This window comes from Gordionus sp. m RMFG-2023, chromosome 4 (assembly GCF_954871325.1).
Source record: "Gordionus sp. m RMFG-2023 chromosome 4, tfGorSpeb1-WG-v2, whole genome shotgun sequence".
Taxonomy (NCBI): domain Eukaryota; kingdom Metazoa; phylum Nematomorpha; class Gordioida; order Chordodea; family Parachordodidae; genus Gordionus; species Gordionus sp. m RMFG-2023.
Genome location: NC_088778.1, coordinates 33,161,513 through 33,233,601, shown reverse-complemented (window position 1 = coordinate 33,233,601; position 72,089 = coordinate 33,161,513). Strand labels below are relative to the sequence as shown.

Below are 72,089 nucleotides of genomic sequence, written 5' to 3'. Positions count from 1 at the left end.
GTTAGAAATACCTAGTCCTAATGCTTGTTACTAACCACGAGTAACTTAGAAGAGCTATTAGGTCTTCGTTTATGTGTAAATTTGTGACGCCGACATCATGTGTCTTATGTGAAACTCATATCGATAGCAGGGTTTGGTTACGCCTCAGTATGTAAAAAAATATAATCGTTACGTTTTGGTTACGGTGATTTAGAAAAAATTTGTTCGGTTCGGTTCAGCTAATTATAAAGGCTTATAATGGTTCATTACGGTTAGAAATTTTTTTTTATTATTGAAGCAACACCATAGTCTAATTTATTTTTATTATAAGCATTTATGAATATTATATATAAAAAAAATATATATAAGATTCAAAATTACTCATTTTTAAATATATTATTTAAACGCATTGAGTAATTTATTTTATAATATAAATGGATTCATATTTGTTTGTTGTGACGATAATACAAATTTTAGCCTCGAAAAGACCCTTTCTACAGAAACTTGTGTTGCGGGAACCGCCTGCACTATAAGTGCAAGTTTATACAATTCTGGATATTCAAATTTTTTTTCGATTCCTAAAATATAAAAATTAAACCAGTTTGAACTGGTTTACCCTGTTAAACCTTTTTTTATAAAGGTACTTTTCACTCCTTCAAAAAATAATTATATTCATTCGGTTACGGTTAAGGTTTTGATATTTGTAAGGGTTTATAAAGGTCTATTCACTTCGGGTCCCTGATCGATAGCATGGACACCACCCTCTACACTGCTGTTTTTCAAAAAGGCAGATTACCTAGGCACTATGCCATCAATTCGATCATCAAGAGAATTTTGACATCCACAAATACTCCATCTACGCTGAAACTCTTTGGACTCAGCCCTGATAATTAAACTTCGGGTGGAATGACGCTAGTACTTTGGAACCATGGTATAACCCTCGCTTGGGATTATACATTTGTAGATCATTTTGTAAGATCTTTTTCTGTCAACTCCATCACGAAAGCTGAATACAAAAGCAAATATATTTAGCAACCTTCATAATCTTTGGTTTGTTACGGTAGTCTGAGGCACCTGTGGATCATTTGGACCCCAAGCCCTAAAGTTATTCAAAACAATAGGACAAAGATTACATTTAATCATTTTCTACCTACGACAGTTGATCCAAATATATATCTATATATGGGTCATAAACCCCGCCGACCAAACCTAAATACGTTATTTTGTTTTTTTAATTTCTCATCTTTTTATTATATATATATATGGAATGATTGCTAATTATAACTTTAATATTCTTTTAATAAATAGTTATTTTTTAAAATAAAACACTAAAAATAAAATAAATCATTTGAATATATTATTTAGTATACAAACATATTTTTTAAAGTAACTAGTTACTTTTGAAGTTACATTTAAAAAAATATATAACTAGTTACAGTTACTTTTTAGCAAATTACTTTAACAACACAAATTGTATAGTAATTTTAAATTTTAAAACGGCAATTATTTAAAATTATTTATTTATTAATTTTTTCTATACTTTCACTTTTCAAAAAAAACTTTCAGAATTTAATTAGAATTTTTAATTTTAAAAATATCTAAAAATATCAGGCAGTCAGATATTTTCTACGAAGGTGAGAGGGGAGGGGACAGATAATTTTTTTTGTAGTATTAAAAATATATTAGAACCTATCGTATTTGAAGATATGATAACTGCTACTGTGCCAAATTTTTAATAATTTGTTTTGTGTTGGGGATTAGATCTCAACGAGAATAGCTAGTCTATTCAAATAATTTTTAAGATGTCGTACTTTTTATGATATATATTAAGAGAGAAAAAAAATTACATATATTTAGTAAGTAGTCGGTTTTTGAGCTTGGCAATTGCGGTTGAATCACGATTTCTTTTAAATATTTTTTTGGGATGTTGTTTTGCAGGTATTTATTGAGATATAAAACACAAACAAAATTTTCAATTGATATTACTAGCAAATTTGGTCAATCGGATATGTAATAAATTATCGGTTTTGAGCTCGACAATCCGTCAAATCAAAATATTTTTTAGGATAATGCTTAGCACCTAAATATACGCGTATGAAAGTAAAAATATGATGAAGAGATTTTGAATCAATTACGCCAGCAATATATGCCGCATAAATTTTCTATCATCTAATCCTAACTCGTATATTAAATGTCAAAGGAACCATTTTTTTTTTAATTTTTAGATTTTCCACATGTATTTACGCCCAAATATTTAATAAATCCATAATCATTTGGGTTTCCTAAAATGATATTTTTATATTTATGCAATTAACGCCCTCATATGGATATATATTTGTTAAATTTTAAGATCGAAAAATAAAATTTGATTTGTAATATGCTAATTACTCTACTTTTTTCTCCATATTTAAATAAAAATTTAGAATTATTTGATATTTATTCTTAATTATTTTTTTATTTAAACAAAAATTTGATTTTAAGTATATTTAAAATGATGTTTCAGAAATTAGCAGTTTGGCAATAAAATAAAGCCATCTCGTAAGTTTCATATTTATCGAATAAAAAGAATAAACAAATATTCATAAATTGAATAAAAAAATCTACATCGTTTTATAATTAATGAGGATTCAAATATAATTATTGAAATTTTATTTAATTTAACATTTAATTTAACGTATATATTTTATTGGAATAAGAGTATCGCCTCTGATGGCCATACTCTGAGATAAAATTTTGTTAACTTTCTCTTTATATTTTTTTTTATTATTATTAAATTAAATCAAAAGTTTATAAAAAATGAAAAAGTGATTTTTACAATTTCGTTGATGTAATAAATATCATCAGTCATTTATATAAAAATTAATATATCTGTTAAAATAAATCACTTTATCAAATAAAATATACATTAAAAAAGTGTACATTACAACTAGTGTTGTTAAACGGCTCGTTTTGAGCCGATTTTTAAAACGGCTAACTCATTATTTCATCCAGTAAAATATTATGCAAGCCTGAAGATTTTGGGTATAGAAGGAACAAAGGTCTTGACAAATATCATCGAAATCTCAAGGCTTAGGTAATATTATTCTGGTTACAATATTGAGTTAGCCGTTTTAAAAAATCGGCTCAAAATGAGCCGTTTAACAACACTAATTACAACACGCCACCCATTACTAAACCCAAGTGTTAGGGGTAATTGATAATATATGACCAATAATATACGAAATATAAATACACATCTGACATCTTTCATTTAGTCCAAACTATATATTTAAACATTCCGCTTATTTTGGTGTCTCTAAAATTTTCGCCGAAAATAAATTATCTTGATCGACTTTATAATAAGAATTAAAAAATGCGGCTTTATGTCCATAAGAGGACGCCGTTGATTCGTCTCACGAATAAGAATAAAAAATATTATATAATTTCTCCGGCTACAATTTCTCTGTAATACCGTAAATTTATATTTCCCCAATTTGAATAAAGAATAGAATATATTTTTTAAATATTTCATCATAATTTGAATAAAGAATAGAATATATTTTTTAAATATTTCATCATAATTCGAATACAGAATATAATGTAAACAATTTATACTCAAAATTTTCATGCACATCTCCCCATTATTATCGGTAAATAATTTAATATAATTTCGAATATGATTTCGCAAACATTATTTGAATATCCTGGAATAATTTCCTTATATTCTTGAATAATTTTATATAAGGATTTAAATTTTTTTTTAGCGAAGTAAACATATATACAATATCTTTACTAAAAAATGGTTTTTATAGGAATTTCATTTCTTTGAAAGAATACAATAATGTCAAAGATAATATAGTAGGTTAGGTAAAGATTTCGAATAATTTGATGCATATATTTTATTCCGCCATTACTTTAATAATAATATTCACTTGAAAACCTCCTCCCAACAAAACAAATATCGAATAAAATCCTTTATGAAAGTCCCTTTTTTTAATATTTATTATTTAATTTTATCTTAATAATATTAATTCCCAATTTTGGAATATTTATCCTTTTTTTTATTTTACCTTTATACTATATTAATTTCCAATTTTAGAATATTCATATTTTTTATTTTACCTTTATAATATATTAATTCCCAATTTTGAATATTTGTGTTTTTATTTTACCTTTATAATATATTAATTTCCAATTTTGAAATAATTTGCCTATAGTGGGCCTTCTCTCAAAGTCAAATACAAATGAGAATATACTGCTCCTGAAAGAGTGATCATTTCGCCGCATTGATAATATAGTGATAATAAAATTGCGAATTGTGACTGCAATAACTCTTATGGAACATTTGCTTTACATGGCACCACTTTCATATTTATAGAATAAAAAGAATAAACAAATATTCATAAATTGAAAAAAAAAAATCTACATCGTTTTATAATTAATGAGGATTCAAATATAATTATTGAAATTTTATTTAATTTAAAATTTAATTAAACGATATATTTTATTGGAATAAGAGTATCGCCTCTGATGGCGATACTCTTCTGTATTCGAATTGGAGAAAATTATGATGAAATATTTAAAAAAATATATTCTATTCTTTATTCAAATTGGGTAAATATAAATTTACGGTATTACAGAGAAATTGTAGCCAGAGAAATTATATAATATTTTTATTCTTATTCGTCATCTACAAAATTAAGCATTAATAATCTTTTTTTATTTATATTTTAAATAATGATGTGTTGGTTTGACTAAACTGTTGTTAAATTATTTAACTTTGACCCAGGAATCCACGAACCTGATCCAAACCGAACCTGAACCGCACCGTTAAACCGCTAAAACCCGGTATTTTTTATCGAATCTAAACTGATCCTAAACCGCTAAAAAATTCCAGCCGAACCTGAACCGAACCGCTAAAATGCCTCTAAACCGGTTCGAGCCTCATGATTTTATGCTTATGAAATAATATGTAAGTTATTATTAAATTTGAATAATATTCGAATAATTTTAGAGATTATCATCAGTCACATATTGATAAGTTTCGGTCATGATTTTTATAAACTTTAGTATATTGTTTACAACATTATCTAAATATTTTAAGTTTATAAATTGTAATGCTTAAAGAAAAATTAAATCCAAAATATTATTATAAATGACACATCAAATCTGATATCATATTGGCAGTGCCGGCTACCCAAGAAAGATGTTTCAACAATTAAATTTTTACTATCTCCTTATAGATGTAATTTGAGTGAGACGAATTTTGAAAATATATTAATTGTGCGGCTTAATAAATAAAAAATTAAGTATAGAAAAGTAAAATATTGTTCATATTAAAATTAATCATTGATATATATATTTATCTTTATATTTATAAATTAAATTTTATTTTATAATGTGCAATTAATAAAAATGAAGGTTTTATACATGTGTTTTTTAAATTAATGATAATATTTTCCCTATACATAATTCGAATGTAGGTTTGAATACAAAAGAGTTCAAACCGGTTTTTAGAGGTTCAAATTGAACCGATATTTTAATTTTTTAAGAACCGAACTTGAACCGTTATTTTTATCCGAACCTGAACCCGAACCGATATTCGTTTCGACCTGCTTTGACCATCTCAACAGTGGTTTATAGTCAAGCATTTAGCCTAAAAAATTGAATTAAGCCTCTAAGTTGAGTCTCAATTTGAGTATTGATTGGAATATTTTTGGGTAAAAACATGGCTACCCTATTTTATAGTTGACTAAAGTGAGGTAGTTTAACAACACTAGACTAAACTGGAAATTTGAACGGTATCTCGAACATCGACAAACTATAAGTAGATTGGTTCCTATGATATCGATAAATGGATCTGTATATTAAATCTGTGAATCTCAAGTGGAGATTGAGTAAACTTCTGTAAGGAAACAATGGCAGATTTCTAAAATTTTATATTTAAAAAAAAAATTAAGCGGTCGGTTGATAAAATTCTAACTTCAAGTGTAGAATTTCTTCTGAAGATCACTAAATTGTAAATCCCTTCAAATAACACATATTTGAGAGCATCCTGTTTGTCAATCTACATTGCTTATATAGGTTATATAATATCAGTTTGGTAATAAGTATATAAAAAAGTTACTTTTCCGAAAATCGTTGTAAAGTTAGCCACATGGACTGTGCCTGACAAGATTGTAAAACAGATTTTATATTTTAAAAAAAATTAATTTAAAATTATTTTACTAGTTTCATTTTTCTCGCAATTCTGTAGTATGACATTAAAGTTAGGTGTGGAATGGGAACTTATATAATTATTGTTGATATCAAATATTATGCCAATCAATTTTATGGGTGGGTACATCAAAGTATCTTAGTAAATTATGTACGATTCGTAGATTTCGTAAATATCAAGTGATCCCTGATATGGTTGCACGAATCGTAACTGTAAAAAAACATTAGATAATATATAAAAAAGTTTATGTTTAGAAAGAGTAGAGTTCGATACTAATAGCTGTGACAACATAGTTTGTATTATATCTATTACCGTTAATATTGTATATTCTATTTGAATTAGATGGCATTCCATATGTCGAATTTGATCGAATATCATTATCGCCAAGGATGGACCATTTTAACGTAGGATCGGTGTCTATATAGTTTTATTTTTTAAATATAAGGCTAAATAAAAATTTTAACTCAGGCAATATTATCACAAGTCTGTAGATTCGCTCAAGAGAAGACTAAAATTTTCTCCCATCTATATTCAAAATTTCTAGGGTTCGATAAATTTTGTGGTAAAGATCTCTATTTAGCAAAATTAGATTTACGACAACACAATTGCTCTGCAGTAAAACCCTTGCCTAACTTATACAGTTCCACAATTTATCAATATTTTTATACTTTTGAGTATTATATTTATATGTGGAAATTTTATTAGGACTCAAAATTTTGGTCACATTAGAGAGTACCCCAATTATCAAATATTATTACAAATGATAATTTCTGACCTATGTTCCAGCATAATAGCTCATATCACCAAAATTTTATTTAAAAAAAAAAAATTAAATATGGATCATTACGATATTTATTTTCACAAATCATAGCCTAGCAAACTCCAAATTTTTTTGACCATTAAAAAAATATACCAAATTATTACAAATTTTATTTTTAAAACTAAATTTTAGTATTATCTAAAGAAAAACATATTAAATAAACTAAGAATATTACTCAGAAGTGTTGAAATGTTGATTGAGGGGGTAAAAAGATGGGTAAAGTCTTTGACAAAAGTTTACTAAAATATTATATATAATTTAATAAGAATTTAAATTTATTTAAACCTACCTTTGTCTCAGTAATTACCCATAATAGTAGAATCGCAAAATTTAGATCTTTAAAGAAAAGCATTTTTTTTTAAAAAATTCTTTCTAATGATTCTAAAAATATAATTTGATATATTTTCTTTAAAAATAGATATTCAAGCTGATCATTTTTTATGTTTAGGGCCCCTTCACTATATAATATTTTAAAATAATTATTGATGAAGTAAAAATAGATTTAGTAATATAATATAATATAATATAATATAATATAATATAATATAATATAATATAATATAATATAATATAATATAATATAATATAATATAATATTATATAATATAATATAATATAATATAATATAATATAATATAATATAATATAATATAATATAATATAATATAATATAATATAATATAATATAATATAATATAATATAATATAATATAATATAATATAATATAATATAATATAATATAATATAATATAATATAATATAATATAATATAATATAATATAATATAATATAATATAATATAATATAATATAATATAATATAATATAATATAATATAATATAATATAATATAATATAATATAATATAATATAATATAATATAATATAATATAATATAATATAATATAATATAATATAATATAATATAATATAATATAATATAATATAATATAATATAATATAATATAATATAATATAATATAATATAATATAATATAATATAATATAATATAATATAATATAATATAATATAATATAATATAATATAATATAATATAATATAATATAATATAATATAATATAATATAATATAATATAATATAATATAATATAATATAATATAATATAATATAATATAATATAATATAATATAATATAATATAATATAATATAATATAATATAATATAATATAAATATAATATAATATAATATAATATAATATAATATAGCATTAGAATTTTTAAAAAAATATAACTTCTTTGATTATTATTCAATTATAAATTATATTTCTAAAATTACTCATGAACTCCCATATTATTGTAAACAAACTATATTGGTGAACTCTTGAACTAATCTACTTTTTCTGGATAGTACACTAAATAGTCTTATCTCAAAAAAAATAAATATTATCTTGGTTTAAAATAAAAAGGTTCTACACATTGAACAATTGTTGATTTTGTCTTTAGATTTTTACAGGGTTAAACTTTCTCCAGTTTTAAAATTCGTTTCAAAGATAAAAAAAATGAGTCTTTATGTGCCATCTTGTTGATCTCCATAAAATAATATAAGGGATAAAGTTAAAGTTAGCTTTACTCGCTATAACTTCTTTAGTCAGATTAATGATTCTTTTTCGATAGTATAAATAAACGAAAATAGGACACCAACGTTTTTTTAAAAAAGGGTTATAACTAAGTGACTAAAAATTGTAAGAGATATAATATCTAAAATATCGTTTTCAGTTATGAACCTATTTAACGACGGTGAAATTATCTTATTTAGGAAATATACGCGAAGAACAAGCAAACATAATTTTGTAATGATAAATTATTATATTATAAATAAATTGCATGTATAATCTCAAACGTCTCTTTTTTTAAGTCAGACTTTAACCCCCATTTGTAGTTATTTCTTCCCCCCTCCCCGTACCATAGTAATAATTTTTGTTAATTTTAAGCATGCACATTAGAGCTTTCAAAAATGAAAATTAGGTCACAAATTTTTATTTTAGATTTAGGTCAAGTCCATACCCTTTGCCGTCATCGACTCATTGCAAAATATCAAACAGCATAGATAGAAAAATCTCAAAGTCATCAAATTTATTTAATTAATCTCTTAATGTTTTACATTATATATTTAAATATTCTAAGTTATTACAAAATATAATTTTCTAATTTTCCTTTATTGATTTAGTTTCATTCATATTATACCTTGAATCTTATTTTATGGTTATATTATAAAAAGAGCGAATCTTACATATCATAAATTTTATATTTAATTTTTCTTTATCACAATTTTACAATTTTAAAATTCTTGTATATATATAATATATATATACAACTTTTATATAGTTTTTCCTATATTTAAATCTTTATATTATTAATATAATATATATTATGCAGTTTAATTGTTTGAAATATATTTAAATTTAATCATTTTAAAACATATTTATTATAAAAACCTTTTTTTAAAAATATTTAAATAATTTTCATATCCTCATTTTTTTTAAAATAAATTTATTTTATATTCCTTATAGCTAGTGATGCTAAATTATCTAACTTTAACCATCTCAATTGTGGCTAAATCAGGCTTTTAACCTAAAAAATTGAAGTAAACCTCAAGTTGAGTCTCAACTTGAAGATTGATTGAAAAAACAAGACTACGCTAAAAGCGAATAAGAAGCAATCATAATATAAAATATATTTTGGGATGGACCGAACTATATTTCATTAGCGATATTACCGCCGCTCCACCCTATTTAATTCTAATACATATATCAATAAGGTTTCCAATGTTAATAAGTTGATCCGTGAATTCTTATGAGATCACTTTTTTCAAATGTTGCAATCTTTCATAAATATAATATAATAAAAATTTTTAAAATACATTAAATAAAAATTGAAAATTAAAAATTAAAAATGCAAAAACTATTGTATATATATAAAATAAAATAATTCCTTGGTGAAGGAGCCTCGAGTGAGGGCTGATGTAATTCGATTCGATTTGTCTATGGCAATTGATAGCCTTTTGCTTAGAATCCTTTTTCATCTTGATTTAAATATATTTCAACAATTTAAGATTTTTTTTAGTTCAACATAGCTTGCTACAGAATAGATATATAAATATATAGCGGTAAGAGTGAGTTATGTATGAAAAGGTTATTTGTTTTATTTTAAGTTATAAAAAAAAATGTGTCAGTGAGAGTAAAAGAGAAGTGAGGGTTTAGGTTTATTAGTTATTATAAACTAAAATATATTAAATTACAAATAAAGCAGAAGATAAAGTTACAAGTAGTAAGCAGACGATAAAATTTATAATGGGAACAAAAACGAATATTAAAAAATTTTTTTTTTTAGCAAATCTTAAATTTTTTATTGATATATTATTATCTAATGAGCTGGAACGATCTTGTATGGCCAGTAGGTTGATGTGGATATCATAAATATTATGAATGAAAGATATTTAATAAGTTACTTTAAAAGTAACGTTAATTTGAATGTTATTAATTTTTTAAAAGATATTTTATAAATGGGACCTAGATACAAAATCGTTTAAAAATTGATCTACATATAGATTCATCAACTAAGAAACTACCCATGTATTTGTATACAGTCATAATTTTTATTATACTTATATACAGGGCTCCCATTGCTTTCGAACAGAAACTCTTATTATGAGAGTAAAAAATACGTAACAAAATTTAAATATTTTATTCTCTTTCAATTCGAACACCATATAAAAAAATATAATTGAAAAATTATTAATATTCTTATAGATTTTTTGAACAAATTCTAAGATAAAACGAACATTTATTATACAAAAGATTTTTAGATTTAACCTATAATTTATTCATTGGGGTATGTATAGTTTTTGAGGGGGGGGGGTGCATCCAGTGAAAATCCAGTCATGTAGACACTGCAATCAGCATATCAAAGGTACATAATAAATATATCCCTGTATTAAATCATTCATCAATATAATTCATCATAAAAATATTAATATCACTAGATAGTAAATTACGTCATAAATATCTAAATAAAAAAATGTATAATATATCTAAATATATCTTTTTTTTAAATCGATGAACTAAATAATAAAAAATAATCAATTATAAAATTACACAAAAAAAATAAAATGAAATGTAAATTGTAACGATTAAATAAAACGATAAGATAAACGATTTTTTAAAGTTAAGAAACAAAATCATAATTTGTTATTGCTGTTAGGTATTAAATAAATATCTTTGAAATAAAACGAACTTAAAATCAAAATATCTTACGATAATTTAAATTAGATGGAATATATATTCCAAATCATAAATTATATGTTTACTCTTCTCATCTACATGACATATTATTCACCGAAACCTTTTTTAGAAATTTATTCCTGCCTTTCCAAATAAATTTTGTTCCCTTCGGTGGGGATATTTCCACATTACTAATAATACTTTTTAATTATAATGATACTCCTTACACCAAAAGCAACAAAATATTTTTAAGTCCTGCTTAAAATCTTCAATCTTACACTGTCTAGACCCCTAATATTTCAATTCAGAATTTACCAATGCTAAATATCACATATAATTGGACATGTGTGATGCCACCTTACGTCTTGCTGCCAACAATTTTCACAATACTAGAAAAGACACATGTTCAAATAAGTGGCTCTGTCTCTACCCAGATTTTTTCATGACAAGCGGCATGACCTGTAGAATTTTTAAAATATTTAATTTACTTGTATGTTAAATAGAAACCTGAGTTAAGGAATCGCGAGCTATATCGTCCCTGGTTATATTCCAACAGGATATTCTATAGGCCTATATAATGAGCGTAAAATCAAATAGATTTAAAAACATCACTAATCTTTACAATTTCAGAGGCCTCAAAAATGTTATTTTTAAAATTATTTTCAACATTGCCTTATTTTTTTGACTAACATTACAAAATTTCATTTGGTATAAAAAAAATTCATTTGGAAGACTCCAGCCCCTACCCCGCCCCCCTTTTTAATGCCGCTACGATATATATTTTTAATAAGCACGTCATTTCAAGCTATTTTCACAAGGTATAATCAGCTGTTGAAACACACCTTTTTAACTTTTTTATGCTTAACTAAAACCAAAAATTTTAAATATTTTTTAATTTTTTTAAACTCAAATATTAGGCATTGCATGGATATACTACTTCTATTTTCTTCAATTTTGCCTATGATACACATGAAGCCACCCCCTAAAATTGGTATCTTTATTTTATTGAAGAAAATAGTTGTTTTAAGCAAATAATTTTGAATAATAAATCTCTACTAAAATAATATTTCCTGATTTTGAATGTATCATAATTATTTTTCATTCTATGCATTATTAATATTTAAATACCTCATGATTATCTGATCCTAATCACTTAAATATCCACTTTTCTTTTTATTAAAATATAGCATAGAAACTAAAAGTTATTTAAGTACCCCACAATTATCTTTGTCTTTAAAGTGTAATTCATAATAGTTTTTAGCCTATTTTCTCTCTTCTTATATGTTTAATAATCAAAAGATTTAACTAATTTTTTTCAAACCTAAATATTTTTTTTATACAACTTATGAATTGAACATATAATCAAACATACTTCTATTTAGCTTTATACATTAACAATAGTAAACTAGTTGGAGGGTTTAATAATCCTTGTCAGTGGTTCTTGGCTGATTCTGAAATTAGGACTGGTTCAATCCAGTTTTTTGCATTATTTTATGAATAATATTTTACTTAAATTTTAGTTTAAAAAGACAACTATCGATTCATTAATTTCCTTCCTTTCTTTCAATCAAAATCAGCAAAATTTGTAATAACCCTGGTTAACCACATATTGCAACATTTCTGGCACAATATTAATTTGTTACATGGGAACCTACCCAAAATTTATAAAAAATTCAAAAATATTTTTATTACCTTTTTATAATAGTTTTATAAATATATTTTCAAAAACAATTTTAAATATATTTTATTTTGCATAATAAAATTTTTTTAAAAATATTTTCTATTATTATAATATTACCTTAAGTTTTTTTTTATTGTAATACTAAAACATTATTGGAAACACTTCAAAATATTTAGGAAAAACAAAACAAAATATGCCCTTAAAATTAGGGCCATATATTGGACAAGGGAATGGTTTGGAAGGATTGATGAATTATAGCCAATTTTATTGAGAACCTCACTAATGAATTGCTTACTCACCTATGTCCAGCCTTTAGAATTAAAATTCTATTTTAGTTTTTCGAATTTTGGGCCACAATTGCAACTACAAGTATGCAACAAGTGGGTGAAAAAAATTTAAACATTGGGTGGGTCGATGGGCAAGTTTTTTTTTTAAAAGAATGAATGGGTTGACAAGTGAATTTGAAATTTTCTGGCAAAATGAACAGAACAGCCATATATTTATTTAAATAAAAAAATAATGTTTTTTTATTTCATAATTTTTTTTTTCCTTTTAGCTTTCACCTTTTCTGGTGGTAAGCTCCTTCATCTCTCTCAACTTTATTACTCATACTATCTATTTTTATATTTCTGATCAATTTCGTTTGGATCCCCTACTGGAGTATCGTTATTGAGGCCAATCTTGGTCTCACACTATTAATATTAACAGATATCCCACATATTCCTCAAACCAAAGCATCAATATTGACAAATATCCCACATGAGTACACCGGAATATTCTTATCAATTCTTGTGAGCTTGATCCCACTGGAGTATCAATCCTGATGGATCTCCCACCGGAGTATCGTTATCAAGTTATTGTAGCTTGGTACACATTGTGCTTGATTGTCCCCTGAGGTCACCATTATCCTAACGCTGTCAAGAGATAGTTATCATCCTTGAATGACCCACAAGTTCAGCTGGCCATCTTATTTGGGTTATTGGACAAGTATCCTAACACCCGGCTGTCCAAGCCTGTCGGTGACCTGGGTGGCATTTCTCAGCTCAGAAAATCATCTTATCATATGTCTGTACACATATCCATCATCGAAGAAAAACCCGAAAATTTTAAGCTCCTTACCAGGATTGATGAGACCTTCAGTTTACAAGCAAACATTATACACCATTAGTTAAATTAAAAGGATTAGATTTAAATAAATAGAACCAAACACCAACCAATCGAATAATTTTCGAACATTGGGTGGTTGGGTTTTTTATAACAACAGCTGTACAGGTGTTTGAGTAGCAAAAGACCTTCCCCTTCTAATCTGACTGGAGCGCCATCTTTATTAGTCATTGCCCATTTTTTGTTATACCTGCTTTTAAAAGTTTTAAAATTTTGTCTAAAAAAACCTACTACCCTCGTGGCATTTTTTAATATCAATATATTTTTTTTAAAAAAAAGATCTTTTTGAAATTACAAAAATTTTGCATTAATTTTTTTTCTTTCCTCGAGGTTACTTCCAAAATCTTTTATAAAAAAATAATAATAATAACGATAAAAATAATTACTGATATTTTAAAATTTTTAAAATTTTCTATAGACATATTAAATGTTTTTATATTTATATTTAAATATAAAAGAAACCATCTTTTTTGTTCGATGATGCTAAACGAATTTTATTTATTTGATATGTTGGGTGCAGCCCAATGACATATAATAATGTATACCGAAACTGACGATTCCATTCATAATAATGCATTTTGACAACGTCGTTGAATGCGAAATCAGCTGGACCCACCATTTTTTGGTGACCCATAATAGTAATTATTATTCTCTTGCTAAAGAATTACTATTAAATTGATAACTTGCCTCTTTATTATGCTCGATGATCGGGACAATTCCTTAACAAAATTTTGCGTCAGACATAGGGAATAAATTGGTCTATCATTTAAAATTTTGTAATAATGATATATATAACCAAAATGGCGTCCCCAGCTGTTTTTCAGTGATGTACACATTTATTGAACGCATCCTCATAGGTATCATTATATGTTATTGGTGAAACCCTAAAGAATTTCTGGGTCTATGCTAGATTTTCTTAGAATTTGTCATCTGTAATATAACTCTCAAGCTGTGTCGAGTTCCTGGAACATTTTTATACACCTTCCCCCCTTTAATTTCTTAAATAGAAGGGATGCTATTTGAATTAAATGCGCAACCTAAAGCAACATAGAATAAGGTGTACTAATTTAGAGTCCGCTAGTCTAAACAGAAATAAATTGTCAGAACCACATCACGGCTTTTTGTATCTTTAAAAAAACAGTTTTTTATATATAATTTGTTTTTTTTAAATAGCCATTATAGGAGGTGGTATAGGAGGGTTTTCTGCAGCCTATTTCATAAACGAAATATTGCCCGAAGCCACCATCGATGTTTACGAGAAAGATGGTAGAATAGGTGGTAGAATGCGTTCGGTCGAATTGATCGGCGAAAAATACGAAGCGGGAGCCTCCATTATCCACGACAAGAATTTGTATATGAAAAAATTCCGGGAAAAATTTAGTAAAATATAATATATATATATAAAATGTCAGTCCATCCTTCGATATTCGCATTTAACAAACGCGAAAAAACATCATTCGTCGAATATCGTATGATTAGATATTATTCATATTCGAAATTTTTTCGTAATGGAATTTAACGTACGTTCTTTGCGGAATATTTTATTTTTTTTGACTATATCTACGTCCTATAAAATCACTTCTTTGTAAATTTTAAAAATCCAATCATTTCAATTTTTGGAAATATTTTTTTTAAAGAATTCTAATATCGGATACGAATAATTGTAATATCCGTATTCGTAGTAATTGAATACGGAAGTATTCGAACCTTATCTTTGTAATTGTGAGTCGCGAACCTAGAAATAATTTCTTAAGACATGATTTTTGTACCCGAATATTGTACCTTTAGGACACCTCGTATAATTTATCGTATTGTCTAAGATTGTGTCTCATTTTTATTTATTTGAAAATTAATTTACAAATCTCGGAAACTTTCAATAATTTAACCTACAATTTTCATTAAAATTTTACGAAAGTTTGGAAACTTTTCTAAATTTTTGAACGCGACCTAAAAGAGTAATTATTCAAATTGATAATAGGTTTCGATGTTAATGTATGATTATCAACCCGGTCCGGACCTATTTATTTAACCCCGGTTCATAATTATTATTTCGTGAGTTCTGGGCCAGTCCCATTTTTACTAATCGATAATTGTTTTACGGACCCACAAGGAAACTAGGGAATATAATGCAATAATTTCTCTTTTTTTAAGATCTCAAAAAACGGGAAAAACTTTCTTCTAACGGAGTATTCGTTTATGTAGGCCGAAATAGGATCGAATATCCGACCGGGTATTCCTTCAAAGCCCTCCTCAATTTTCCTTTTCTGAACGATTTCGTCAACGCCGTAAGATTCGTCTTCTCTTGCGGCGTATGGGATTTTTTCAAACTTTATTTTAATACCCGGAGACTCTTGAAAAATTTCGTCAGGTTTTTTTGTTTTGTTTCAAATATAATATTTAAATCCAAAGATCAGCTGACGCGTAAATAGGAAAACTCCGTTAGGCCTAATTTTGACCTAACCCTCGAGAGTTAAAATATTCGAGGTGGTGGGGGAGGGGGGTTAGTATTAAATTAAAATACTTAACGATTTTTTTTTAAAATCTATACGAATGATTAATTTTAATGGAGTGTTTTCATATTTTGAGGCATGGCGAATGTTTGCAAAGTATCGTTGGTGATAGGGTGTTGTTAAACCCTCATTCTGAACCGGTTTTTTAAAAAACGGCTAACCGAATATTTTAGCCGGAATAAATATTGCCATTTAGCCTCGAAATTTCGATAAATATATCTATAGACGATTGTTCCTTCTATGAACAAAATTTTCAGGGCTCGCGTGATGTTTTTTTCTGGGGATGAAATATTGAGTCAGCCGTTTTTCAAAAATCGGCTCAAAACAGCACACTAGTTGGTGAGTTAAAATTTCCCTTCATAAGAGAAGAGAAGAAAGAAAGAAAGAAAGAAAGAAAGAAAGAAAGAAAGAAAGAAAGAAAGAAAGAAAGAAAGAAAGAAAGAAAGAAAGAAAGAAATTATTTTTGTAACAACAAATTTTTTTTTTATCGATTATTAAAAGTTTTAAATAAAAAATATGACCAAGATACTTTCCCCGCAATCCCTCCCGCTTAACTTTTTTTTCCCGCAAATCTGTAAGGGATTTACCTTTTTTTTCTAAAATAAAAAAAAAAGGATATATGAGTATCAGGCAAATGGAACGAGCTTCGAGACGATCGACGAATTGCTAAAGTCTTTGCCGGGACTGCACCAGCTCACTAAGATATCCTTAGAGGATTATCTGAGGCGCGATTTGGGCCTAGGCTCTAGAATATTAACTAACTTAATCCTTCCGGCTATCAGGGTCAATTATGGCCAGGACTTAGATGTGCCAGCTTTAGTCGGTAATTAATGAAATTCCCGTATTTTATATTCGATGATTGGAGAATCCGCTGTTTTAGAAGGCTGTTAGACGCCATTTTATATTCTGAACTTTGTGTACCTATACTTAGTTTAAAATCGAAATCTTTCCAAATTTAATATTGTTTTTTTAATATTTTTTATATACTATACATATCTGTATATTGGAGCGAGAGCTAGTTCCTTTAAATCTTATTAACAATCTTCATTTCATTGACGCGTTCGTTGAACACAATATAAAATTTATATATATATTTATTTAAATTTATGTAAATTTATTTAAATTATGTATTAAATGTTGAAACCGAGATGTTTATTTACATTTATTTTTTAAAAAAAATTCGAAACTTCGAATACCATGGTGGAAACCATGGAAAACCGATATCCTGTTATTGTTAGATACCGAGATGGTAGAAAATTAAATTTTCAATTTTCCATCCTGATATCCGGAAAATAATTTCCCCGAGGGGAAAAAAATCCTTAATAATGATTCTTAGAAAATAATTCTTGGGATTTGATCTGCTTCAAATTTTAGGATTTTTAATTCCATGGATATGTTTATAAGGAGGATTTTTTTTCTTCTTCTTATTTTATTAATTTTTGTAAATTTTTAAATATTTTTTTTAAAAAACGGGAAAATTTTTTTTCGCGGGGAATTATTCTCCTAGATTTTTCCATCATGGAGCCATCGTGTAGATTTTAAAGGGAAGCGAATATGAAGGCCAAATATTTAATATTTATAAAAGCAATAATCATTCTCAAAATTTAGTTGCTCAATATTTTTTTTTGTTAAAAAATAAATACATCTTGCGGTAAAAAAATAATATGGATATAAAAAAAAAGAAGAATGACTTTATTTTTTTATGTTGTGTGTTAACAGTTCAAGGAATTAAATTTATATTTATTTCTTTATTATTAATTGTCATTTTGAAGGCACACCTAAAAAATGGATAATTTTTTTATCAGTCGTATATACTCAATGACATATAATATACCTAGACTGACGATTCGTTCATTAAAATGCATATTTTTTATGCGTCGTTAAAAGCAAATCAGCTGGAGCCGCCATAACTTTTATAATAATTATTCTCATGTTTAAAAACTACTGTATATTTTCCCAATTTTTTGAAACTAAAACAACAAATATATATTATCCTAATTCTTATGATCCAGATTGATATATGAATAAATTAGGCTCTCGTTTTAAAATTTTTGTAATAATTACGGTAATCAAGATGGCGTCTCCAGCTGATTTGCTTTGATGTACACTTTTAATGAATGAATCGTCAGTCAAGGTATATTATATGTCATTGTATATACTACATAGATATATATATATATAATTGGAATTTTGAAATGAAAAATAAAGATAGTTTAATTTAAAATCGCAGCAGGAAATCATTACTATATGGAGTAAGTATAAGGTGAGGTAAAACGATTGGGCAACATATTGATCAATTTTTTTAAGGGAAATGAACCCGAAAATATATTGATAATCGAAAAGTATTACGGATTAGAAGATGATAGAACTGGAGAGAGGACGTAGCAAACGATAACCTTATGAAAGTGAGGAAAATGATACAAGTCGAGAAAACTTAAAAGGAAATATTACAGCGAAAGTCAGAAACTGCATATAGGTCATGATGGATATCCTAACTAAATAGATAGGGGATGAATGTTATACGCATTAACAGTTCAATGAGCTACTTTAATATTTATTATTATTTATTTTTTTTTGTTATAGAAGTACACAAATAAAGAAAAAAAATGGATAATTTTATATGTCATATATATATATATATAATGGAATAAAGATCGTTTTTAAGTTGCTTTTTTAAATACGAAAATGCTATTTCAGAAATTAAAATCAAAAAGGGAACTAAGACTGGACCCATCTTTTTTTTTTTAAATTAAGGCGGGAGCGCGCCTTTTTTTAAAAAAAACTTAGTAGCGGGAGCGCGCTTTTTAAAAAAAAATAAACTCAGCAGCTCGAGCGGAAGGACAACTCTGAAATATGTGTATTATGAAACGGTCAAATGTCATTTAGTCTACGTGCAGGTCATAACCCCACTTTCATAGTTAACCACGAATTCGCGGCGGAGTATGCAAAATATGCTGTACATTTTGTATACTTCACCACTAATTCGTAGCAAAAATTCAACGTAGGGTAAAACGGCGTCTACAGCAGACCTCAATTTTTCTACCTCGGGGATCTCTAATACTTTTATGAATATTCCTCTTCCTAAATTTATCCCCCAACACATGTTTTTTTTTAAAAAAAAGGTATGATATCTTTAGCAGCCAGTTTGGACGGTTCAGCCCTTTGGAGCGTGCAGGGTGGCAACGAGCTCTTTGTCCGATTTATTTACAATTACCTAAGCTTCAATGAAACTATTTTATATGGCGCATCTCCGAATGGGCATGGTTCTAACCTGTACCATCACCCTGACTTTTTAGTCGACCATGATGGCTGCCACCTCCAGGGTCAACCTCGAAACCGGAAATTTAATCTTTACACCGGCACGAACTTAGTCGGAATGGTCTACAACAACGAAACGGCCACTTACGAATTGTCATTCAATCAAACCGGTTGTCGAAATCATTTAGATCGCGACAATTCTTCCAAGTTATACGATACCGTTATTTTAGCTACACCGTTCCCGTTTATTTTTCCGGACGTTTATCCTTCGCCTACCACCATCGAGGCTGGCGGCGATATTAAATGGTGCCTTAATTTGGACGTTTCTAATTCTGATCATACCTTTGAATGCCTCGACGAGGCTAATCCTCATACCGATATCGAAAATAAAGCGTTGAGAAATAATGATACAGTTTATCGCGGCAATAATCTTCTCCGATATCATACCCTGTGGGTTTATCTCGTGGATCGGAAAACAGCCGATCCAAGTGAGGATATATTCGGTCCCGTTAAAGCCAAAAACTGGCTTTTCCCGCTGATTTCGTCACGACCGTACTCCTACGTAGACGGGATTTTTACTAGTCGCGTTAACGGCACCGGAATCGATAAAAGTTATTATTTCAAACTTATTTTAAAAAATAAATAAATAGAGAATTATAAATTTATTTATTGATTTATTTTATTGATTTTTCAGATGAAAACGCGCCTTTATCAAATATTTCTCGCTTGGAGACTCTTTTTAATTCCATAGGCTTGCAGGCGCCGGTAACCTTTGGCCAGAAAAAAACGCCTAAAAATACTAACAGCGATATATCTGACGATGATTCTCACCACACCTACTACGAGAAAAAAATCAATGATACGGGCCCCGAAATAGGGGCTTTACAAGAGTTGGACGGATACTCGAACGGAACCGGATGTGGGCGTTTGGAAAGTTTTCTCCAATGAACCGCTCTCCCCCAATTTTTGACCCAGGTCCTTTTTAAATCTCTACGCGATAATGTAGGAAATTTATCTGGCGTAACGGCGGGTAATTACAGCGTTAACGTTTCCTACCGAGAAATTAGATGGGACGCCTACCCGGAGTACGCTACCCTGTGGAAACATCGTTCGCAAGATGACACCGAAATCGCGCGAGAGTATAGACGGGATATAAAAGAAGCCGTTCATCCTTTTCCCCCTATCGTTTTGCATTTGAATCGGGAAGGCGGGGGCGTGTATCATTTAAATAGCATAGAGTGGGCCGCTTCCGCCATGGAGATGTCCGCGATATCCGCTAAAAATTGTGCTCTATTAGCTCGAAAGAATCTCGAACAAAAAAGCAATGCATAAAACACATATTTTTTTTTAAATATATTGATTATTATATATTCAAAAAATGGCTCAAGATTTACTTTTAAGCCTTCCATAACGCATTTTTTTTTAAAACAAGATATATTGTCCCTTTATTTTAAAATTTAAATGTATAATATATTTTTAAAATTAAAAACTACAATTTTTTTTATATATAGTCAATATATTTATTATATTTTGTAAATGGTGGATATTTTTAATATTTATTATGCATATTATGATTGCAGCTAGTGTTGTTAAAACGGCTGCTAACTCACTATCTTAGCCAGAAAAATATTCCTACCTCGAGGATTCAATAATATATTTCTAAACCTTTGTTCCTTCTAGCAAAATCTTCAGGCTTGCCTAATATTTTTCTGGATGAAATATTGAGCCATTTAATAACACTAATTGTTGCAAAGTATATTATAATAAATACAATAAATCATTATTTTAAAAATTAAAAACTATTTATTTTTTTTATATAGTCAATATATTTATAATATTTTGTAAATGATTGATATTTTTAATATTGTATTTATTATGCATATTATGATTGAAGCAAAGTATTTTATAATAATAAAATAAATCATGGATGAATTTTTTTAAATAAATTATAGAATGAAGTTTTGATTCAGGGTGCAAATAAAAAAAAAACAAGTTCAAAAGCCATTTTTTAATCAAATTTTGAAACTTTAAATAAATATATAAAATTTAATTTGAGTGAGTTATAATAATTGTGATAATGACAAATCTCCTACAATATATTGGCAGATTATATTTAAGTTGCTCGTGATATTGAAAATTTTGGCGATAAATTATTGGTTGATTAAATAAAAAAAACTCTTAGATATAGTTTATCTTGTCCTGTTGAAAGTACCTAGAAAAGAATATATATTGATTAAATATGAATAAGATCATTTTAAATGGATTTTAACTGGAGCCTTCCCTTTCCCAATTACCTGCAAAATCTGGTTGGCTAGACTTTATTTTACTCCATCTTACATTCTTATCAACTTTTGCTGCTTCTAGAGTGATGAATAACTATGGTATCTGACTTAATATCATCAACCGACCATTTCTTAGATTGCACAATAAATATTTAGAAAGAGAATATCATTTGTAAACATTTCATTTGTGAACAATTGTAAATAGCTATAGATTTATAACTAGAATGTGAAGATAGGCTAACCTATATAGAATACACCTTTTGGTCATATTGAAGGGAAGACATAGACTTTACTGTTTATACAATCAACGTTCACATTAACGTCATACCTAAATGAATGCAATAATAAGTCGATAACTAAAAGCGGGCAAACATCCCTAATATTCTAGAATTGACTAATTTAGTCTGGAATATTACGGATTGACTACAATTTCTTGGAAACTAAGTAATACATTAAAGAATTCGAATCCTTTATTAGCAGCAGCCGAGACAGAAAACATTAGAAAAAATTACACGTTTACTCCAACCGTTCCATGTACAAATTAACATTTTCTCCACGAACCTAAAAATTTTAAAAACTTCAAAAGCAAAAAAAATCAATTTTTCTAATAAATGCTATTAATTTCTCTATTTTTGGTTCAAAAATACTGCTAGAAACATTCAAATACAATTGTAGCTCCTTTGTGGGGACTTAACTAAAAATATTGAAATTAGATTATTATAAATGTTAAAATTAAGTAAATTTGGAAGTAAAATTATTTTTTATATACCAATTAGAATTTTTTTTTATTCAACTCAAATACCAACGAGACAAATTAATTTTAATATAAAAAAAAAATTATTACCACATCAACTTATTTTAAAAAAAATTGCCCAAAAACTATTTTTTCATATCTAAAGATAAATAAATCACATATAGATGGCGCTAGATTTATTCAATAAATTTTTATCCTATTTGTACATTTATTTAAAGATGTTTGTAAAAATGTAAATAGTTACAAGGCATTAAAGAATATTTATTATAAAATAACTTTATTAAAGAATAAAATTTCCCCTTATTTACTAGCCAATTACAAATATTATGTAAAAACCCACTATATCTATACCATAATTTTTGGTATATAAATAAAATATCTAAAAATTCTCTAAACTTCGATAATGAAACTTCTGTAGTGTTTAGATATACTGGAAAATGATTAATGAGTCAATTGAATTTTCATTTGAAAATATTTTACTCGATATTTATGATTCCAGATTTTTAATTATAAGTAAAAAATAAGTATTGCAAAATTTATCCTTCATTCCATCCGTGCCAAAATCAAATGACATATAAAAAAAATAATAACTTAGACATGAAAACAGCTGAGGACGCCACATGCTTGGAATGACCTATCTTATGAATCGTAGACAATTTTGCTGCTAACCTTTGAGTCATATGTTATTTTTACAACTTTAAAAAACTAAGTAAACAGCAAACGACTCAAATTATGGGTCGATATTGATATTTTTAAATTCTCGACTTCCGGTGGAAAATTTGAGGTGATAGAACGGTAAATATTATTTTATTTTAATCATATTTATTTACAGATTCTATGAACATTATATCTCAATATTGATAGTAATTATAACTTACACTAAAAAAATTAAGCTTAAAATCAGCCATCACCCACCTTTAAAGTAATTAAATTATACTGTAGTTCTCGGGTATAGGCTTTTTCTTTGTCCCACTCCTTTTAAATTAAAGCCTATAGAGGTTTAAGCAACATTTTTCGAAATGTTGTGCCTACAAGTACGTGCGGCTTGCCCACAAACGTGTGGAGGGCTCCTCATATTTTTATTTTTATACCCAAATTAAATTGTTCCAATTAGATGGAAATGAGGAAAACCTAGCGTAGCTCTGTTGAATCTTCAACGCTAGAGGGCAAAAGCGCTATATATCACGTATTTTTTGAAGCGTGTTTTTTTAAAAATCTGATTTACCGGAAATGTATGCCGTCATGTTTGGAATACCTAAACCCTATGAATTCCAGACAATTTTTTTTTTACATGAACCTTTCACATATTATTTATGTATATTATAAATTTAACTCAAAAGGTTAACATCAAAATTGTCTACAATTCATGAGATAGGTTATTCCAATCATGATTAGAATATATTTCCGATATAATACGATTTTTAAATTTTATAAAAACGCGCTCAAAAATTGATTTAAAAGTATCAAAAATAACACATTGCCGGAAATAAAACATATTCACACAAATTTTATTATTATAATTAATAATTCATATTAAAAAAAATAAATAAGGATTTTTAGTTTTTATGTTTATATATATAAAAAAAATAGAAAATTGCATCGTCATTTTGTCGAGGCGATGGCACATAAATTTTTGTATAAAAAAAATGCTAAAATTTATTTGGTTTTTTTATTGTTTGCAAATAAAAATAATTATAAAGGTTAAATGGATATAAATATTATAAATAATTTTTTAAAAAATATATAATTATAAATAAATATTCTAAAATTAAAATTCTAGTCACAATCTCTCCTTCAATCTTTTTTTTTTTTGTAAATATTGAAAATAATTTATAAACATAAAAATTTATCTTTGTCTTATGATTCGAGATTACTAATGGATAACACATAATAAATGTGGATAACTTCATCACACTTTGTTAAACGATAATAGTGTTTAGGTGTATTTTCAAGTTGCTGAAGCTTCTTTTTGCAATAAGATTTATTGTAGAAGTGACCATTATAGTATTTTTTTGTATGTGTCGCTGCAATAATCTCAAAAACATTTGTCTTTAAAACAATACATATAAATATAACTGTTTTATGGACCACCACCTCTATAGTAGTTTTAAATGCTATGACATTACCAACAGTAAAAGTGCTCTACTTTAACGAAGATTCCCACTGACCTGATCTCACTATTAAAGTTATAGGATCCAAGTTTCCACAAATTGCTCAAAATAATTTTAAAAATATCTCTTGAAATAAAGATTTTTTGATTTTCAGTCTAATTTTTACCCAAAATTCCAAATTTTTTGCAAAATTTTTTTACAAGTAAATCTTTTGTGATTTTATGACATAAAAAGAAAAATCTTCAATTTAGTTAATCTCCCAAAATATTATCACAAAAATAGTTGGGCGTGATTTTGAATATTTATAGTATTTTTCTAGGTAGTTGAAAATATTAATTTTATCATAATCCGTTGGAACTGAAATATACCAATTGCTTATGTATATGCTTTCTTGGATCGTTTTGCCCGATCCTTCTCTACAAGCTCCATTATGAGAGCAGAAAAAACTCAAAAACAAAAAAAATGTCACCTAAAACAACCCTATTATTTATTCTAGGTGGTTTTCGGACATCTATAGTTTATTTGGAAAAGTCTTAAATTTATTCAAAGTAATAGGACAAAAATTTGCTTGTAATCACAGGTGATCCAAAATAGAGTTTTTGCTTATAGCAAAGAATACTATCGAAATTTGTGGATCAACTTGTTATTTCTATATAATACATTTAATAGTTATGGTTGTGTCCTGCAGATATATTTTATTTCTAATATATTTAAGTTAAAAAATAAATTAGACTTTTTTTTTAGATACTTAATGCTGTTTAGCCTAGGCTAAGCAGTTTTTGAAACTTAGAGGTGGCTTTATTTTTCGTATTTTTTTTTCCTGCGTTTTTTAGGCTGTTTAGTCGAAACTAAATTACCACGGATTAATAGTTGGCCATTTTTTAGTACTAAACCGAACTAGGAAGAGGTTCTTACTTGGCTTAACTTAAAAAAATTTTCGATTTTTAATAGTTTTATTTTATTTTAAATATAATTTATATTTTTTTATATTTACGTTCTGTATAGATCATATATATATATTTTAGTAGAAATGCAATAAAATTAAAGATTTAATTATTGTTATCAAAAATATAACCCCATCTAAAATAAATATAAAAAAATGCATTTTAAACCCCCCTGACTAGTAGGTTAATGATGCTTACTACCTTAAGGTATTACCTATCGAATTTGTATTTTGTTTATTTTTCATTTGGATAGGCACTACCAAATATATTTATAATATATATTCGAAAAATCGTGATTTTTTGGAAAGCGTCTGTGGCCTAGTCGGCAAGAGCGTTGCTTACCAATCCCATGGTTATGAGTTCGAATCTCAGCAATGATCATATTTTTTTTTCTTAATCTAACTTGGTATATAGGACACAGGACTCGACCACGTGATTCCATTATAATATATGCTAAATAATAAGGGTCTCATTAAATTTTAATAAATTTTGGTAATTGGCAGTGTGTATCAAATAAAAATTGTAAAATCACTATTCGCTCGATATTGCCTTTGGTAGTAAGCATCATTAACCTAACTGTAACTACTATTGGTTGAAAATTATAATGGTTCGGTTTATGTCAATCAAATAATGTTTTAAATATAGATTCGTTAGATTTTATATTTAAAATTATACAATTATCATATGACAATCTTATAAGTTATGCATGTCGAGTAACAAATGAATGTCGATCAAATGTCATTCTTAACCAACAAAGAATGGGAATTTTGATTCCCTTTGTTTTAATCTTAAAAAAAATAAAGTGATGGTTTAAAAAATGTATATATATATTTAACAAATTAGATTGTGTGTTGTGAGTTTATTAATATTATTTTAATTATGTATATTAGAATTATTTTTATATATTAAATTTAATAATGTAATTATTATCTTTATTTCAATTTTAAGTTTAATCGGTTCTGTTTGGTTCATAGCCTTTTATATCAAATAATAAATGCATTTTTTTCAATTCGGAAGGTAGATTAGGGGTGGGGGGAGGGGGGGGGGGGGTAACTTCCATTTATATTAAAAAATATTGACACCGTCTTCTAATTGGGAAAAAATAGATACTTTGTAATAAGCCCGCGCAAACGGGTAGGCTCTCAGTTCGGTGGCACCGAACCGCCAAAATAAAACCATTTTCTGGGCCGCCAATTTTTTTTCTTCTTAGGGCATTAAGGAAAATTGTAATATAAAAAGGGGCATAATGATTAGCAATATTTGCTAAACATTAAAGTTTATTAAAATGCAAAGAAAACCCCATTTCAATACATATTACTTACTCTAAATCAAGCTCCAGCTTCCTATCTGCTATATATAATACCCGGTGTCAGAAAAAAATATATAGTTGGATTTAGGGAAAGAAAGATCCGCTCATACCTGGATTCGATCCCATTTCTAGATATAAAATGATCTCTCAATCAAACGTCTACATCGATTGAGCAGAGAAGTTTCTCGAATTCCCCTACCATTTTAAAGAAAAATTATTTAATATTTATTGGAATTTGGCCTTATTTTTAATCTAATTTAATTCTGTCATTTATTACAAACTATCAATATTTAACATATAATATATTAATAAAAAAAAAATATTATACCCGATCATATCTAAAAATGCTGAATTTAGCTACTTATATTTTTTTAAAGGAAGTCACAGAATTTTCGTACCTGGCAGACAAAAGAAATAGCATGGCCCCTGTTTTATAGTAAATTTATTTATTGAAAATCTAATTGAAAGGTTGACAATAATTTATTAAATAAATTAACTGAAAAATAATCAAAGAAAATAAGGAAAAAAAGAAATAAAAAAAATTAGAATTTTGAACATATTTTTAAAAATTTTGACAACCCAAATATGACAAATTAAAAATTGAAATTTTATTTTTTTTAATATATTGACATTTGATATTTGAAGGCGTTCTTTCTCTTAATGGTTCAAGAATTCATAAGTGTTATTTTTAATCTTTGAGTCTAAAGGAGTATATTTAATTAATCGTATTTTTTTTTAGCATATAAAGAAGGCTCTTACTTGGAAAATTAGTTGTTAAATTTATTTTTGCGACACTACATTTTTTTGGGGGGGATGAAAAAGGAATCATCCGATTTTACAATGCTTATTCCCGTCCTCGTGATCTCCCGCGCATGAAGAGACACTTTGTAATAAGGGCTATTATTATGCTAGGTACCCATCGTTGAAGTTTGCGCAACCAATCGAATTTCAATTCGGGCATCAGGCATATTATCCATACCGAGATCAAGAGACCGCTAAGTAATTCTAGGTAAGTTAACATTGGGTAAGCCACGTCAAACGAGTATAACTTGGATTTCGGGGGCATCGGAGAGCAAGAATTATCATTGAGTGACGCTTCCCTGATAGGTTGGACAAGATTGAATATGCAATTCGGAATCAAATTTAGAACGTGAGTGACAGATAGCCAAAGTTGAAGCTGACTCATCTTTAATTCCCACGTGAATTGATATTTAGATTCCGGTTTGTGATTGAAGTAGATATCCGAGTGTAAAATATTCGAGGCTTGGAGATCCGAGATGTTAAAGTATCGCTTTATTTTTAAATAGTACCCGGCATTTTTCAGAGCAAAACTCAGGTTGAGAATCAAGATTAATAAGTTGGCAGTATTATCTATCGAGTATGCAATCCAAAATCCTTTCCCTTTCAGCTTATATTTTCTAGAGTAAATCATTGTCGTGGTAAAAGAAACATGGCTAGGATTCTGGGTAGACAGATTACTGAGGCGGTAATAGGTGTCTGGATACTCGTAAACCGATATTTTATACAACTTTATCCTGGACATCGAAAATAAGACTCCTGTTGCTAAGCATAGCAAGGAGACGATTCTTATAAAATTGGCATTCCTCAAAAGCTTGTAATCTAACCCGAAGGACGCCGCATCCAGAAAATAATCCCAACGATATATATATTTCCCTATGTCTACGCTGCTCGCTGAACTCGTGCAAGGTCTCGAGTTAACCCGATTTCTCCTGCGAATCCGAAAATTCTTGACTCTTGAAATAATCGCTCCTCTGGTAAATCTAGACGATTCATCTGCGGTGCCACTCTCTCTATCGGGTCTATAGGATTTTTCTATGCTATTCCAGAAGAGGATTAGAGGGCCGACGGAGCGTTCAAATCCGAAGACCGCTAGCAAGAGACCTCGAGACTTGATAAATATGCCTCGGATTACGGGATGATAATAAGTCATGTAGACAAACCAAGGGAGGGACTGAGATAAAGGTAGATACATTCCGAGTACGGTGTATAAAAATGGCCATATAAAAGCTGCCAGGCAACTTCCCGCGTTCAACAATATCGTGTACCTGACTAAGTATACGCATGGAGGGTAAATTGCCTCCAATATGGGGGTTCTACGAAAAACCGATAGGTTTAATACAAGACCCCACGCGAACGTTATTGGAGTGAGAATCACTTGAAAGAAGTAGATCATGGGGGCATTAATTACGATTAAAAAATAAAATTTTGTGAAATTATTACAATTTAAATATAATAATATATATATTTATATTAGAAAAAATAATAATATATATATTTATATTAGAAAAAATAATATTTTTAAAAATAAAAGTATATACATAATACAAAATTTCCTTTGATTTATCCTCATTTTTATTATGATCGATATCGGCATTGAAATGTTACCTTTATTAAAAAAATATGAAATAATAACTATGTTTTATATAATTTTTTGACATAATTTTAACTGATAAAAAGGGTTTTTTAAAAATGGTCATATTAATATTTTAATATATATTCCATAATTTTTTTAAAATAAATATTTATGTAATATATATTAATGCGTTTTTATATTAAATTAAATTAATTTTATTTTTTTTTAAAAAAAAATTCTTTTTCAATGTATTAAAAACAAAAAAAAATATAAAAATAAATTTTAAAATTATAGGAAAATGTGTATAAAAGTAAAAAAAAAAATTGCACAAATTATATTTAAAAATTAAATTATATAAATAAAGGAATTATAAATTGAAAAAAAGTTATAAAAAGTTATAAAAATACTGGCTTTCGATAAAGCTGCCCTGAGTCATGGTCCGCTAAAATCTTTATCTTTACGCATTTTAAAAGTATATTGTAAATTTAAAACGATAAGCCCATTACATAAATTATGCTTTAAAATGTGCTTTTCATTTACTCAATTCAGTTTATTTATTCCAAAATAATTTATGTTTTATTGATAATAATAATTACTCATATAAATCGCTATAAACAAAAACCATAAAAATTGAGGAATTTGGACTTAGATCTCCCTAGAAAGTATTTTTAAAGTAAATTTGAAATTAATATTAATGTCTACTAGTGAAGTTAAAAATATTAGCTAGGAAATATCATCTCCATATTTTCTAAAAGTTGTACCATGTTTTCTCTATTTTCAGAAATTTTACATTGTTGGATTTGATTTATCTGTTAACGCTTTTTAAAATTCATTTTGCATGATTTTTTTTGGTATACTTAGCATGTTTCTTATATATTTCGACCAAGAATACTTTTTTCCCGCTTTTCTGTCATTTTTGCCTGGATTAATAAATTTTTTTTTGTTGCGTTTTGCATATTTTGGAGTTCTTTTACCCCATTTTCAACAAATATATTTTTTTTTAGGTGTTTCAGAATTTTGCTTGTATAATGATTTACATTTTAAAACAAACTAAAATAAACTTTGAAATTATCGATATTTGTCTCATTAGTGTTGTGTAAACGGCAACTCAATATTTTAGCCAGAAAAATATTGCCTAAGCCTCAAGATTTTGACAATATATGTCTGGACCTTTGTTCCTTCTATGAGCGAAATCTTCAGGCTTGGGTAATATTTTTCTGGATGAAGTATTGAGTTAGCCGTTTTTAAAAATCGCAACATTTGCCATCATAAAAATATAATATAATTTTATGAGTTATAAATATATGATTTGCTAGTTTGTATTGTCCTTGATTTTTGTGACGAAATATTGAAATAACTCCCGATATCTTGAACCAAATTTTTCTACATTTTTTTTTATTTGATTGCGAGTGATACCAACTTGCATACACATTACAGGGTCTACAATAGTGTGGTTAAACGGCTCGTTTTGAAGCATGATAATTGCTGGATTCAAAAAATTGTTGTACACAAGAAAATAAAGAAAGCCATTGTGAAGTGTATATATGGAAGAAATATTAATCCTTTTTTATTTTAACATAAATAACAAAAAAACAAAAAAATAGTGTCTATTGTGACCTTTCCCTTTACATATATTATAGGGATTTTCTAAGAACTCGTTATCAAAAATATAAGTTACTAGCTGATTGCCTATCAAGAATGACGGGGAATCAGATTTTCTTCTTTATTCAATGATAGATGAATAATAAATTTTCCTTTATTTGATGATGAATGATTCAGAAATTTTCCTATCTTATGAAATATAATTCAGAAATTTATATCTATTTAGATGAGGAGTTATTCAAAAAATTTCCATTATTTTTTTATAAATTATGTTTATGAAGTATATGGTTAGTATTTTAATTTATGTGCACAATAAAAAATCTTTTAAACTAAATTTTTATTCATTTGTATTTGTATTTGTAATTTATAATATATATTATAAATTATATTATAAATTACAAAAATATATTCTTGCTAGATGAGTTTTGTGTAAAAATAAGAAAATTTATAATCCATCATTAAATAAATAAGAAAATTCTAGATCCCCGTCATTCTTGACGGGCTATCAGCTAGTATATATATAATCATTATAAAATATATCTAATTCGAATATACTAATTCATAATATATTAATTATATAATACCATATATTTATATATAAATTTTCATCAATAATAACTATATATGAATTATAATACAACCATACCTGTTTCCACAATACTACGTCCCCCCTCCCCCTCAAAATTTTGGTTTCGCTTGTGGTTTATCTAAGTATCATAGGTGATATAAAATAAACCCATGTTGTATAACAGAGAAAACCTTGTTTATCTCAAAATCAATCTACTTATGAAAGTAACCTCTTTGTTTTATGAACTGAACAGTATACACACAACAAGGCAATTTTGCTATTTTAAATTAAAAGTATAAAATAAAAGGAGTGTATGGAGGGGGGGGGTATATAAGCTAAGTTCACTTTGTGTTATAAAGAATATTGGAATTTTTTTGCAAGTACAAACAGAATCACACGCTACAAGCAGCAAATGTCAAAGAAACAATCACAGAAAAAACAAATCAAATATTATTTATTTATGCATTTTGCATGGTTCGGTCATTGTTAAAAAATTTTAAAATGCGATATATTATGTTTTAATTGTTATAGTATATAATCCATATTTCAAGTAAATTTACTCTTATATGCATCAAATAAAGGTAATAGTAAATTATTTACCAATTTATTTAACTATATATCGTTAAAATGATATATCCTGGATTTAATTTATAAGCTTTATAGGGAGTGGCAACGTTAAGGCATTGTAAAATTACATGTATATAAAATTTAGGCATACTTATATAAATAAAAATTGACTTCTTTCGCTTGTATACACTGGGTTTATACCTATTGGATCTAACATGGTTTTGGTTTTTTTTAAATTTAATGTCATTTTACAACATAAATCATGTATCTATCTTTTGATGCAGTCCATAAGAATATTTATTGTTTTACCATCCATTTACAACTGATCATGATTTGTGAGAGAAAAATTTCCTCCCAGCTAATATTCATGAATTTTCTTATATAAGAACTAATTGTGAAAATAAAATTTTCAAATATAACTATTAATTACTAAATATCTTTCCACTTAGCAAAATACATTATATAAAATGGTATCTATATAATTATTCTCATTAAATTTTAATTTATAAATGATCAGCCAATTTTTTTAGCCTAAACTCAAGCCCATCTACTACAATTGGGGGGGGGGGGGGATGCAAGATCTATTTAAAATTGGGGTGGGGGGGGGTTGATAAAGGAGGTATCGTTTTCCTAATTTAATTTGATTTTGATAATTTTAAATTTATAAAAGGGGTCATCATCATTGGCTTAGGGGGGTTTATAAGTGCCTTATTTAATTTATATCAAAGACCTGAAGAGGTTTAAATTGTAAGCCTAGCCTATTTTTTTTTTTTAAATTTAATTTTGACCTGGATTAAGATTTTGGTGAATATTAAAACCTTTTTTATAATTTTAGACGTGGTCTGGTGGAAATTTGAAAGGTTTTGGCTTTGTTTTCTAATTTTTTTAAGAGATCTGAAAATACATCCCAAACTGGGCCTATTTTTTAAGAATAAGGTCAGGCCTAATATTTTTTAAAAAAATAGTCATGTTTAAAATTTTAAATATGTTATTCAATTTTGTGAAATATTTTGATATATTTTAAGATTCTGCAACAAACAAGGCACCAGTACTTTTTTTATTTGTAATATTAAGATTTTATACATGTAAATAAATTTGGTTAGGTTGAGCCAAATAATTTTCATCTTGGGTTGGGCTTTCTGGGACTGATAAAAATTGTTTGTTTGAGATTAGACTGAGTTAGACAATATTTAAAAAAATATTTCAAGCAAGGTGGGTTTGAAAAATTAGGCCAGATACAGATCACTAATTTGTTTCAAAGAGGAATTGTAAATTTTACCAGTAATTATTTTTCAACTGTTCAATTGATATAATTTATCTTAAAAATTGGCCCCAGTTTAAAAAAAATTTACCTATATTTTTAAAATCATACTATTTTTAGACTGGGTTGGGGTTGATACTGCAGGACTTATCCACATCACAGATAATTTAAACATATATGGGCTTCTCATATTTTAGACATCTCTTCAAAACCATTTGGGTCATTCCATTATAAATCAACCAATGTTTTGGATAACCATCTCAAAATGAATGAAACTTGTCACGTTGGTTATTTATGTTGTAAATTTTAATGAAAGCAAAATTTTATGCTGGGCTCAACCAGATCCAAAGATATACACCTTCAAAGTCAAAAATCGTGAAATGCTTGATTTATTTAAATCTTGTTTTAAAAAAAATTAAGATAGAGTTACAAATTATATATAATTTTATAGCTCTTAAAATTCTACATGGGAAAATATCAAAAAAATTGAAATTTTTTTATTTCCTGTTAAAAATAAAAAATTAACATTATTGAGAATGGAATTTTTGGCGGGTATTGATATTTGGCATGAATGTTTATTACATTCATATTTTACTGTTTAATCAAAAAAAAATCTATAACTACTTTTGTTTTTTTAGATTATATTTAAATTTTTATTATTTTGATAAAATAATATATAGCGCTATATTTAAAAATTATAAAATATAATATTTGATAAAAAATACGTATTTCATTGGTATTAAAATTTAAAAAAAATCCATTGATGAGTATATCCATATGATATAATATCCTGGGACGTTATATAAGCAAACAGCATATACAAATATGATTATTATTAGAATGGTAATGATCCATGGATGAAATATATATCCCTCTTAGTGATTTGATTCTATTTGCTAAGTTTTTGATATTTTACAATATAGAATTTTAAGGGCTATAAAATGATATAAATTTATCACTTTTAAATATATTCATTGAACGAATTTCGACTTTGATGACGTATATTATTAGATCTGATTGAGCTAGCGCTCTAAAATTTTGATTTTGATAAAATATACAGCATAGACATCTATCATGCCAGGTTTCGTTCATTATAGAGATGATCGCCCTCGTCAAAAAATCTCGTTATTTAGGGGTCGATTTGACATGGCAATGACTCCTTTACAAAATAGAGTTAATATTATTTAGAAGAACCTGAAAATAGGCATCTTTGCAGGTCAATCTATAGACACAATTTGCTCAAGACTGCCATTACTGTAAATTTTTTTTCCATCTCCTCCCGAGTTACCACGCGAAATTTTCATTAGCCCAATTGTTTTCTATTCTAGCATAATAAATAAAAAAAAACGTAACGCATGCCATGTTTTAATTGAGGTTGTATTTTTTATTAATATACGTCGATTCAAAATTTTTTATAAGTTCGATCTTTAAAAATTATATTATCGTCTGCCTTCCTATTTCTTTAAATTTTCTAAATATTCCTTTTTTAGGAGATAATAAGTAAGTTTATTTAATATTACATTTTTATCTAATATTTACAAAGCGAGGAGATATTTAAAAAAAAATTAATGAAGTAATTAAACCTATTTGCGTTTTATTTAAAAAAAGGGTTGCTTAACGCCAAGCGGTAATTTTACCGATTTGCACGAGGCCATTTAAAATGCATCAGGCGCTTGCAACGCGGCGCATGAAACGCTCAATTTGTTCACTCTATTAGAGGGTCTTGGTCACAGGCCTTTGATTAAACATACAATTTTCCTATAAAATAAAATATTAAATTGAAATAAGGCCCTAAATTAATACATTAAATTTTTTGGTGACTTAATGCTTAACCAGGCGAAATAAATACTACATTTAAAAGATGTTATTATAGTATATATATATTTTATTGATTTTTTTTTTGTTTTTGGTTACTTGTAAAAATCTGAAAATTATTTTCAAAAAATATTTTATTTTTTTTTTATTGTTCGAATTCTTTTTTTTCCCCCGTGGAAGTCTCCTTCACAGCCGAATACATAATATGGTAGTTAATGAATTAATTAAGTTGAATATTTTTTTAGAATAGATTTCTCTATACGGAATGCTTTCTGTTTATAATAAAAATGGTGGGGGGGGGGGGTAGTGTTTGTTAAAACGTGATTTAACAGATTTTTAAATTAAAGTTTTAGCCAAAATGATATTACATAGTGCAGGGGATACTAATTAATTAAGAATAGATATAAATTAACAAAAAATTAAGTTGATTGTTTTTGGGAATATTTGTATAAAAAGTGATTCAATTCGGATTTTAATGATCGTAGTTAGGGATAACCGAAAAACCCGGACCGGTCTGAAAAAGTTGATTAATTGGGCCCGATGAGGCCGGACCCAAGTTGAAGAAATAATTTTAATACATTGGGCTTTAGGTCTCTAGCAATGACGTATAATAATACCTAGACTGACGAAGCATTTGAAAGCGTCGTTGAATTCAAATCAGCTGGATCCGCCATTTTGGTAACCCATAATATAGTAATTATTCTCGTATTAAAAACTACTGTTTAAATTGATAACTTGCTTCCTTATTATCTCGATGATCAGACAATTCTTTAATAAAGTTTGCGTTCAGACATAGGGAATTGATTGGCCTCTAGTTTAAAATTTTTTAATAATGATATGGATAACCAAAATGGCGTCCCCATTTGTTTTCATTGATGTTCAGTCTAGGTATTATTATATGTCATTGTTCTCTAGTCGGCTCTTTATTCGAAAGCTTGTGAGACCTTCGAACACGACATTAAACCCCATTTTGCGTTATTATATTATAATTATAAAACTTTGTTCTTTTGACAAAAAAAATGGGGAAAAAAAAGCGACGAGAAAGAAAACAAAATGGAAGAAGAAATGCTAAGACGAAGGCAATTTTTTTTTGATCTAAACTATACTCGAAAAAAATGGCTTCTTGTCCTCTTAAAAATCTAAGGAAAAACTAGCCGCTTTTATTTTTCCAAGACCGAAAATATTGAAAATGAAGGAGGGAAATCATAAAGAAAATTTTTTCTCTTGGGAAAGTTTTCGATTCAACGTCTTCTGGCATCAATAATTTAATAACCCGCTGATCGGTAAATTTTAAGAAATAATAAACCCGGGCTGGTTACTTTGCAGAAGTACTCTAACCAAAATAGAATCCAGTGGTTTTGGGCAATAGTGCGGCCAAATTGAGCGTTTCAAAGGCTGCGTTGCGTAAATAATGCATTTAAAATGGCCTCGTGCACCTTGGTAAAATTACCGTTTGGCGTTGGCAACCATTTTAAAAAACGCAAACAGGTTTGCTTTTTCAATACATTTTTTATTCTGCGATTTGTAATATTATATAAAAATGTATAATATAAATAACTCACTTATAATCCTTAAAAAAAAGGAATATTTAGAAATTAAAGAAATGAGAATGCAGACGATAATATAATTTTCAAAGGCAAATACTTTTATTTAGAATTTATTTAAAATTTTGAATCGACTGATATTAACAAAAAAAAGACAGTCTCATTATAAATAAGGGACGTGTTACGTTTTTTTTTTAATTTAAAAATTACCGCAAAACGTAAACGCTCAATTTATATGCACTATAAAAACAATAAGTTAAACTTTGCGTTAGAAATTGGCTTGGCGATATATATATTAAATTTATTTTAATTTGCCTAAATAACTTGGCCAAATATTCTTCTTTATCTTCAGATTATTAGAAATAATTTTCCCTTAACATTTGATGTGCTGTAATGAAAAAAAAGAATTTCTGTCAATATATTTTCTTGCAAATTTTATATTATCCTAAAAGATATTCGAATAGTGAATGAAAAATCGAATTCGAAAAATGTACTATTCGACTCGTAAAATTCGTCTTTGAATGGGCATAGTATGTGGCAATTTCTTAAATATAAACAACTAATCAAAGATTTTTAAGCCATTTTCCTACCAACATCTGGCCACTATATCTGTGTAATGGGCTGAATGTCAGCTAATTCGGCTCAATCTTCAGGCGCTTGCCGGAGAAAAGCCTTTAGCATTGAGGCGTTTTAATTTACATATTTAGTTTCTTACAAATTTGAACTGCTATCTTCTTAAGAAAAACTCCGAGGCCATGGTGTAGCCGATTTACTAGCTGGCTAAAAATTGGCATAAACGGCCTAAAAATATAGTAATTACTTAACTATAACTGACCACCCATTTAACCAAACTTAATTTTATGTCCAAGAAGATGTTTTACGAAAGCTCTGTCCATAATATCAAAAAATTAAATTCATAAACTTTCTAAGCCTTTAAATGATAATAAAGATAAAAATATAAGCTATTATAAATCTGTTAAAATAAAAAACATGCCCAAAAACATAATTCTAGAATTAAATAGAGTACTTTTGCAACATTACCCCGGACATAAACATAAATTTTTTGACAAATTCCGCGACTTTTTTCAGAAAATGTTGGAAGAAACTATTTGCTAAAATCCTACCCCAAACTTTTTCAAAAATTTTTGAACCGAAGCTGGGTAAAATGTTTTTAAATATGGCCGAAATCTCGGGCAGGGTCTAGTTCTCCGATAAAAAAAATAATAATTACTATCTAATGTCATTCATCTTCTGCCAATCACGGAGATCATCAATTCAGTTTAGGCTCTGATACATGACGGGCACTTCAACTCCAATGCTTACAAATTACGATTTTTTTTTGTAAAATTTAACCAATTTTAATTTATGGAATATAAAAATAGCGCTGTTTTATTCCAGTGAAATTTAAATTAGTAGCACGAACCCTTTACAGTGTTGTTTGATTTTTCTTTACGTGTAAATATTGCTGAATAAAATTAAGTGACAGGAGAATTTGATACAGTTTTTTTTGGATGCCATATAATTATTTATTCGTTTTTAACTCGAAACCAATTTTAAGTAATTTTTAATTATAGAAATTTTGTTCGATGAAAAAAAATATATCCCAACACCAAGATAATGATGAAGAATGCAGGCCAACAGAGTCAATATGGAATTGTTAGTAACAACTGATTTGTGTACTAAAACACGGATCGAGAGAAATTTATAAAATCAGACCTCATGGATGAATGGAAGCATCTTCCTAAAAGTGGACGACTAGTGCTACGACCATTATTGAATTGTTGATAACTTAGCTCGAGGTAGTTAGCCTCTGCTGAGCTACACACGTCACTCCAAAAATAATGATTTACTTTTTTGTTTATACGAATAACAAACCGTTATCTAATATTTTTACACAAGGAGAAGTACAAAGAATTAAAAATACGCGATAAGATGCCTCTAGGTAATGGCACCGTGGATTGAAATACATGACGTCAACATATTTCGATTGAAATTCGATGACGTAGATAAAAACTTTCCTGAGGATAACCTTGGCACCGATTTTGTCAGAAACAATGGGGATTGATATTAGGAATGTTGATATTTTTCTAATTTCCGCTCTAACCCAAAGAATCGGAGCTAACGGGTGGTGCGAAACGATGAGCGCATGCATGGGATAGCTGGATTCCATTGCTCCACGGAATGAGTGTCATTCCGTCAGGCCTAATGTTGTCTCCGAAATAATACGCGTTTCAACATTGATAAAATATTGTCTGAGCAGACAGTTCTAGCAATAATCGAATTTACTGCTCGATAGCGTGAATGGTGGCATTTCAAGAAGCGGTAATAAAGGGTAATGGTCTAGCCTGTCGATAGGGAGCTGACAGAATTTGCAAGAGAAAATGAAGGCCTATTCCTTAAATAAAGAATCACTACTTTGATTTATTGGGGAGGCAATATCTGGGTTAAAGGTCGAGGAAGGCCCTTAGCGTTCGAATAAAGGAATACAACGATGCTGGATTAAAGTTAAGCCCAAGTCTTGTTGTTTGGAGGATAAAAAAAGGGAACGTTTGGGGCGTTTGACTTTCATAAATCTAGGGCCAGCCCCAGGTGGGGATCTATAATGATGGTAAAAATGTTGATAATTATTTGACTTCTCTTGTGATGGTGAAAAAGCTGCAATACTGATTGAGGGCAGGGCGAATGCGCCTATTCTCCCAAATTTGCTTGGGAGAGCAGCTGGCATCCAGCAACTGAACGAGAATTTGAGGTTAAATATTGCTGAGAATTGTAATGGAAGAAGCATAACTAAATGCATTCAATTATCTTTGGAATGTAAAAGGGAATTCTATTTAAGTTGCTATTTTTTTTGTCATACAATAGTTAATATATCAAAAGTTATATAAATTGTTCTTCGTATTATCCCGTTACATTAACATTTTAATAAAAATCATAAATTACCATCGGAATTTAATTGTATTATTGAAATGATATTCTCACATTTCAACGGCGGGAAAAGCTCTTAATTCGCTCACGTGGACAATATTCAAAATTCTAATGTTAACACTTGTACGGCCAATAAGAATTTAGATAAAACAAGCTGATCGTATTACTTGACAAGCCGAAATTATACAATTTTATTTAAATTCCATTTCGCAGTTTTTTTTAGAGGAAAAGCTAAATATATATATATCTTACGCTTATCGAAATACTTTTTATTCTAAAAATAAAGTATTGAATAAAATTTTTATCGAAAATTTTAAAAATATTTTATATTTTACAAAAACGCACCCTTAAGGGGGTTTTTTTTTAAAAAAAAGAATTAAAAATGGCTTTTTTAACACGCCCATATTTTATTGATTTATTATCTTATATTACGTGCCACTATCATTCAGGGAATTCAAATAGAGGATTTAGGAAAAAACAAATTTTTTTTTAGTTTTGAATATTCATAAGTATAGGATCCGTTCTTTATTCTATCTTACAATGGGGATATGTTAACACACTCACATTAGAAGGGATGAATGGAAATGAGAGAACTAAAAATGAATTTAGGAAAAATCTTTACAAAGATAATTTTTATTTATGGCCTCATCAAAAGAGATTTCAATTTTTTTTTTATCGAATATGAAATGGTATATATTGGATATAAACCATATATATGACAAAAATCTATTAGAATCAATTTTTTTTAAATATTAAATCACTGGAAAGACGTCATTAAAAAGCTAAATGCATGTGACTTATATTAATAAAATGATATTTAAAAATTGATTTATATATCGATAATAATGAATTTTTTTTTTTGCTAATCTGCTGATCAATAAGATAATTTTGATAGATATAAAATACGATACGATACGAATAATTGATAAGATATAGTGTTAGTGTTATCATGTATTCGCCTTTTAATTTTTCTAGGTAGCATTAGGCAGTTGAGAAGATTTTTGGGAGGATTATTTTATCCCAAAATTTTGAACATTAAAATCTTTGATCTTTTTTAAAAAAAAATTCAAAGGGATTGGAATATTCTCGAAAAATTTTTTTGAAAGATCAAATTCTTTAAATATTTTATTTTAGTGTTTCGGAGAGCATTAATTTATTCTTAATTTGGTTCAAATATTCAAATAGGTTTTTGCTCTTAGATTTTCAAATACTTATGGATAAAGTATTTTGCGAAAAAACTGTAGAAAATGTCACATTCTATTCGTCATTCGATATGTATAATATGCAATATATATTGGAGAGGAATGAGGTGGGGGGGGGGGTGTATATAAGTTATTGCAAAAGTTAAATTTTTGATGGCGGCTCATGTTAAAAGATTTTTGTTTTGTTTTTCAGTCAAATCAAGAAATTTTTTTTTAAATGTGTGCGTGTTGGTTGTTACTAAATTAATTCTGATTGAGAATAAATTAATTATATTATCACTTAAGTTAATGAAGAAAATATATAATGTATACTAATATATTTGTTGATATACGATTTTTATAGTTTTGAATATTATGATATATATAGAAGAAAAAAAATCTAATTATATGATAAATAATATAATTTAACACCATATTTCTTCCATCCAATTTATTTATAAAAATTATCTTCTGCTTCTATTTTTTTAATTTTAAATTTAAAAAGCTGTTATTATCACGGATTCCTGCATTAATATTAAATAATATTATTCGTAGACCGACGATGTCTAGCTAGTTATAGATAGTATAGAATATCCAATTTTTAACTTTTTATGAATATTATATTATATTAAAATTTATTATTTTTAATATTAATTAACACATTATTAAATTATTTTTTTAGAGTTTATTATTCACGACAGTGCCCCCCCCCTTCCTCCTATTGAGTTTGAAATATTTTAAATTTTATTTTATCTCATTATATCAATAAATAATTATTTTCAATTTATCTTCAAAAAATATCTATACATTTTTATAAAATTATATTTTTAATAAGCAGTCTGATGAATACATAAAATAAATGAAAATCACTTAGCTCATGCATGTTATATAAAAATTTACTATTCCATCCTATGATCAGGATGGAATATCAGACAATAGCAGCTTAATATGTCTTTTGAACTTATTAAACAAGGAAGAAATTCATTTTTCTTTTGCACACTCAAACAACTACAATTATTTTTTAAATTTCCTTTTATTCCATTACAACATTTTATTTTTCATCAAAAAGTTACTACTAACTCACAAATTATCATAAAAATAACAAAGATAAAATGAAATAAAGAATATTAATATTTTAATTTATTTGATTTTTTTTAATATAAATTTTTTTTAATGAACGCAAAAATCAAATAATATTTATTTTTTAAAATAAATATGTTAAATTTTGCAGCGAAATTTTATTCTAGATTAATTTTGTAAACCACCGCAGCACCGTTGGGTGGGGGGGGGGGTGAGGGCTCTTCTCTTCTTTCTTTCTTTCTTCTTTCTTTCTTTCTTTCAGCTATAAAAATTAAAAATATATACGGGTCGAGCCTTAAAATATAAAACCCGGGTCGGGCCGGTTTTTTTAAAAAATAATCGGGCCGGGCCGTGCAAATAGTAGCTCTTTAAAAATTTGATATTATATCTTTTTTAAATACAAATAGATTAGCGAGTAGGAAATATGAATATTAAATCTACTTCGGCGGAAGGAGAGAGAAAAAAATCGGAACGTCAATTATCGTGACGTCTTAGTCGTCCTAGGAGGTATCGCGTATTTTTCATAATTTCGCGGAAAAGGGTATTCGGATTACGCAAATGTTTCGCAAATTCAAAACCAATAAGAAATCGTCCTTCTCATTATCCATCAATCACAATTCATCTCTCAACAATTCTCACAATTCATCTTCTTCCCTCTCCCGCCATTCCACCACCAAACCCGACATCAGTTCACCCATACCCGTCGTTTCCATTCATTCCTCCAGCCCATCGCCCAAAAATTTTTCCCGCGCCAATTCGCACGGTTACCACTACGGTCATAAAATCGGGATCGGCAACAAGCCATTATCGATTACTACCCAACAGTCCTCGACTCGAGACTTTTTGAAGACCGATTTTGGGGAAGATGGGAGTGGCACCTATCCATCTTACTCTATCGGAAGTTCAAATACTTTGGCGGGAACGCAGACCGGCGGGGGTATCATAGGTAAAAATTAAATTTAGGAAATAGAGAAGGGGGGGGGAGTGTTTTTTTTATAAACTTCGCAGGGGGGGGGGGGAGAGGATTAAATTTGGAGTTTTCTAGACGGAAACAATATTTAGAAGAGAACATCGATAGTTTGTCATTTAACAAAAATCAAATCAATTAATTATAGTTCAATACTTTAAAATAATAGCCCTTTAAACTGTAAACTAATTTATTCACCAATAATAGGTAAGCCTTACAACGTTAAGCAGGTCATCCACGTGACGGTAGATAAGGGAACCGGAAAGATAATTGGTCTGCCGGAAGCTTGGAAGAATTTGCTGGAAACTTCAAGAATCACGTGAGTTAAAGCTTTAAATATTTTCGATTTTTGAGCACGTATTCGAGTTGTCCATTTATTGCTATACAGAGATCGATGAATTGGGAAGCTTCATATTAATTTTTGAATACTTATTCTTTCAATACACGAAAAGCTATAGAGTTGTATAACAATTTTAATCCTTTAATATTGGCACTCCAATATCATCTTTTTTTTAAAGTTGGCCTCCTTGTGATAAGAATTAGACGTAATCAGATTCTATCCCTACGTTAGCCGTACTCGTTCGCCCCCCCCTCTATTTCTGTATAATTTATGATTAACCAATCAGATTAATCGATATGTGCATACCACTTTTCAATTATCCCCCCCCCCCCACTCCACCCTATAATTTTAATGTCCTAACAAATATTATGGCGAAATTCAAGTGAAACAGAGCAGAACGCCAATCCAGAGGCCGTGGTTAACGCGTTGACTTATTACTACCTGACTTCCTCCTCTCCTCAAGAAGTCTTGCCACCCGCTTCCCCCTTGGAGTCGAATCCCGCCATCAATTCGCGATTTCTTTTCGACGAAAATCGATTCGACGGCCCTCGAACAATCTCCGCGGACTCGAATAGGTTGTATGGGAAAAACCGCCGTTTTACGGGGCAGGATGATATTTTATCGAATGGTATAATGCTCAGTTTTTAGATATACTAATTATATTAAATTTCCAATCACTCTACCCAAAGAGGTTTCATTTTAAAGGTTAATTATATCTATATATTTTTTAAACGCTCAGTTTACACAGATCTTCCAACGTCGTTCACTTCCTTCATCCCCGCCTTTTCTTCCCCGCTTCGTTCAGAGCACCAACAAGAAGCGGATAAAAGGCATACGCTCATTTACCGGAAAAACTCCCGGGATTTTGCTTCCATTGCCGCCGAAGAAGACGATTACCAAGTCATAAATTTCGTTAAAAATGAAAATTATTATCACGTTAAGCCTTCCGCTGCTTACAGGGCTTACCCAGTTGCTCCTTACGATAACTACGATGAGAATGATATTGACGCATATATATCCGAATCGGTCGGTTTCAAGAATGGAAGTATTTTTGAGGAGGTGAGTAACCGCAATGATTCCACGGTTATATACGACACCGCCCACGGAACCCTCAATAGCGGCAGGCGATTCGATTTTTCGCGTGGTGTTATGAATCGATCCGACGATTGCTGTATCGACGATAATAACAAAATGGATGATTTGAATATCAGGAGGATTAATTCGTTTCCCTCCATTCCTTCCGAATTTAATCTCGAACCCAACCAAGATTTCCATTTTTTAAACATTTCTCGCCAAAACCGCCTGATCTCTAGTATTGATGGAGCTAGGGCTTCTCTCCCCAGAAGAACCAAATGGTGTTTACTCCCCCCTTCCGACAAGACCGCTAAAGAAAAGACAATCAAAACCCAGAAGAACGAAGCACCTCCCACTAACAAAGTCATCGATATAGTCAATAACATAGAAGCGGCCAATTTACCTCCCAGCTTGCCGCCTAAGATTAAGAGAAAAGTTACTAAACGACTATATACGCGATTATTTTTAGTCTCGGATATAATGAGTTTTTTTTTCTGCTGAACCTTTTATTTTTAAATAGCTCGATTGTGCAATTTAATTTTATCGCGTATTAACAATACATCGTTTTGAGTATTTACGACACGTTTCTTTTTCTACGTATCAGGTCCAGCGAAATTTTTTATAGCGAATTTTCTTCCGCGAATGTATTTGCGCGAATTTATTATCGCGAACGCATTACGACGAAATGGTAAATATATTGCGAACGCATTTGTTCTTCAATGGAAAACAAGATATTCAATATTAATTTACCCACAAAAGTTTCTCAAATCATCATGTCATAAACCCCCCCCCCCTACCATCCACTTCTTCCATGCTAAGATATGTGCGGTCGAAAGATATTTTAATTTGAGATTCATGTCGAGATATTACGTTATAATTTATACCCCCCCCCCCCCACCTCCCCTGATTTATCCTAAAAACATAAAGATTAGTAACAATAACAACGTAAACATATCCTTTTATTAGAATTCATTTGTTACCCATGTGGAAATATGTGTTCTAAATATTTTACCCTCTCGCGTTCCCACAACCAGGCTCAGACTTGAAACAAGGTGACTTCAATACCATTCTCAAAGTTCTTACACCGTCTTACCCCCCCCCCCCTAGCCCATCCATCAATGAGCTAAATCAAAACCTAGAGCGATAATAGCTTTTAAAAAAAAATATTTTTTTATTCGACTTCATTTGATGCCCCCCTTGCCGGATATTTCTTGTAAAAGAAATATAAATCTCTCCAAACCTTGACACGAGGGCCTAGAAAGAAGTGATGGCTAATTTTAATAGTACTCAATCATTTTATTGGCTTCCATCTGATACCCATGTCTTGGGAAAACAATAAACAAATGTTTACCCCCCCCCCCATTTTCACGACATAAACCAGGAGATGTAGAGAAATGATCAATGCTTAAACTCCAAAAAAATTCATGCTTATTTTTACTTAGCAAAAACCATCTTTTGGGAATTCAGTGAAAATTACTTTGAATAGTTTTAATTCTTAGTAATTAATGGGGAAAAAAAACAATATACAATATATGTCGAAGGACTAAACTACATATATTGTAATTAAGCCATTACATCATGGAAGGAAGATGGTATAAAATCATAAGATTCAAGAATATTTTTTTGTTGAAATTGGACAAAAAATCCCCTTATTGGGTTATTCCATGTCAAATGAGCAAAAAAATCAAGATTTTCGGCCGACCCCTTTCAATTTCGATAAAAAGTTGTAGACTGGTTATATATGTTCCCACTAGATTATAAACAAAATTTTAGCGCATTAGCAACTATATTAGCGGAGATAATCGGGGTTAAAGGTCCAAAAAACGTCTTTTTTTGCTTTTACTGATGTCAAATAATTAGTTTTTAATTTAAAACTAAATATGATCAAATATTGAATATAATATCAATAGCTAAGTTAATAATTGATGATTATGGCGAAAACATCAAAATTAATTTTTGATAAAATATGGGTCATCTTATGGTCAGTTGAAAACTTGAAATTAATATTTAGAAATGTATATGATCTCCGATTTTTAATTTTTTTAAGAAATATTATCCGTTTACTATTTTTCTAATAATTTCTTCAACAATTAGCATGGCTGGATATTTATTTAAAAAAATATTGCGATTTTTATACTTTTAAAAAAATAGATGGCGCTATTTATAATAGCTTTAATATGTTAAAATTCATTTTTTTATTGATTAAAAATATTTTAATGTATAATATATCATAAAATTGGATTATATAACTTTGTAAACCTTATTCCCCTGAGATATTCGCAGGATAAAAAAATTTAATAATTTTTTTAATATTGCAATGTAAATTAAAAATAATTAAAAAATCCGACTAGCATACGAGCAAAAAGGCAGGATTAAAGGAGTGCAGGAAAATTATTAAGGGAAAAATCGAAAATCACATTAATTATCATGCATACCCCCCCCCCCCCTGACTAAGTCATACCCATCAAGATCAAGAATGTTATGAAATTGTCATTATCTTAAATTATTAAAATAACCAGAGATAAAGAAAATTTCGAAGATTTTGAAAAATTTTTTAAGTAATAAAAATAAACAAAATTATAGTTCTGATGAAATAAGCCGACTCATGCCTGGAATAAAAGATTGTGTATCTGTTAAAGGCGAGAAAGAATCAGTCCAAAGATTTATATTAAATAAGCTTAAATAAATATTCAAGATGTTTAAGGAAGAATACCCAAATATATCAATTGGATTCTCTAAATTTGCCGAACTTAGACCAAAAAACTGTATTTTAGTTGGAGCTAGTGGCACACACACTGTTTGTGTCTGCGCCATTCATCAGAATGTGAAATTGATGACAAATGTAGAAAAATATAATAGATGGGGAATTTTTAACAATTCTAGATTATTCTGAGAATTATTCCTTCATTTTACAAGATGAAGTTCAGGGATTTCATTGGAACAACGTGCAGGCCACTATACATCCATTTGTAGCATATTCTAAATCTGGAGAAGAACTAAAAAATATAAATTTTGTTATTTTATCCAAATTTAATTCTAAACCAGTAAAAATAATATATTTTTCAGATTAAGCAGCGTCTCAATACAAGAATCGCAAAATTTTTCTGAACATATGTCTTCATAAATACGATTTTAATATTCCTGCCGAATGGCATTTCTTTGCCACTGCTCACCGCAAAAATGCATGTGACGGTATTGGAGGAACTGTCAAAAGATTAGTTGCCAGAGCTAGTCTTCAAAGGCCAAATAAAAATCAAATCCTAACCCCATTAGAATTATATAATTACGCTAAAGAAAATATTAATGGAATTCAATTTGAATATGTATCCAATCAAGAATATATCGAAGAGGAATTAGCCCTTCGTAAAAGATTTAATGCACTGCTTATACATGGGACCCAAAAAATTCACGGGGTTATTCCCATTGATCAAAATAGACTAAAAACCAAAATATATTCTAATTACAAAAAATATAATATAAAACAAGTTTCGTATTTAAATGAGAAAATTAATTTTTAAAATATTAATGGATATATAACATGTGTATATGATGATAAGTGGTGGTTAGGATATATAATCGATAAAAATGATATAAATAAAGAAGTAAAAATCCAATTTTTACACCCTTGTGGACCTTCAGCCTCATTTAAATTTCCTCTGAAAGATGATATTTTAGTGTTGCCTAAATCTCATATACTCTCGCTGGTCAATCCTTCTACTCCTACCCTCAAACATATATATTATCTCCCGAAGAAATCTCACAAGCTAGCCAGGCTTTGTATTCCTTTAGATGAAGTAAGATTTAATTAATTTATAAACTATCTAAATTAGGCTAAATTTGTTAAGATTTTAAAAATTTATGATCTGAATTACAAATAAAAATATATAATGGACATTGTAATCGATTTAGTATGATATATATACATTAAAATATTTTTAATCAATAAAAAAATGAATTTTAACATATTAAAACTATTATATATAGCGCCATCTATTTTTTTTAAAGTATAATAATCGCAATATTTTTTAAAATAAATATCCAGCCATGCTAATTGTTGAAGAAATTATTAAAAAAATAGTAAACGGATAATATTTCTTAAAAAAAATTAAAAATCGGAGATCATATACATTTCGAAATATTAATTTCAAGTTTTCAACTGACCATAAGATTACCCATATTTTATCAAAAATTAATTTTGATGTTTTCGCCATAATCATCAATTATTAACTTAGCTATTGATATTATATTCAATGTTTGATCATATTTAGTTTAAAATTAAAAACTAGTTATTTAACATCAGTAAAAAGCAAAAAAAGACGTTTTTTAGACCTTTAACCCCGAATATCTCCGCTAATATAGTTGCTAATGCGCTAAAATTTTGTTTATAATCTAATGGGAACATATATAACCAGCCTACGATTTTTCATCGAAATCGAAAGGGGTCGGCCGAAAAGTGATTGATTTGACATGGAATGATCCTATTTCAACTTGTATGTAATTCATATACGAATCGACATTCAAAATTCGATAAAGACTTAAATGAGTAATGTTATATTTTTTTTTTATTATTTAGTTTAATAAGTTATAACTGTTGTTTTTGGGTTAATGATTGACTGGCAAAACATTGGACCAAAATTGATTAACGAATTTATAAATATTAAGTATACCAGTCAGACAATAAATATCGGCGCTAACCAGAATATCAATTTCGCCCCCAAAAAGAAAGGATTCAAGGTTTAGCTAATGAACTCGTACATCTTAATAAGACTTGGAGGAAAAGTATGGGACAGGATAGCGAGAAAATTTCATATACCAAAATCGAATGTTCATTAATCATTATCAGAGTTGTTAAAGGATCTAGATATAAAAATGTGGTATCTTATCTGTATCTAGATAGATTTTTGATTAAAATATATGTATCTATATACTATTTTAGACGATGTATCTGTATCTAGATCCATGTAAAAAGTATCTTTTAACAACTCTGATCATTAATAAATTTATTAAGCTTTAAAAAGAAAATTAAAAACTCTGTTGAATCAATCTTGTATAATACCTATTTTTTTAAAAAAAATATTATTCAAATAAATATGATTATAAAAATAGATGCTTCAAAAATAGACTAGTAACTATTATCAATTGTCGCGGTATTGACTTAGCCATAATATTTTCGCGAAATAGTTTTCGCTATATTATCTTCGCGATAATGACTTCGCTATAAAACTTTCGCGAATATTGATTTGCGATAAAGGTTTCGCTATAAAATAGAGGAGTACCCATACCACTTTTTGAAGGCCGATCCGATCCGATATTAAATTAATATGGGTCGATTACCGATCCGATATCATATCTAATTTTGTATTCTGTAAAAATACCAATGGTTTTTAATTTTTAATATACTTTTTATAGTATAACATCTATAATTTAACTACCATAACTTATGCCATTTAAATATATTATAATGATCAGTTATAGTTTATATTCAATTCAATAAAATATTTTTAGTGTTAAATAACTTTTATATAATAAATAATACATTAATTATATACATAATAAATAATAAATATATATGATATTTGAAATTAATATTTAAAATAATATTTAACATTAATATATAGAAGATTTCTTTTTAGAAATTACAAAATTTTCGATTTATCAAAGGTCAGCCTGCGGCGATAGTAACTGTCAATATCACCAGCTTCACATTATCGCACACTTTTATAAATAGAATGCGCAAAAAAATAACAATATGGCAGAATGTTTATTAATCAATTATTATTATTAAAAAATATCAGAGTTGTTAAAAGATACCTTTTAAATGGATCTAGATGCAGATACATCGTCTAAAAATTTAATTTATCTAGATACAGATACAGCTTCTAAAAAATTATCTTGATACGGATACAATTTAAATGTATCTAGGTAGAGATACATTTTTTATTATACTCTTAGATAAAGTTTGAATAAACTTAAATTAGGATTCTAATATGAAAATTCATGAAATGATCTTAAAAATTTATTGACTCGATATCACATTTATCAAAATATATAACTAAAATAATGATTTTTAGATATTAATTATAATATATGATTAAATAATTATAAATTATTATTAGATTTCAGTAACAAGATATTTTCAAAATTTTGGTCATTAAGACATCCTCGTTTATTTGTGCAGACATTTTTAGCTATACTAAAAAGTCTTTCAACAGGGGCGCTGGAAGGGATTGTGGTGTTATATTTAATGAATAACATTTTTATATCAGGATATTGTTTAAAAATGCTAAAATCTCGGCCTTCATTTTTGAAAAAACTATTTAAAATTTGTTGATTATCAGAATTTAAAACATTAACAATCATATCTCCTATTGTGGGATACTGAAAAAAATCGGATATTAAATTATTGGTTTTTTTCACAGGTTTATGATTCTGATATTCCAATATCCTGAGCAGTAGTATAAAGATCTGATATTGATATTGGTGCAACTGTTTCTTCATCTTCCAGATCATCAATGGATTCACTAATATTTTCAATTGGCTTGAAAACTCTATCATAAATAAGTAATAACCTAAAAGACTTAATAAAGTTTTTGGCATTATCAGTAAAGGTCTTTGAGATTTTATTTTGTATGCAATAATCCTTTGCTATATCTTGTAAATTTTTTGCTATTTTATCATATGTATGACTACCAGTCATTCTTTTACAAGCCAACGCTACATTTTTTCTTTCCAAACTTGTTGAATCTATATAGTGTGCAGTGACTCCTATGTATGAACTAAAAATTAACATTTCTTAAAACTGCTCAAATAATATGTATGTAACTAAATTATTATACAAATTTAAATGTTAGCTATACCGGCGATAGGCACTCCAACAATCTGCTGTTGTACATATTAACGATGGTTCTATTAGACTTTTAATGATTTCTTTCTTTTCATTCTTCTATCTTTGGGAGATTCTAGCAACCACTGTCTGTCGGCAAATTATATTTTTTTGTGGAGCTAATGTTTTGATCATTTTTATAAATGAAGGATTTTCAACAATTGAAAATGGCTGATTGCTATCTATAATAAAATCAGTTATAAAATCATCTAAAGTGGTTTGGGTTAAAGTCTGAGGTCTCTTGGAAAAAAAATCAATGGACGATGAGCCTAGTCCAATATTTTATTTAATAGATTTTTTCTCCTTCCCCTTTTTTATTTGGATTAAGAGTGTTTGATGTTTTCTCTTAAAATTTAAAATTGTAAACATTTATTTAGTATCTATACCCTTAAATGTTTTACAATGTTGCAAGTTTAGGTAATGCTAACTGAAATTTGCATATTTTTTGATAGACATGGCAAACATTTTACTAACAGATATTTGTTTTCTTAATTTTGAGATATTATTTTAAAATATGGTCTATAAATTGGCCATGGAAGAATGTCATCATTTTTGTCATCAATATTAATCTTAAAAATTAATATAATAGAATAAAATAACATACCAATTCCATTGCAATTAAAAATGGTAAATGGATGGTAATATCAGAATTTGCTTGTTTTGATAACTCGGACATAGTATTTAATTAATATTTATATATTCTTTTTTATAAATAAGTTTTAATATTTTACCTATATATATAATTTTTTAATATATATTAATATTAAGTTATATGCTCATATGAAATAAAATAAATTTTACATTCAAGTATTTTTATTTATAATATAAAAAAGTGTTAAATAGAAGTATATCAAAATGTATCTTAAAAAGTATCTAAAAACAGATACAGATACCTCTAAGATAAAATCTAGATACAGATACTTTAATCAAAAATCTATCTATATACAGATACCACATTTTTATATCTAGATACTTTAACAACTCTGAAAAATATATATAAAAATGGATTTCTATTTTATTTATAAAAATAAATGATTTTAGATATAACTTTTTTATAACATTTTATTTTTTTATTAAAGACGCCTATATATATCGGATCGGATAATTTTATAATATTGGCCAATATCCGATATTTGAAAATGGGTGAAATATCGGCCCGACCCGATCCGATAAAAAATATCGGTACCCTACTATAAAATCTATTCGCGATAACCCATTTTCTACACTCTGATATGTAAAATGAATGAAAGAAATGATTGCAAAGAAAATAACTATTTTATACAAAAAAAATGAAGAGAATAAGTAAAGATTGGAAGGATTATCGAGAAAAAAAAATCTTCTAATAAGTTTTATAGTTTTGATATGGCTGAATTTTTTTTATAAATGTCTCTATCATAAATATTGTTGTTAGACGAAATTTTTTACACAGACAATTACGACAATTTTTAACGAGGTTTAAAGTTCTAAGAACTGAAAACGAACTAGATAGGAAATGCCTATCTGTGACCTAAACGTCATTTGGAGACTATTTTTTTTTATTGAAATTTATTCTAAAAATGTGATTTAAAAATATATATATTCCCATAGACGCAAACAGAGAGGAATACGTTAATCCTTAAGCCGATTCCTATCAGTTCACCTTTGACAAACGGTCACCGCCCCGCTTACACGCCTTACGAGAATGTCTACGACTACGCCCCCAACCCTCCAAAAAAGGATCATCATCTCGTTGGCAACGACCAAAATGGCCTCGATGATGCCAGTATAGAGACGGAAAGTTGGGAAGTCAAATGCCGAAAACCGGGTGGGGAGGAAGGGCAGAATGGGAATGGCAATCTCGACATTGGAACTACAGTTACGACAGAAATCGACGTTCTAAGAGAGCTGAGTAAATCAATTTTATTTATTTCAGATTGAAGATTTTTTTAAAAAATTCGCCAAAAGCGTTACTTTATAAAGTATCTCCCTTACCCATTATTCGATACTTTCCAAAAATATTAACGCCATTACTGCACTTTTTTAAACTTATACAGATTTTTTTTTATTGCTCGGAATGTGCAGATTTATTAGTCAATAAAGAAGATCCCGAGTCCATATATTCCTTGTGCGAAAAGATTGGCTCCGGGTAAAATATTTAGATTTATTATTTTAAAAATAATATCGCTCAAAGTTCTCTTTTATTTTATTATAAAGGAATAAACCATTTCTGGAATATTTATTATAAAATTTTTTTAAATAAATAAAATAAATGCTTGAAAAAAAATAGCGCATCAGGTACGGTTTACATTGCCCGACACAAGGACACCAACAAGCAATACGCCATCAAAAGTATCGATTTGAGTCAACAGCCCAAAAAGGAACTGATAATCACCGAAATTAAAGTTCATTTTTTTTAGAAATCTTTGTCTCTATTTTTTTTTGATTGGTTTGCTGCATCTTTGCTATCGTTGTTATACTTTATACATCCCAAAAAAATCGAATAATTTAATATAAACAAATATTTTATTTGATACGTAACGACATCAAAAATTCCTAATTTTATTTATAAGCTCATAATAGTAATTTTTTATACAATTACGAATTTTAAGGTGTAAAGTTTTTCTAATTGTTTTCTGTGGAGACATGCTTGTTCTTCGTCTTTTTAGTGGGTCCTTTGTCAGGTTTACCCGGCTAGGCCATTTTCCCTTCTAGTGACCTTTTTCTATTTTACTCGGTCCTGGGCATCGCACTTGCTCAAACCTAACTTTTCCATCTCGTTATCTAGTGCTTTCGTCCAGCTTGTCTTTGGTCATCCTCTAGGGTTTGTTCCCTCCGCTTTCAACCAACGGCATAAATCCATCCAATCACCTTTGGTAACATGTCTAAACCATCTCAGTCTATTTACTCTCAAGACATCACCCATTGTTTCTATCCCAAATTCTCTCAGTTCCTGGCTTGCTTTTCTTTCCATCAAAGATACTCCTCACATTTATCTGATCATTCTCATTTTCGTTCTTTCTAACTTGGCTTCATGCGTCGCCTTAATAGTCCATATCTTGTTGCCATTACATCATATAAATTTTCACAATAGACATTGTTATCGGTTAAAATTGAAGACATCTCTCTAAATTCTTTCCAAGCATATCTCATCCTTGCCACAACTGCCAAATCAACCTTCCCCCCCACGTCATCTGTGTTGATTGTATGGTCTAGGTAACAGAATTTCCTTATTTTTTTTAAAATTATTTCATCACAGGATTTTCACTGAATGCAAACCCCTCTCAAAAACCTATGTCTACCCCCCCCTAAAAAAAATTGTTTAGCCTAAGCTTCGAGATTTCGATAATATATGTCTAGGTCCTTTGTTCCTTCTATGAGCAAAATCTTCAAACTTGCGTAATATTTTTCTGGATGAAATATTGAGTAAGCCGTTTTTAAAAATCCGCTCAAAACGAGCCGTTTAACAACCACTACATATAATGTAAGGCCTTACATTTTTTTTTAAAAAAAAAGAAGTAATTTTATTTCGATCCACAAGGTCATGCGGGAAATAAGTCACCCGAACCTCGTCAATTTCGTAGCTTCTTACTTATTGCATTCTCCCGAATTTCCTATCGCACAACAAAACGATCGAAGTTCAACCTTAGCAAGTGGCAAAAAATTTCCCCATCAAAAACCAGATAACTTCGTCGAAGAAACGAGTGTAAACCAAATAAATTCTTCGCCTCATTCCAGCCTGAAGAACCATAATTTATGGGTCGTTATGGAGTATTTAGCCGGCGGACCGCTGACAGACGTTGTAACCGAAACTGTGCTTGACAGAGGTCAAATAGCTACTGTATGTAGGGAGGTTCTGAGGGGGCTCGAGTACCTGCACGCCAAGGGGATCATCCACAGAGATATCAAGAGCGACAACGTGCTATTAGGTATTCGTGCCCTCCATTTTATTTGTGATCCTAATGTTAAACTAATATTTTTTTTTCCCGATATTTTTAAAAAAAGTTATTTTTCTAATTTTTTTTTTAAAAAATGCTAATTTTGGATGATCTCTAAAGGTTTAACCGATGGTCGGGTAAAATTAACCGATTTCGGGTTTTGCGCTCAGCTAAACAATCACGTGACTAATGGCGTCGACTGCAAGAGAAGAACCATGGTGGGCACTCCTTATTGGATGGCGCCGGAGCTGGTGAATAGAAAGTTTTACGATTACAAAGTGGATATTTGGAGTTTGGGAATTATGATAGTAGAGATGATTCAAGGTTGCTGATGATTTATGCTTTTTAAAACTTTCTTTGGTGGGGGGGGGGGTTAAGGATAGACAAATCTTACACAAGTGGCTATGCTCCGTTATAATAACACTATGAATATGGGCATATTTTTTTGCCAGTCATAATTGAATCAAAAAAGGGAATTGTGAAAATAACTGGTATTAAAATAGCAAAATTGTGTTTAATTCCTTTGGTTCAGTAACGTCCGTTCCAATCATGGACCCCGATCACCGCCAATTTTTACATAATTTTGGAATTATATATTTTTTTTATTTACTTCATTTTCTAGGCGAACCTCCTTACCTAAACGAAACCCCTCTGAAAGCGTTGTACCTTATAGCCAATAATGGAAGGCCGTACATCAAAGAGTTGGAAGAGAATAACGAGTCTTTTAAAGATCTCAAATTATTCGTCGACAAATGCCTCGAAATTGACGTGGAGTGCAGGGCAACGGCCGCAGAATTACTCAAAGATCCTTACCTCCTTCAAGCCAAGCCCCTGAGTTCTCTCACGCCCAACATTCGAGCTGCTAAGAGGGCCCTCGGGAAAGCTATCATTCATTGATTCGATACTTCACTCATTGTAACTGTGAATTACTTTCTTTAGATGGTATTAGCAAATAATACCCAAGAGTTATGTGCCCCGCGATCCTTTTATAAGCACAAGATTTTTTTTCGTAAATTCTTCGCCTTTATGCCAATAATCTTTTCCCCAATCGTGAAAATGAAAATATTATATTGCAATGTGCTTTAAGTTTTTATCCCATATTAAAAATATAAATAATTGGTCCTCTCATAAATTTTTAGCTTCCAATCATCTCCTAATTTACATTTTTTCGTATGTAAATAACATATTCAGATGTAAATTGCCAATCAAAATGGGACAGCTGTATTTTATTTTTTTTAGTACATTTGTCACAAAAATTATATTAATTTTGGGCGTAGGGTAAAATAAAAGTTTATTTGAGCTGTCATTAAATTCTTTTCGTAATTAGTGTAACAAAATTTCCCACAAATCATAACAGACTGCATTTACAGCTGATCAATTCCTTTTTTGTTATATGAGTATTAATTTTATCTTTAATTCTATTTCACGATAATAAATCTGAGAATTAATTAATCTCACTATAAGATTTTAAAAATCACACTCCCATGTTAAATCGCTTTGGCAGATGCAACTATTAATTCAGCCTAATACTTATTTATTTGATTGGCATTTTACATATTTCGATATTGATTTGCGAAAATATATAACTTATTCCAAAATTATGTAAATTTTTTTAATATTTTTTTTCTCTGTTACATATAAAAATTGTAAAAAAAAAAATCACTTTTTAAAAAAATGGAAAAATATGTATTTTTGTTGGCCATCTTTCACATTTTTTTTGCACACATGAAACATTTTTTTTTACCTTTATATTTATTTTTGAAACTTTTTATATCATAAAATCTTATTTTTTATAATAATATATCAATTTTTGAAACATCTTTTATTTAAATTAAATAAACGAGAATAAAATTAATCGCGTGAGAAGTAACATCGGTTCTTAATATCCAAATGTTCCAACAAAATATCGTAACTGTTGTATCTGTCCATTTATAATTGACATTTATGGACGTTTTTCAATATATTTTTTCGGGAAGGATATATTTTGTTTAAAAATTTTTTCTTTCTTTTTTTTTTAACTTAAACCACGTGAGATGAAAAAATAAAGAAATATTCAGTTTTGAGATTTTTGATATATACGAAGTATTGGGATTTTGATATTGATAAGAAATATTGTTTGTTACATTTGAAATAGTAACCTTAGCCTCGTGTTGTTAAACGTCTCGTTTTGAGCCTATTTTTATAAATAGGCTAACTCAATATTTTAGCCAGAAAAATATTGCCTAAGCAATGAGATTTCGCCAATAGATGTCAGAACCTTTGTTCCTTCTACAAGCAAAATCTTCAGGCTTGCGTAATATTATTCTGGATAAAATATTGAGTTAGCCGTTTAACATTAGCCTCAAATTGGGTCTCATTAGGGGATCCAGCAATTTGTTCATATTTTTTTAATTTGCAATTAAAAACTAAAATTTGACAAATAATTATAATAATCAGGAATATGCTATATAAAAATTAACATAATAAAATGTTAATTTATCCCGGGGTAAGTGTTGTTAAACGGCTAACCCAATATTTTAACCAAAGAAACGTTATTCAAATCTCAGGATTTGGTTAATAGATGTCCAAACCTTTCTTACATTTATGAGCAAAATCTCTAGTCTTGCGTAATATTTATGGTTAGAATATTGGGTTGGTCGTTTAACATTATCCCAGGGCATCCAAGAATTTTGGCATAATTTTTGTCGAAAGTTCCTGGGCTTTGGAATGAATTGAGAATATTCAGCAAAACTTTAAAAGATTTTTACGATATTCAACCCAGGTCAGAATTATGAGTCTGCTAATCGGGTCTGGGTCGGTTTTTACTGACTCACTCATGATCGAGGTACGATAATTTATTTTACCCTTGGAGCTCATATTTTAACGCTAGATTTTACCCAAATTTAACATTTTTTTTGTTCCATATTAAATCGTAGATATTTTGACGTTTTTCCGGAAGAAGCCAATTTTTTTGGCCTAATCTCGAGGCTCTAATTGATTTAAGCCAAAATATCGGGTTTAACCTTGTCGGCTAAAAAAAATCGGCTGAGCAGTTTTGTTAGTTCGAGTTAGAAAAATGGAACCTATATTTTAATACTCCCAAATCTCTAAAATAAAATATTCCTCAAGCAAATTTTATGATTATAGGCATGTTTTAGATTTTTATAGAAATATAAAAAAAAATGGGGATTAGCTTAGCTATAACCCATCTAACCGCTCAAAAATCTTTCCTTTAAATCGCTAAATTATTAAAATATAATTATTCTTTTTTGTTTATAAAACTACCTGAAACATCGATTATGAATAAATATTACAATGCATTTATTTTAAAAGTCATCATAAAAACACACGGGCACCGTAGACATAAAACAAGGTATTAACATCATAAACAAATATTGACTAAAAAATTTTATTAGAAACATAAAAACAAGTAATAATGAGGTATAGTTACTGTTGTTATGTCGCATAACTTTAGCCAATTCCAATAAAGCTTAGCCAAGTTTTTAGCCTAAAAATTAGGCTGAAACCTCTAAGTTGAAACCTAAGCTTAACTATTGGAACTAAATCTTTAGGATAAAAACTTGACAGAATCATTTTAGAATTGGTCAAAGTCAGGTGATTTAACAACACTAGGTATAGTTTTCTTTATGAATTGTCGATAAATACGGTTTCCCATAATATAATATAATTGCTCTATATGAAAAAATATAATTTATTATTTTTTTTAAAAAAAAGGTTTGCTAAAAGAAAAAAATATAAATATTGGGTGAAAAAAAAATCGCCCCTCATAATAAGGCAATATAAATAATTCGGCATATTTATAGCAATGACAAATGTAATAATTTTTTTTTGTTAAAAAAAAGGGGATTAAATTGTAAAAATGTAATTATTTTTTTTGGTATCGGGATACATATTTTGTGATTTTTAATATAATACGATTAGGGTGCTTGATCATCTACTATTTTTTTGTAGAAAGAGTATTTATTTTATTTTTTTTCGTTCTATTGGTTATAAAATTGCAACTAATTTTTATTTTGAAAGGCAATTTTTTTGTGAAATAAAAATTTATATTCCGATGAAGGAGCTCTGCTTGAATTTGATTTCCGGGACAGGACCTAATAGAGAAAAAAATAATCATTGTAATTGTATAGTATATTTTGGCACTTTTAAAAAAAGATAAACTGCGCAATAGTAGTCTTCATTTTTTAACAAGCAGCCAATCAAATGCAAATAGAATAACGAATTACCCGTATTCGATTTGTCTATTTATTATATTCGATTGGCATAATTACGAATAATTATTCGATACGTTTAGAAGAATCGAATACGAATAATTATTCGTATTTTTTTTTAAAATTTAATTTTATTCGAATTGAAATCCCTGGATCTTTATGACCCGACGAAACGCGAATCGGTTCGCCCAGATTTTAACACCTCTTTTAAGGGTCCGGTTTTGGTTAATCATTTTCTGGGGTTTCAAACTGAGTCTTAAAAAAAATGTGTTTCAATGTGAGGTGGTCTATATAACAACATATCAGCTATAGAAAAATTAATAGTGAGCCATTTTTAAGCAGGGTGTGATGGAAGGCTCGAGGGAATAAAAATGCTGGCACAAGTAAAAAGTTATCATTTTTGTACCATGCTTTTCGGAACAAAATGTTTCAAAAGGCGCCGCCATCCTACCAGTTACGTTGATGAAGTGAGCCATAGAACAAATTTCATTTTCAGCTCCAGGCAAAATTAGGGGCTAAAAAAGGTTAAAATAAAATATATATAAATGTTAAAGTTTTTATATATCTTTTCTTATGTAACCAAACCTTTATGGTACAATCAATGACATTATAATAATACCTAGACTGACGCCGCCAATCATAATAATGCATTTGAAACCGTCGTTGAATGCAAATTAGCTGGACCCGCCATTTTGGTATCCCATATAGTAATTATTCTCATTATTAAAAACTAACTATTAAATTAATTGATAACTTTGCTTCCTTACTATCTCGATGATCGGGCAACTCCTTAATAAAGTTTTGCGTCAGACATAGAAATAAAATTGGCCTCTCGTTTAAAATTTTTTAATAATGATATGGGTAATCAAAATGGCGTCCCCAGCTGTTTTTCAGTTGACGTACACTTTTATTGAACGCATCGTCAGTCTAGGCTATTATTATATGTCATTGGGTACAATGTGATATTGTGTTTTATAATGGGTAGCGTAGTGCATAGCGGTCGGCGTTGTCAAATATTTTATGAATGTGTTTTGTTTTAGATGTAAGGTGGAATCCAGCTGATGACTAAGTTTTTGTTTTTCTTGAACCCACTAGGCTAGGTTATAGGGTACGATATATAAGAATATAGGGTGCTAACGCATCCGTTAATATATATTAAAAATAAAAACGTATCTTATATAAGCGTTCAAAAAAAAAATTTAGTCGTTGTTTAGTAAGGTGCTATATGATGACCAACAACGCAATATATCATTACCCGTTTTATATGCCTCGTCCATTTTCAATCCGAGAAGAAGGTAAAAAAGGGTATTCAAAAAAATAATATTAACCGCTAAATCCCGTTAAAAAAAATGAGTCACGAAAATTGTAGTTATAACCTTTCCCAAATATAAAATCCGAACCCACTCATGACTTTTAGTGTCCCGATAAACTTCGAAGATCAAATCTGCCGCGAAGGGAACCCAAGATCTAAAATTTCCCAACACCATTAAAAGTGGATTTAGCGTGGAATCGTGAATAGCGTATAGTTCCATTTTGTAGAACCTTTTTTTTTTGCATGTTTTAAATAAATTAAAGAATAAAAAATATAATTTTTTTTTTCTTTCTAATTCGTAATTTTCTCCGAATTCCTTGTGAACCCATCCAGAGCTGGGAATTCAAATTTTGCCGAAAATCCCAATCCAGGCCAGTTTCTAAGGCCGCAAGAATGATGACGGAGGTTTCCCATGCACCTGATGTGAATGAATGACAAATGGGAATCTATGAAGAAAGCCTGGCGGAAGGTAAGAAAATATTTTTGGTTGGGAGAAAAAGGCCACTTGGGGCTAAAGAACGTGGTGGTCGGGTGTTGGGTGTAGCGAAGAGAATTTTGTATACAAAGTTCACGACGAAGAACATGTATATATGATGGAAAGTTTGGCAAGGAGCTATCGGTGAAGTGCCAAGAAAATAGGCGTGAAAATGCAAAAAGAGGGTTAGGTAAAAAGTGCGAGTAAAATAATTACACTTAAAATATAGAAAGAGCCAAATGAACCAATCAAATTTAAATAACGGGCGTCAGTTTAAATTTTTAAGTAAATGATGGCCAGTAAAAGAAAATTCAAAAATCATGAGCCGGACGGTTAAACATGTGATCGGGGTATCTGAAAGCGACGGGATATAATAGGTCAAATGTTTTAAAAATGAGGAAGGAATTATGATCTATATATAGTAAAGGAATCAAGAAATTCGTGGAGGTTGAACGTCGCACCTGAATAAAAAACGAATGGAAATGGAATAATTATGTCGATGTTAATTGAGCGAAAGGTTAGGGAAAATGCCTGGCTGCAGAGTTGGAAAACAAAAATATGTTAAGAGTTGTAACAAATAAGAGGTGACGACAGTTAAGGTATCCAAAGATCTATAGTTTTTAAAATAAATAAATTGAATTTGACACTCCGTCACTTATTTATCATAGTAAATGCAGGTGGTGGCTAGAGAGATGAGTGGGCAAAAGACTCCCAGCAAAACCTCTCGTACGCCGATTACTCTAGCATAGACGGATAAAAAAAAATAGTGCGAACAGAGTATAAAATGCTTTAAATAGAAAGGGGGGTAGGGATATGGAAGTGATTTTTTTTTATCCGATACAACCGATTACCAAAAAAAAAAGATACAATAATTATTATGCTAGAGCTGGTCTTCTGACGCACGTAACAACGGTGTCGTTTTGAACCGTGTCCCGTGTCCAATATATGTACGCGGTTTTGGGTTCGTAAAAAGACTTGAGTGACGAAAAAAAAGACAATCTGCTGATGAAAAAAACTTGGCAATTTGTAAAAAGTGGTGAAGGGCGATGCTAAGGATCTCTGGAGAAAAGGGATTAGACGGAGAAACTTACAAATGAGTGATTACATATTCTCTAAAATATATTAAAATTTTAAGGAAGATAAATATATTAAAGATTTTTTTTTTTACCCAGAGCAGGTGAGTGCGCTCCTCATGTTAGCTAGAATGGTGTCTAATACAGGTCCAATAGACCATCTCAATCCATGCCTAAATCTAAGGTATATAAAAATTATTCATTTTTTTTTTGATATTTATTTATTCCCTATTCTTTTCCCATAATTTTTTCTTTCTTTCTTTCTAATATATATATATATGTCGTATGGGGTTTCGGAATCCGTGGGGATTCGGAATCTCTCAATTTTAGATCATTTACTAAGGGCGATTTTCGGATTTTAAAAATCTGATTTTACAGGAATTGTATTCCAGCATGTGTAGAGTATTTGTCCTATAAATTTCAGCCAATTTTAGCGATAGACATTTTAGTATTTTTTAATTTATATGAAAAATTCATATAAATTGGAAGTAGTCCTAAAGCTCATGGCAAAATTGTTTGAAATTTACAGTTTGGGTACTCTACCCATGCTAGAATACATTTCCGGTTAAATCGAACTTTAAAAATTTTTAAATCGCTCTCGGTAAAGGATTTAAAATCAAGAGATTCCGAATCCCCACGATTTCCGAATCCCACGACGACACATATATATATATCGCCCCTCTAATGGTTGAGGAATTCGACTAAGACATGCTAAGCGTTCCTCATTTTCCGTCTTACTGGAATAATTTTAAATGTGGGAGATTTTATAATAAATTCTATGAACGACACAATATATATATATGTCGTGTGGGGATTCGGAATCTCTTGATTTTAAATCCTTCACCGAGAGCGATTTAAAAAATTTTAAAATCCAATTTAACCGGGAATGTATTCTGGCATGTGTTAGAGTATTTACACCTATAAATTTCAGCCAATTTTGCTATGAACTTTAAGACTACTTCTAATTTATAGAAAATACTAAAATGTCTATGGCTAAAATTGGCTGAAATTTATAGGGTAAATACTCTACACATGCCAGAATACATTTCCGGTTAGACAGGATTTTAAAAATTTTTTTAAATCGCCCTCTCGGTAAAGGATTTAAAATAAAGAGATTCCGAATCATACAGTATCTATAGCATTTGGTATTTTAAAAGGTTAAATCAAATATCCAGGGTATGGTATCTTTTTAAAACAATTCAGCCATCCAACTCTCATTAAATTAAAAATTTTTCCCATTCTCCCGTTTTTCATTACATTTCTTAACACACAAAAAAAAATCAAAGTTAGGGAATCTGCGAGGGTTACTCATTTATAGGGCCCGGTTCGGGTTTGTCAATCTCTTTAATTTTCCGATCCGGTCAGGGGCGGGCCTCCGTACCCGCGATTTCGGGTATTATCTATTTTGATGACGCATTATACACATATATATATTTAAAAAAAATACTAATTTCTTATTTGGATTTATTACGTGTGTTTATCGAGGTTTAATAGCATGTTGTAGCTTTGATGGACGTACCTTTCGAATTTCTCCATCCACGAATCCCATTCGACTAACAAGGGCAACGGTCTAGGAATACCGTGAGCCTGGATTTATAGAAAAAAAAATTTTTTTTTTTAAATTGATTTGTAATTGACATTTATGGACGTTTTTTTAAAAATATATTTTCTATAAGAAGAAGACGGATAGTTGAATAGTGATAAAGATTTGAATGAGGATATTGAGGTTAGTGATGTTAAACGGCTCGTTTTGAGTCGATTTTTTAAAAACGGCCAACTCAATATTCTAACCATAAATATTTGCAGATGTAACTTGTTTTGTTTTAAATTAATATTTTTTAACCGAATTCAAAAAATGATTTGTTGTCAATCAAAAGTCAGGTAAATTTATTAAGGGCTTGTGCCATTTAAGATGAAACAAGTTATAAATGGACGCTACTCGGAATCGCCACAAGATAAGCAGTAAATGTTTAATGCACATAACCATCTTGGAATGTCAATAAAACTTTAAAAAGGAATTTAGCGAAAAAAGAAATGGTCAGCATTCACATCAAATGAAATGAGGCCAATGTTGTGGATCGGTTCTTAACAATTTTCTTGCCGATCCGATCCAGAAACAAATTCTTGATCGGCCAATTTATAACAATCAAGTATGCATAAAAAAAACTAGCTGCCAATCTAGTGCTATTTTCTAAGATATACATATTTTTATAATACAGTTCATGTTAATATCGACAAAAAATATCAGCACCGCACTAAAAAATTTCCCATGGAGGAAAACATTAAATGGATACCCCCATACTCTCAAACTTTTGTTACGTTAGAAGCAAATTTAATTTTTATACTAAGAAAAAAATAATTTAAAACTTTACCTAGGAAAATAGATTAAAATGAATCCAGACTCGTACTTTTATTGCACAAGAGAAAAAAAAACTGGAATTGGATAGATGATTAAAAAAAATATTTAAAAATTTCTTTATAATTTGTCACGAAAAATAAGTTTAATTTTTAAAAGATAAATGTCAAACATAAAAATTTAAATGCTAAAGCAGAAGAGTTATTAAAGTTGTCTATAGATACAAAAATGTGGTATCGGTATAGAGATACTTTTCGGATACATTTTAATTAATTCATTTAATTATATGTCCGAGTTTATTTCATTTACAAGGCAAATTTTATTTAATGCAAACGGGATCATGGAACGGTAAATTTTATACTAGATAAATGTATAAAAAAAATATATGTATCATAAATTTTTGGATCAATATTTCTAGAAAAATTCCTGAAATCAAATAATTCTAATATTAGATTCTTTTTATGGGCATCCCTTAGATGATATAAATATTGATATAAGTTTTGACACTCATCGAAATTTTGAATGATTTTGAATAAACTTGATTTTAATATATTTATATTTGATGATTATACCCAATAAAGTTGTTTTTCGTTAAATATAACGACCAACCTGCCCCGTCAAGTGCCCCGGGTGGTTTAATGTGGTTAAAAATTTTACAAATAAACGAAGGTGCCTTAAATGAATAAAATAAAATAAATTAAGATTGTTTTGTTTATTAAAATTTAACTATTATTTACAATTCATTTTACATTACATATTTTGTATATTGAAATTTAATAAAATCTAGAAATCATTATTTTAATTATATTATTTTAGGTGGAGGTGATATCAGTTTAATAAAAAAAAATTAATAGCTAACATATATATTTAATAAATCGAATCTGTATAAAAATATACATTTTCACAAATGTATTTTGAGTAAAATCGATTTTAGACGATGTATCTGTATCATGATTCATGAAAAATATCTCGTAATAACTCTTCTAAACAGTTTTTTTATTTTTCATGTTTTTTTTTAAAAAAAAAATTTAATTTTTGTAAACAAATGACGCAATCGAGCCGTTGTGAGCCAATATCAGCAAAGCGATACCCAAGATGGTGGATGAATAAAAATTGCTACTACAACCTCCCCCCCCCCATCCTCCACAGATCATGCATTGATTGGTTTAAAGATATTCTAACCCTTTTAAAGATGGTATTTCTACCCGACACCAAGGAAAAGATAATTAAAAAGAGAAAAATGATATCCGAATAATAAATTGGAAAATAAAAATAATAAAATGGAAGTGACGAAGGAGAAAAAAAATTACAATATTTTATTTCTAGTAAACCTACCACCAAAATCAGACAAAATTTAAAAAACTAATTTTATATAAAAAATATTTTAGGTTTTTTTACATCAGCTGCCTTCATGGTATCGTAAATTTCGGTGACAGTTAGCTTGGTATCCTTGTCGATATCTGTCAAAAATATTTTATACAAGTATAATATAATGTATCTAAGCGCAAGAAACTAACAATTGTCAGGGTTCTTCTGGACACGAATTCGGGTTCAGAAATTTAAAATTGTTTGGATGGGCATTTTGAGCCGGATTAAAGGTTAGAGATGTGGCTTAGAGTTAGTTAAAGGTTCGAGAGAAATGGGTCAGGGTTTAAAATGTATTAAAAATAGTATGTTTTTTATTTAAAAAAATAATAAATAAATAGAATTCAATCGGCTTTTATTAATAATCGTCAAATCTGACAGGTCGCGTGATTGCCAAATAGACAAACGCTAATTATAAATCAGCTGTACCGACAAATTTCGCTTGAGAGTTGAACCATAATCGAAAAAAAAGCAAAGGTTATAAATGAGGGGGGGGGGAACTATTAAGAGATGTGGCTAGGGTTAATTAAAGGTTCGAGAGAAATGGGTCAGGGTTTAAAATATATTAAAAATAGTTTATTTTATAAAAAAAAATATATATAATTCAATCGGCTTTTATTAATAAATAGTCAAATCTGACAGGTCACGTGGTTGTAGATAGACGAATACAAATTATAAATCAGCTGTTGTACCGGCAAATTCCCCTTGAGAGTTTAAACCATAATCGGAAGAAAAAAACTATTAAGAGATGTGGCTTAGGGTTAATTAAAGGTTCGAGAGAAATGGGTCAGGGTTTAAATTTAAAAAAATAGAATTGAATCGGCCTTCATTAATAATCGTCAAATCTGACAGGTCACGTGATTGTCAAATAGACGAATACATATTATAAATCAGCTGTTGTACCGACAAATTTCCATCGAGAGTTGAACCCTAATTCGAAAGAGAGAAAAAAAAAGCAAAGGTTATAAATGAAGGGAAAATAAATAAAAAAAACTATTAATAGAATAATTATTCTTATAAGGTACTTTTAAAATTTACAAAAATAAAAATCTTGTAAAACAAAAACACGTTTCTCTCAAAAAAAATATATTTTTCGTAGGGTTAATGATAAAAAAAAAATGTAATTAACAGATAGAACATTTTAATTTTGCTCAAAGCATTTTTCTTACAATTTTTTTTTTTTTACTTTATCAAATTCTGAGAAATAATTTTTGTTTTTTTTTGTCGTTAAAATTGTTCTCTCATAAATTAGAATGATGAATTACGAACATAAAAAATAGTGCGTGTTTTTTTTATAATCTTATTTAGTTTTTTTTTTTCCTTCTCGAATATTGCTAGTGCTAAAATAATAGCACCTTTAATGAGTTTTCAAAACCGCGCATGCGCGCGCGAGTCTATCCGAGTCCGAATCGAATCCGGGTTTTACCGGTTTGGAACCCGGATTCCAAAATTTATTTCGGACCAGATTTTGACCTGAAAAAAAAGGTTCAAATTCTGTCCCAGGGCTTCTAACGTGAAATCTTAATGCATTGGAAAGTTGGTTACTGGTAAGTTTCTTGAGGGCCTCCAAATCGGCCAAGTATTGCGGAATAGAGTTCATGGCTTGTAGGTAAGCGTTCATGACTTCTATGAGAGGCGGGCATATTCTAGGGTTGGGGAACATGAATTCCCTGTTCAATTCTTCTATGGCGATCACGACCTCCTTCGAATCTGAATGTTGTAAAAAATATAAGGATTATTTTGTAACGTTGTTTTCAAAATCATTTTTAAAAAAAACCATTTATTTTAGATTAGAGAAGCGCATGCGCATCCTCAGTGAAATTTGTAACAAAAAAAACAGAAAGAAGATAGGCTTTCCAAAGTTTTTGCTAGATCGAAAAGCTACGTCGAGTTTCAGGTGACAGGACTTCGAAAGTCTATCTCAATTATTTCTTCATCGGATATGGTGCACGGGATCGGGATGGAGGGGGGGGGAGGTATATTTACGCTAAAAATTAGATTTGGACCGATATAATAATGGCAGATGTCAATAAACTTATCCTGCATCAAAATTGAAAGCTTTGACACTTTTAGGATCTCCGTTAGAGATAAAGGCGAGTCCGTCGTCGAATTCCTGGCCTACATTTCACGGGAGATATCTCGTGCGCGATATGCTATCATGCCGCCCAGCCCACCAAGCTGTCTTCCTATCGAATAACTACCTTCTACTTCCTAAGAATTTTATATACACTCCGATCCTCGCGAATCTTCCATTGGTGATATATCTCAGTTACAGGCTACTTTTACCAACCAGATTCCGGCGGTATTGGCCGTCCACGCTACTTTCCATTCAGACGTTCATATCCTCTCGCCTGTCATGCGAGCCCATCATACACAACACTCACAAATCATCCTGATTCCTTGCTCCTGCAGGCACTCTGGAAATCTCCCCCATTCGCCGATTGAAACTATAGCCATGGCCTTAAAATCTGCCGACATCCCGTCAACCCTTAAACCCTCTAGTCTTTACAGTTTTGATGGTAGACGGGCCTGATAGTTCTACCCTGATTCCTTGGAAAGGGGGTGGGGAATTCCTAACCTAGGATTTCTTATAAATTGATCCTCTTTGCCCCCTTCCAATAAAAATAGAGATGCGCTCATAGACATTGAATCGAATAAACTCGCTTAATATTCGTCATCACTACCTCCCAACTATACATTCCTACTCACAATCGTCACAACTTTAACATTCGTATGGCTCTCACGCCCTAGCCTTTTTTTTAAAGAGTTATGGCACCGGACCTCCGCGAGGACCGAGGATACCAAGGAGGGTTACTACCTACGTCAGCAGAGGTTGGCTCTAAACACGCTAAAGAGTAATTACCCGAGCCTTATTATCATAAATGAACGAGACCCCATAAATGAGCATCCTATGCCTTGGGATACGGTTAGAGACTACTCAGCTCGCTAATGGATATATCGTCGAAAGCCTCCTTTAAGAGAGATGAACAACTTCTAAATAAGATTGCCTATATCTCTAGAGCCTACTTCTCCTAAACAATATAAAAATTATATCATTCTAAATATAATTTTTCTATTGTTTAATTTTGCGTATAAATTACTGTCATAAATATGGATTGTTTTGACCTTGTAAAAAAAAAGAAGAAAATGACAAGTTAAAACAAATGACAATGTGAGATGCAAAAAAAAAATGAAAATTGCGACAAATTTAAAAATGGAAATTTTAAGGAATAGAAAATAAAAAATGATGATAGTTATATTTTATTACCATCGTCGTGAATTTTGACGGGGACATGAAACATGGAGCTGATTAATCCGTGGCTAGAGCACTTCATGCGATTTATATTGGTGCACCTGGCGCTAATTTTTATTTTTGAAAATTCAAAAAAATGAACCAATCAAATGATCGAATCGTAAAGATAATTATAATTGAAATCCCGGGGGAAAATAAAAGAAGGAATAAAAAGTATTCGGACTATATGTTAGCGGCAATGTCTTATTTTCTCAATTTAGCGCCTTTTTTTAAAAAAAAATACGCCCTACGCTACCCCTATAGGCTGTGTCCAAAATACCCAAAAATATAAATAAATTTTTAATGGAAAATTAAAATTTTGGCCTAAATCATTTTTGGTATTTATAGAAATTTGAAAAATCATTTAGGTCAACATTTTAATTTTCCATTAAAAATGGCTTATATTTTTTTTCGCTAGATTTGCCCAAATTGCGCGATTAAATTTTTTTGATACTTTGGACACAGCCTAAAGAAGCTTAATTTATAAAAAAATGAAAGTAGAATCATATAGAGCTTATTAAAAGGTGTAAAAAAAATGTTAATATCATATTTCAAAACTTTTTATAACCTTAGTGGGCTTTTGAAAAAAACAAATTTTTTTTTTGGACTAAACTACGCGTCCCCTTATCAAAGAAGCTTATTTCCTAAAAAAAATTAAAGCATAATCCTATTAAGCTCGTTAAGAAGAATCAAAAAATGTTAATATTAAGTTTATAAATAATTTGTAACTTATTGAGATTTGGGAAAAAACACTTAATTTCTTCTTTTTTTTTTGACTAAACTAGGCTCCCCCCGTTAAATATACATTATTTTTATGAAATGAATACAGAATCATAAATTAAGCTTCTTTAATAGGGGACGCGTAGGAGCGCGTATTTTAATTATGTAAAAAAAAAAAATTTTAAATTTTACTATGTTACCATTTTTTTTTAGATCAAAAAAAACATTTTCTGACTTATCTTATCAAGCTAAATTCGATTCTATATTAATATAATTTACCTTAAGCTTCTTTCATATAGGCGCGTATTTTAGTCATACCCCTTCCAAAAGGTTAAATGCTTTTTATTAAAATGCCTTACCAACTTGCCACTTTGTTTTAACCATGAACAATAATTTATAAAACATTAATATTTCATGGGGGATTGGGGTCATACTTCAATTTTGCAAATTTATTCATAATCATGTCAATAGCTTAAATTATTTTTACAACATCTATGTTTTGAGGTTATTCCTTAATATGTCCAAGATGATAAATTCTCTATCCCCCCTCACCCCTTAAATTTTAGATTGACATACTGGAGAGAGAGACTATATTACTTAATTATAAATATATCATCCATTTCTGATCTTAAATATAAATATTACCATAAGTAGTTTTAGTTTATTTCTTAAGTTAATACAGATGATTTATTATAAAAGATCTATATTCCTACAGATCTTTTATCTTAATTTTTTCAAAAAAAAGTCATTAGGGGTTTTTCAGTCAAAATTTTTTTCCTACAACTCAATCAATAAATGAGCCAATATAATATTGACTTTACAATACTTTTAGAAGATCATTTAAAATAAAATATTTGTTGGAATACAACTTTATTTTCTAATGTAAACATTATTATTTATTAATGAAAAATATAAATTTATAACTTACTATACTTCATTGCAATTGAAATGAGGTTTAACAAATTCTTTTGTTAAAATATAGTCATTCTTTAACCTCGTCCCTAATTCGTATATTTGTTCATGGCCTAACGTAGTTAATAATCCAGCTGATGCACCTCCCTTTTGAATAATTATTATTTCATATTATTTTTAAAATAATTACATTAAAGACAATTTTTTGGTTAGCTTTATCTTCATCTGATTCACTAACAAATTGACCCATAAAATTAAGCCATTTACATGGAACAGATGTATATGAAGAACTATTTTTAAATAATTCATGAGCATTCCACTCAAGCTAAAAAAAAAGATATATGTTTTTTTTTAAATTGGCCTAAATACTTCTCCTAAAAGCCCAGGTAACCTTTTAAGAGGAGTTCTAGCACCATGCCTATAAAACACTTGTACATTGACTAAATTTAAATCTTCTAATTTGGGAATATGGGCAGCTTTGGGATCAGGCTTAATTTTTCCAGGAGGGTAATAAGAAATATTTTCATCTGTAGATACAATTGTATTTTTCCTAGCATGCACAGTTGAAAAATTTAGATTCAGTTTATCAAATATATTTTTAATAATAAATTTTGTTTTGATATCACGTTGATGATTAGAATAAAGCCAATAAGTCCCTATAGTTGCAAGTGAAGATGTAGTAGTAGCGAATAAAATTATATTTTTGATAGATCTTTTCATATTTTTGAAATTTTCTTATTAACCTTGAATATTAAATCATTCTTTTGTTATTTTAATTTATAGATGGCGCATATATTATAAACTGTATGTAATTAAAATTTGTGAATTATAATATAATTGTTGGGTGAGGTAAATCGGATGCAACAATTTAGGAAGACTAAGCATTGGTTATTAATTATATAAATATATAAATGTATTTTCTAGATCATGCTATGTTGTGCTGGCTCCACCATATCATCCTAGCTCTAATGGACAGGCTGAGAGGATGGTAGCCATAGTGAAAAATTAGATTTAAAAGGCCAAACA

At 29.0% G+C, this 72,089-nt stretch overlaps 3 protein-coding genes across 4 annotated transcripts; 2 read left to right on the top strand and 1 right to left on the bottom strand.

Moving 5' to 3' along the window:
- The first annotated feature begins 12,105 nt into the window (after positions 1 to 12,105).
- On the top strand, positions 12,106 to 21,286 carry LOC135928016 (uncharacterized). The gene is made up of 6 exons (XM_065464336.1): positions 12,106 to 12,230; positions 15,258 to 15,464; positions 16,236 to 16,452; positions 17,209 to 17,417; positions 19,717 to 20,463; positions 20,547 to 21,286. Exons 1-6 carry the CDS (start codon positions 12,164 to 12,166, stop codon positions 20,798 to 20,800), a joined length of 1,701 nt encoding a protein of 566 aa, XP_065320408.1. The 5' UTR covers positions 12,106 to 12,163; the 3' UTR covers positions 20,801 to 21,286.
- Positions 21,287 to 32,262: 10,976 nt separating this feature from the next.
- Positions 32,263 to 56,897, top strand: LOC135928933 (uncharacterized). Of its 2 annotated transcripts, none has more exons than XM_065465385.1 (11): positions 32,263 to 32,377; positions 42,577 to 43,115; positions 43,344 to 43,455; positions 43,860 to 44,104; positions 44,216 to 44,985; positions 53,021 to 53,321; positions 53,495 to 53,558; positions 53,700 to 53,814; positions 54,951 to 55,338; positions 55,468 to 55,671; positions 55,970 to 56,897. In XM_065465385.1, the coding sequence occupies exons 2-11, from the start codon at positions 42,728 to 42,730 to the stop codon at positions 56,242 to 56,244; spliced, it is 2,862 nt and encodes a 953-aa protein (XP_065321457.1). In that variant the 5' UTR covers positions 32,263 to 32,377; positions 42,577 to 42,727; the 3' UTR covers positions 56,245 to 56,897. The 2 variants fall into 2 exon arrangements, with proteins under 2 accessions (XP_065321457.1, XP_065321458.1); XM_065465386.1 differs by having other exon boundaries at positions 32,271 to 32,346.
- Positions 56,898 to 58,659: 1,762 nt separating this feature from the next.
- Positions 58,660 to 71,823, bottom strand: LOC135929113 (lysophosphatidic acid phosphatase type 6-like). Its single transcript, XM_065465622.1, has 11 exons — positions 71,433 to 71,823; positions 71,254 to 71,388; positions 71,080 to 71,210; positions 69,408 to 69,499; positions 67,685 to 67,849; positions 66,173 to 66,234; positions 63,890 to 64,005; positions 62,514 to 62,597; positions 60,935 to 61,100; positions 59,965 to 60,073; positions 58,660 to 59,441 (listed from the first exon to the last, which is right to left on the bottom strand). The coding sequence occupies exons 1-11, from the start codon at positions 71,781 to 71,783 to the stop codon at positions 59,392 to 59,394; spliced, it is 1,461 nt and encodes a 486-aa protein (XP_065321694.1). The 5' UTR covers positions 71,784 to 71,823; the 3' UTR covers positions 58,660 to 59,391.
- Positions 71,824 to 72,089: the final 266 nt, after the last annotated feature.

What these genes read in the sequence shown, in the direction of transcription:
- LOC135928933 (XM_065465385.1), top strand. Translation starts at nt 42,728, where the DNA reads ATGTTTCGCAAATTCAAAACCAATAAGAAATCGTCCTTCTCATTATCC. An exon ending in CTGGAAACTTCAAGAATCAC is followed by an intron (nt 43,456 to 43,859) that starts GTGAGTTAAAGC and finishes GCGAAATTCAAG; the next exon opens with TGAAACAGAGCAGAACGCCA. An exon ending in GGATGATATTTTATCGAATG is followed by an intron (nt 44,105 to 44,215) that starts GTATAATGCTCA and finishes TTAAACGCTCAG; the next exon opens with TTTACACAGATCTTCCAACG.
- LOC135928016 (XM_065464336.1), top strand. Translation starts at nt 12,164, where the DNA reads ATGGATATACTACTTCTATTTTCTTCAATTTTGCCTATGATACACATG. An exon ending in CTCTTGAAAAATTTCGTCAG is followed by an intron (nt 16,453 to 17,208) that starts GTTTTTTTGTTT and finishes TAAAAAAAAAAG; the next exon opens with GATATATGAGTATCAGGCAA. An exon ending in CGGCACCGGAATCGATAAAA is followed by an intron (nt 20,464 to 20,546) that starts GTTATTATTTCA and finishes TTGATTTTTCAG; the next exon opens with ATGAAAACGCGCCTTTATCA.
- LOC135929113 (XM_065465622.1), bottom strand. Translation starts at nt 71,783, where the DNA reads ATGAAAAGATCTATCAAAAATATAATTTTATTCGCTACTACTACATCT. An exon ending in TACCTGGGCTTTTAGGAGAA is followed by an intron (nt 71,389 to 71,432) that starts GTATTTAGGCCA and finishes CTTTTTTTTTAG; the next exon opens with CTTGAGTGGAATGCTCATGA. An exon ending in TTCAATTGCAATGAAGTATA is followed by an intron (nt 69,500 to 71,079) that starts GTAAGTTATAAA and finishes AATAAAAATTAG; the next exon opens with CGCCAGGTGCACCAATATAA.